General features: G+C 37.7%; 6 protein-coding genes and 1 long non-coding RNA gene across 8 annotated transcripts; 6 read left to right on the top strand and 1 right to left on the bottom strand.

Moving 5' to 3' along the window:
• The first annotated feature begins 15,736 nt into the window (after positions 1-15,736).
• LOC139194787 (uncharacterized) lies at positions 15,737-16,192 on the top strand. The gene has a single exon (XM_070819702.1). The coding sequence runs from the start codon at positions 15,737-15,739 to the stop codon at positions 16,190-16,192; it is 456 nt and encodes a 151-aa protein (XP_070675803.1).
• An 11,588-nt stretch (positions 16,193-27,780) lies between these two features.
• Positions 27,781-32,259, top strand: LOC103429434 (calcium/calmodulin-regulated receptor-like kinase 1). Its single transcript, XM_008367586.4, has 8 exons — positions 27,781-28,028; positions 28,916-29,280; positions 30,008-30,161; positions 30,438-30,564; positions 30,694-30,779; positions 30,896-30,967; positions 31,177-31,380; positions 31,647-32,259. Exons 2-8 carry the CDS (start codon positions 28,967-28,969, stop codon positions 31,977-31,979), a joined length of 1,290 nt encoding a protein of 429 aa, XP_008365808.3. The 5' UTR covers positions 27,781-28,028; positions 28,916-28,966; the 3' UTR covers positions 31,980-32,259.
• Positions 32,260-32,874: 615 nt separating this feature from the next.
• Positions 32,875-35,333, top strand: LOC103429424 (large ribosomal subunit protein uL24c). Its single transcript, XM_008367578.4, has 4 exons — positions 32,875-33,075; positions 34,175-34,213; positions 34,637-34,867; positions 34,967-35,333. Exons 1-4 carry the CDS (start codon positions 32,971-32,973, stop codon positions 35,168-35,170), a joined length of 579 nt encoding a protein of 192 aa, XP_008365800.1. The 5' UTR covers positions 32,875-32,970; the 3' UTR covers positions 35,171-35,333.
• A 788-nt stretch (positions 35,334-36,121) lies between these two features.
• LOC103429415 (NADPH-dependent aldehyde reductase-like protein, chloroplastic) lies at positions 36,122-37,428 on the top strand. Its single transcript, XM_008367569.4, has one exon. It carries the CDS (start codon positions 36,453-36,455, stop codon positions 37,254-37,256), a length of 804 nt encoding a protein of 267 aa, XP_008365791.1. The 5' UTR covers positions 36,122-36,452; the 3' UTR covers positions 37,257-37,428.
• A 1,247-nt stretch (positions 37,429-38,675) lies between these two features.
• On the top strand, positions 38,676-44,312 carry LOC103429408 (putative anthocyanidin reductase). 2 transcript variants are annotated; one of them, XM_070819270.1, is made up of 6 exons: positions 38,676-38,907; positions 41,321-41,488; positions 41,589-41,806; positions 41,959-42,118; positions 42,471-42,681; positions 44,001-44,312. In XM_070819270.1, the coding sequence occupies exons 1-6, from the start codon at positions 38,727-38,729 to the stop codon at positions 44,155-44,157; spliced, it is 1,095 nt and encodes a 364-aa protein (XP_070675371.1). In that variant the 5' UTR covers positions 38,676-38,726; the 3' UTR covers positions 44,158-44,312. The 2 variants fall into 2 exon arrangements, with proteins under 2 accessions (XP_070675371.1, XP_070675372.1); XM_070819271.1 differs by having other exon boundaries at positions 38,760-38,907; positions 39,050-41,488.
• A 6,615-nt stretch (positions 44,313-50,927) lies between these two features.
• LOC103419013 (uncharacterized) lies at positions 50,928-53,711 on the bottom strand. Its single transcript, XM_008357133.4, has 2 exons — positions 52,411-53,711; positions 50,928-51,679 (listed from the first exon to the last, which is right to left on the bottom strand). The coding sequence occupies exons 1-2, from the start codon at positions 53,111-53,113 to the stop codon at positions 51,048-51,050; spliced, it is 1,335 nt and encodes a 444-aa protein (XP_008355355.1). The 5' UTR covers positions 53,114-53,711; the 3' UTR covers positions 50,928-51,047.
• Positions 53,712-56,241: 2,530 nt separating this feature from the next.
• LOC139194505 (uncharacterized) lies at positions 56,242-58,783 on the top strand. The gene is made up of 5 exons (XR_011579437.1): positions 56,242-56,428; positions 56,512-56,671; positions 56,777-56,845; positions 57,543-57,601; positions 58,598-58,783. It is a non-coding gene; the product is annotated as an uncharacterized lncRNA (long non-coding RNA).
• Positions 58,784-71,681: the final 12,898 nt, after the last annotated feature.

Below are 71,681 nucleotides of genomic sequence, written 5' to 3'. Positions count from 1 at the left end.
ATAGTTTTGACTTAATGCAACTTCTGACTTTTCTCCTTAGTCTATGGGTTTTTCTCTAATCTTGGGTTTTACCATAACAATGTTTTATGAGTTTTACCTTTTATGCATTCTTCCGTTGATATGAGACTCGCATTCGCTCATTGTGTCGATGACTTCATCAACTGTACTTACTTCATTGTTAAAGACCTGATACGCCATTTGTTTGAGTATTTACACACTCAAATGAGAGTGTTGCAGTCATATTAGATTAGGAATGTGATTGTGTAAATCATAACACATCTAGGATATTCTTATGGGATTCTACCATATCTCTTAGACTAGATATTATCCTATTAGAGTTGTAATCCTATTAGGGTAATGAATTAACCTTCCCTACTACTATAAATAAAGGCACAATGGGGTGAAATAGTATACACCTTACAATTACACATCTCTCTCTTCTCTCTCTATGTGCCGCACCCTCTCTCTTCGTCGTTTATACAGTTCAGTAAATTAGACTTACAACATAATTTAATAAAAAGTAAAAGTTAATAGGCACACGCACCCTCTCTTTCAAATCAGAATTATGGGATGGGCAAAAGAAAACGGGAACTCTTGTTGGGTTATTGTATGGAATTTAACCGTTAGGCCCATAATAAATTAGAAGACGTACAAGATTCTAACTGGACAAAAAGGCCAACCACGTTACCAACCCATATCCGAAGCCCGCATTTAAAAACATAAGGCAAACAATGAGGCTTTCTATAGTGCAAATCAAAAGTGCATATTTAATATATGCATCTGAACAAGAGCTGTTAAATTATTTTGCCTAATGAGATTTAACAACTTTTGTTTAAATATATAACTTAAATGTGCACTACAGAAAACTGAGACAAACAATAACGTTGACCAGAATTATAACTCTTATGCACAATTTGGTGGTGGCATTGATGCTATTAAGGACTAATTCGTTTTGTTGAGAGTGTAAATTTCATGTCAGGAAATTAAAGTCTTGTGTAATTGTTTAAATGGTGTTGAATCTATCCCTTTAATTATCAATCAATGTTAGATTAGATGCTTACATTTTTAAGTAGTCATTTGCGGGCATGCATCTAGCCATTTACTTGCATTGCATCTATAGACATTTGAAATCCTTGCATCTAATAAATTGAACAGTTCTTTTTACTAATATACCACCTAATATAGTCTAGATTCCTCGGTACTTGAAAATTCTTCGTCCAAACAAAACACACAAAAATTCAGTAGCATTTGTCCTAATATTAGCCCTCTTTTGTTGGAGGAAAACCGGTCTTACGACCTCTTTCAAATAGCCGATATTTCTAATTTAATAGTATTCACTTCCAGCTTACAATAAGAATTCGACTCTCGCTATTCTTTAGAGTTTTTAAGGTTTTTGATTTTCAACTAAGAATACGTGGCCAACAAGAGAAGTTTGGTTTCTGCCATTCTCTCATAAATTCAATTATTTCAATTTTGAAAGTTTAGAGTTTTTTCTCAAATCAAGTTTTTACACAAACTCTTTGGCTTTTTTTTTTTTTTTTTTTGTGTATTTGAAGTGCTTTTTCGTTTTTGTATTTAAAGTGCATTTGCATGGTAGCACTTTTGGATATATCATGATGACTATATGGAATGGGTTTAAGACCATTTATACTAATTTGTGTGCTAAGCTGATTTAGTTTGGAGGTAGATAATCATCTCCCTAATCCAAATAATATGGAATGAGATATTATTTATGGAGAACGTGAAGAGAACAAAATCACATGCAGTCACATGTGCTTCTCACATACCCCATGGACCCCGACCTAGAGGACATTTGCTTGCTTCAACCTCATGCGAGAATTAAGAGGACAACTCATATATCTTTGACTCCAAGTTAAGTATGATGGGAGCATACACTAACTAGTCCTGCAATTCATTGATATTTTTTTTTCACTTATAAGTAAGAGATTTCAGACCTGATTAGCATAAATGACGAGAACATATTTATTTGTGTTGAATTCGATAAGTTTAATTTATTACTAATTAATCTAGACTGGAGTAGATAAATTGCGTTTCCACTTTCAACTTGGACAAAATTCAGAACAATCATTTATTCATTCAATAGATATTGAATTGAGTGGATTTCGAATGCAATCTCATATTAGAAACTAGACAATGTCAATAGGTGTGCTCATCCTGAAGTCACATCTAGCAATAATTCAGCTTAACCAAATCGTCGTCATGGAAATAAAATGATTTTTTCACATTGTATTTTAACTTTATGCATACTTTTTCCCCTTATTTAATTGAACAAATTAAAAGAAATCAATAATATTAATTCTTTGCATTAGTTGAAAAAAAGGGCAGAAATCTCATGTCACGGAAAATTCTCCTTTGAAAACTTTCCAGTTATAGACTGGGTCTAGGGACAACACTACCTCCCTTTTTGAGCTTTGTTTGAGCTCACTTGACCGTTTAGGTAATAATTAACTTCCCATCTTGGATTACTATCATAATTTGAGAGTTAATAAAAGTGATTAAGGTGATCGAATATCTACTCTTTTCTACGAAACCATCATTGCAAAAACATTGTTCGGCCCCTCAGCTCTTAATCATATCGCCCTTTTCTTTCCTTTAACCCAAAAAAGTCATCGTTTTGAGCATCTGCGTCTCTTTTTGAAGCATTCCTTCGATATCAACTAACATTCTTATATTGATCACTTTCAATAATATATCAATTTACTAAATCAGACTTACTGTCTCAGCCAATATATGGGGACAAATTCGTGGCACTTGTGGAGCTAAAAATAATCACAAGGCGACACGTGGATTTTTGGGTAAAAGAGGACAAAAATACCCTTGATGCATACTAAGATTCATACGCGCAAGCGGCAGATAATCATCCTCAACCAAGTCAAAAGTGCTCAAAATAGGTAACAATTTAAAGCCTATTTCATCAAATCCTTTATATAAGGTAATTCCTAAAACCTAATTTATTCTATATATTTTGTATTCCATTATTTAGCTAATTAATTAGCTAAATAATATTTTCCTTTCATATTCCCTAAAAATTGATTAATTAAGGGATTAATTACCTAATCAATCCCTTAATTATCAATTAAAACACCCATTCACACCTAAAAATACTAAAAGGCCGGCTATCCCCATTCAAAACCTAATCCATCACTTTTTCTACCTTTTTTCACCATTTCTTCCATTTTATTAGCCAATGAATTCCATAACTACCAAAACATTTCCTTTTATGTTTAATTAGCCAATTAATTGGCTAACTAAACCAAAATAAAACCTAAAAACCCTACTTAGTGGCCGGCCACATTTCCTCTAAAGTGAACCAACCTAGCCCTATAAATAGGCTCCTATTTTCACCAAATATTCATTCCAACACTTTGGCAAAAATCCCAAAATTCTCTAAACACTCTTTCTCTCTAAATTCTAACTTTGGCATCGGAGGTTCTTCGGCCAAAACCCTCCCATTCATAGTGGGCGCGTGAGGCTCTTGACCTTAACCTAAGGTGTTAATTGTTTTGTAGGTGCAAAATTGTCCAAGATCAAGGAGGAAGAAATTTGCATCCACAACACTATTTTTTTTACGCAATTTCTGACATAAGTTTTTGTAAGGTCTACTCTATAATGTATTTTAACTTCTTAAACCGTTTATCTTTTAAAACATCATTCATAGAACATCCATGCAAAAAAATTAGACACATCTAAAATCATTCATACGTTCATTTGTAATAAAGAAACTAAACGAATACGGTTCTACAAAATCCTAACCCCTTAATTCAACGTCATAGGGTTATAGATTTGAGTGATTTTTGGCAAGCATGATTTTTGAGAAAATGCCTAAATGATAAACGTTTCAAATTATTTAAATATATTACGAAGTGAGCCTATAAAAACTTGTGTCAAAACCTACGTCTCCTTTTAAAGCATTCCTTCGATATCAACAAACAGATCATTTTCATAATATATCAATTTACTAAGTCAGCTCTATTTGTCTCAGACATTATATATCGTATCTCTAGTATATAAATACGTACAAGTTGTCATTGTTTTATTCGTTGTTGGTTGTATTTATTTCGATCACGTTAAGCAGCCCGTTGTGACCTCCACACCAAGACGCAGTCTATGTGATTTGGACGTATAAATAAGCATGGCCTAGTAGTTGGTATGATTTTATTCACGTTTTCAAATTATACGAGGTAACGTCTATCGTATGTTTATGCTTATTGTATACTCATAAGTCTCGAAATGTAGCTCCCTTATATATGCAATTGAATTTCATCCCTACAAGAAAAGTGATCAATAAACATGATAGACTAGCTGTGTGATAATCTGTAAACACTTCTATTATCTACATGATCAGACTGATCGGTGTTTATATATACATGTCTTCGATTTGGGGTACTTTTCTTGTGTTTGATATTATAACTCTAAGAGCATCTCCACCCGTTAATAGAAGGCAAGGGCAATGTAATTACCCTTACTATTCACTCTAAACAATAATTGCATTGTGCAAGTCCACCTGTTTGGAAGGAGGAAGGGTAAGGACAATGACGATTACTATTTTTTATGACAATAACGATTACTATTTTTTATTTTGTAATATTTTCTTCGTCCTATCCTCCATATATCAGTATTGCCATAGATTTTTGTTTAATTTTAAATGTTAATTTGCAAGTGTGTTGAACTTTGTAAGATTTTTTAAGTGGGAACTTTGTAAGTTTTTTTTTTTTTTTTTTGGTAATATTTTTGGTAATTTTAATGATTTTTTTTGGATTTTTTAGAGTTTGATTGATCCTGGTCGTTGTAATTTTCAATTTTTTGAAACCAGAGGCTCTACAAAGCACCACTAGCGTAGCAACAACATTTTCAATATTTTAACCGTTGGATTTCTAACGGTGGAGGGGGGGGGGTGTTTGTCTGCTGTAGACGTCGTCATCTCCATGCGGGCGCAAGCTCCGACTTCAGTTGGCAGGGCAGCCGCAAGAGCTCCTGCCTTTCACCCAATTGCCATCCTTTTTTTCCACCGGTGGAGGATTTTCTTTGGGCAACAAGGCAGTTCAACTCAATTGAAAGGGTAGTTAGGAATTGTTGGAGATGCTTTAAGGATGTGAATCGCTTTAGAAAATTAAGAGATATTGCACGTCCTTATAAAGAGTAAGAAATTTCTTATATTGTCAAAGAACATCAACTTCTTGCATGTTGTTTCATCTATTATAAACGTAACATGAGCACGTAACATAGAAGCATATGGTATTCATTTTGCCTCAATATTCAAATTTGACTTACTCTACAAGTAGATTTTCATTACTAGATATTAGTTAATATTCAAAGATAATACAGTTAGAAGTGTTACTTAGTATTACAGTCTAATGATATTCCTCTTCACTTGTAAGTGAAATGTCTTAGGTTCGATTCTCACCAAAGATGAATTTGAATCACATTATTGCTAGCTTATTGTGAGGTTAAACTCACTCAAATATAGTTAGAAGTACCTCCAAAACCCTAGTTTCTATCATGAGATTATCTGATTAATTATTTTATCCTTCAAATCCTGATGAGATTATCTGATTATTTTATCCTAAAAATCAAGATCACAAAAGGAATTAAAAATCTTATAATACAGACACTACTCATTCAGGGCAACATCAATCCTAATATTATTTTAACTACCCAAAAAATGTTGTATTGAGCAAAGTTGACAATATCAAGAGATGAAAAATGTTAGAGACCATATTTTACCACGTAATGTGGCGGGTTGGTAATTAATTTCCTTATTTAGTGATTTAAAGAAAAAATTTAAAGTAAATTACATTTTACCCTCTCAGATTTGGGGTTGATTTCAATTCTTTACAACATCTTTAAAACATTTCAATTTCATACATTTACTATCATTTTATTTCAATTGCTTACATTCGTTAGAAAATCCGTTAAGTAATGACGTGGCAAATATGTGATCCACATTTGTGCTGACGTAGTAGTCAAATTTGTGCCATGTGGCAAAAAATAATTTTTTTATGCATTTAAATATTATAATAATTTACCCTATTTAAATAAAAATTAAAAAAAAAACTCATCTTCTTCCCCGAGCCCTTCCCCTCACCCCCACCCCCTTTCTCCCTCCCGACCTTCATCTCCCTGCAGAGCCGACTTGGCCATTCTCTGTCTGCCCTGCTTTGCTGATGTGGTTGCCGTTGCTGGCGGAATCAAGGGCAGTTGGGATTTTGGGGTGGTGTATGGCATTGTTCTAGGGAGGGAGGAGGTGAAGATAGTGGAGGAGAGGGAGGTGGGTCGGGGAGGGGGGGGGAGGGTGTGTTTTGGGTTTTTTTTTAATAACTTTTCTTTAATTAATTATTTTTAAATGCATAAAAAATTATTTTTTAGCCATGTGGCACAAATTTAGGAGCCACGTGGCACAAATGTGGCAGCCACGTCAGCTCTTAACGGATCAATGGATGGAAAATGTAATAGATGTACTATATTAAAATAAAATAGTAGGTGAGGTATGAAAGTGAAATTTTTTGAAGATGTTGTATGAGGTTGCAATAAACCTCAAACCTAAGGTGGTAAAGTGTAATTTACCCAAAAAATTTAACCCTTAACTGCCACATCATGTGTTATAGAAAATGTGGTTTAAGTAGATGATCTCTTTAGTAGTGAGAGATCTTAGATTTGAATCTCATGAATAACGAATTTGAAACCAAATTAGGCTGCCCATTGTGTGGCTTAACCGAACTCCCCCTCCTCTTAGTGTAAAAATATTGATGTACTCAAGAAAAAAAAGTAGATGACCTTTTTAGCATCTATCACATCCCAGACTCGACTCCGCTGTAGCACAATATTGTCCGCTTTAGGCTTCGGCCACACCCTCACAGTTTTGTTTGTAGGAACTCACACAAGAACTTCTTAGTGGGTCACCCCCATCCTGAGAATGATCTCGCCCGAACTCGCTTAACTTCGGAGTTTTGATGGAACCCGAAGCCAGTAAGTTCCCCAAAGGTCTCGTGTTATATGGAGGTGGGCATGTACATATAAGGCACATTACCCCCTCTCCATTGGTCGATATGGGATGTTACAATCTACCCCCCTTAGGGGCCCGACATCCTCGTCGGCACACTCGCACCACATGGCAGAGTGGCTCTGATACCATTCTATCACATCCCAGACTCGACTCCGCCGTAGCACAATATTGTCCGCTTTGGGCCCTGGTCGCGCCCTCACTGTTTTATTTTTGGAAACTCACATGAGAACTTCCCAGTAGGTCACCCATCATAGGAATGCTCTCGCCCGAACTCCCTTAACTTCAGAGTTCCGATAGAACTCGAAGCCATTGAGTTCCCAAAAGACGTGCTATGTGGAGATGTGCATGTACATATAAGGCAGATTATCCCCTCTCTGTTGGTCGATGTGAGATGTTACAACATCACCATAAGAGATATATTAATAATCAATGATGTTAAAAAGACCATCATTTTAGACTATATTTTGCAAATAACATAATGTAGCAATTAGCAGTTGAATTCACTCTTTAAATCATTAAAATTAAAACATAACCATCAACCATTATATTATGTAATTTCAGTAATTAGCACATCATGCCATTCAAAGGTCAAACTAAATATAAATATATATACACACACGCACATCGTGGTACAGATAGATGCATGATCATGAGGTGGGTTTTGCAAACCAAATAGGACAGTCTAAGACATTATAATTACTGTATTTTAATTTCATCATGACATGGCTTAATCTCAAACCTGATGATTATCTGAAGTCATTTTCATTGAGGTCATCTGTCTATTATTAGTTTATTCCCTTCAATTTCATATTCTATTAGGTGTGTTTGGTTGACAGGTGCTCACTGCCAAGTTACCAATCTCTATATTTCACGACCCCCAACTGCTATAGGATCAACAACCACTTCATATACTCTAAACACATCAACAGCAACAGCTGAGACCACCACTCATTACTCTACTACATATTTACTCTTCGTTCAGTAGTGGTAAACATGAGGACGAGCCTTAGCACAATAAAAAGTTACCCTTTTGTTCGAGTCGTGGAAGCAATTTTTTTGCAAAGCAAAAGTATGACTGCGTACGATAGATGTTCCACCTTTCACCTTTGCAAAGTGGGGAGCCCTGTTGATTTAAAGTCGCCCTGTATTCAGTATTGGTAAACATGTAATCCAAACTCCTATTACATTGATTATATTGATTAATCAAATTGACGTAGTAAATCCTTGATAAATTTCAAGTTTAATGTTTATTTTTATAATAGAATACGATGAGTTTATTCTTTCTAATTTATCAAATAAATGTACGGTTTTCTAAAATTATTGTGTGTGTGTGTGTGTGTGTGTATTTTAATACAAGTGATAGGTTTGGTAGAAGGGACTTTGGGTGCAGACGTAAAATGTTGAGCTATAAGCTCTCTTGCAACACATCTATGGATTCTATGCTCTGTAAATAACATTCTCATTTAGACGAATCTCACTTAGAAATTGTGAATATTTCTTTATCACTTTATTCAATTAAAAATATTGGTCTAAAAACAAAGGAGACAATATGCGATTACATGTGCTAATTTCATTTTAGCTAAAAAGATATGTTTAATATTAGATATTGATTAAATTTTTATTTTTTTTATTTTTAATGTTTTAGAACAAACTTGAAATGTCAAATCAAAACTCATCATGTGGTTTATAAACCAGCTCTCCGGGCCTAATTGAAAGGGAGTGACTAATTTGAAACAAGTGTGTCTACCTAATGTTTTATGTCAATATCATATTAATGCTACGTGAAAATCACTTTTTATATGAGGTTTGTATTTTTTTTTCTTGTTTTTTTGGTACAAGTGATAATGTACATGGGAAAATTGAATCTAGGATCTTGGGAGCAAGTTAACTCCTTAAATTACAACCTCTTGTCAAATGACATTGGTAGATTAGTTTGAGATAGTATAGTTGCACCCTATTATTTGGGCAAAAATTCCACGGTGCCGGATTTTAAATCGTTCAATTTTAGTTTTTGCGTTTTTTATTAGAAAACATAATTATTAAAATGTCTAGAGAATCCTGGACTCAGAAGTAGCATAAAAAATTTCTCATTTGCGTATATACAAAGTTCTTTGAATACTGTGTTACTCTCTTTCCAAGTGATTAGTATAAAAAGAAAATATGATTGTCAACAAAAACTTAAACAATCTGCCACTTAGTATTACGGTTTACTGGTATTTCTCTTCACCTATAAATGAGAGGTCTTAGGTTCGATTCTCACCAAAGGAGAAGTTGAACCACATTATTGCTAGCCCATTCTGAGGCTTAGCTCACCCTCAACCCCTTAGTGTAGATAATATCGTTTGTTAAAAAAAACTTAAACAATTTAAGAAAAATGTCACTTAGTATTACAGTCTAGTAGTATTCTTGTTCACTTATGTGAGAAAAATGTCACTTAGTATTACAGTTTAGTAGTATTCTTATTCACTTATGTGAGAGGTTTTATGTTCGATTCTCATCTAAGCATTTCGAACCAAATTATTATGGCTAGCGCATTGTGAGGTTTAACCCACTTCTTTGTCTCTTCTTTTTTTAGTACAAACGATAGAGATGTCATTCAGGGATGAGACCAAAATAGTCTCAGCCAAAATACAGAGTTCAGTTACATAAAAGTCCTCAACAAGGAGGTCAATGATAAAGCTAGGAGGATGAGCAAGCCATTCACATTGGCTGCCAACATTCAAACCAATGCTTGCTAGTCTATCATCAACTGTGTTGGCATGACGGCGGGCATGGGAGCATAAGTCTTTAGTGATGGCGGCGAGAATGCTCTTCGTGTCTTCAACTAGTTGACCAATTGTTAATAGGTTAGTAGAGGGATCACTTAGAGCCGTCACAATCTGAAGAGAACCTCCTTCCAGTAGATGATATCGTATCTATTAAAAAAGAAAAAAATATCTCTATGCTGCGCCACAACATGTTCTCGAGAAGCTGTAGCTTTCGCAGCTGAAAGTTGATCTTTGACTTTCCCTTATACCTAGTCATTAGCAAAAAATCTTGCAATTCTTCGTCTATTATTCAAAAATTGACCCATGATTTACATGCCTAATGACAATTAAACCTTGAATTTTGATGCCGTATAAACCAACTTCCTAAAAATTGACATCAAAGGGTTTGAGGAGAATTTGAATTCATACCAAGTCCAAGACCAATATAAATGAAATAAATTCTACAAATTCAACATCACCTAACCATAACCTCAATTGAGGATGGGGGCCTAGTGCAGTGGCACTAGAGCCAAGACAACTCCCACCTCATCCAAGTTCGATTTCCCCCGCCCCCAAGTTTAACTAATGATAAAAAAATAAAAAATAAATAAAAATAAAAAACCATAACCTCAATTAATCCCATCCCTAAATCCCCTTAAATAAGCCCTTGATTAGGAGACCAAATGCAGACCTACAAACCCCCAATATTCCTTAATCAAGGTGACAAGGTCAGGCCCACAAATTTATGTGCTACATTTGGGACCATTCCTGCATTCCATGAGAATAATATGGGTAGGAATTTTAATGCTTTAGTGGGGAAGGTGATCCCAATTTTCATATGAAATCAGTACTCCTTGAACCTTGCACCAACCAAATATTCAAAATTCACCCTATGCGGAGAAAATTACATAGGAGAAAACTTTGAGTAGGGTGGCATCATGCAACAATACAGTTACAAAAGTGAGTAGGATTACTACATATGATCCCACTCGGGCTTACTCTTTATAAGTAGTTGCACATGAGGTGGCCCTACTCAAGACATTCTCCTCTTCTTCAGTCTTATTAGAATAACGCTTACTTTTTTTTTTTTAAAGAACGACATATATTTCATAAAGCCAGTAAGGTTAATTGGTACAAGGTAAAGAAACATCCCCCACAAGAAGATCACTGATAATAAGAGGAGGTTCATCGAACCAAGTACAATCCCCTCTAGAGTGGAGGGCAAAACGAGCCAGATGATGGGCTACCAAGTTTGCTTGACGGCAGATATGGACAACCGAAGCTACAGTAACCAGTGCCAGCAAGAATTTGGTATCTTCGATGATAGGTCCCATGGGAGACGAGTTCATCGAGGACTCCAGCACTGCCAAAACGATATGAAGCACATCATTCTCAATATTAATCTTAATTAAACCCCTTTCAACCACTAGTTCAAGACCAACTCTTATGGCCAGTGCTTCCACTTGGATAGGGGAAAACACTACCATGAACACACGGGTAGCCGCACCCACAAAGTTTCCTTCAACATTTCTGATTATGATCCCTACTCTCCGTATGCAATGTTCCTTATCCCAGGCCCCATCAACTTTAAGTTTCAGTCTGCCAGTTGGAGGACATGACCACCGAGGAGAGACATCATGACTAACTGGTTGGGAAAGAGAGCAGGTTACACGTAGGAAATCATGCCACCAATCAACAGCCCGACCAATTACTGCCATATGATTCGGATTAGGAACTTCACACCAGAGTTTAGCATTCCTAACCGCCCAAATCATCCAAAATAGCATAAGGATACAATCAAAATCCGACTTCACTAAATTTTGCACCATAAATACAGCTTATTCCTTTAAGGAGCATCTATTCCAGTGAGAAAAACGAAATGTTAAGGGTAAGGCTCGCCAAATACCAACTGCGAACGGCCACTCAAGCATAAGATGATAAGTCGATTTCGAGGCTGATTCACAGAGCACACATAACGGATCAATGTGGACTCTCCAAAGATAAAGGTTTTTAGTCGTAGGGACAATATTTGAGATAATTCTCCATGCCGTCCGTGAAGCTAAAAATAATTCCAAAAATTCTAGAGGCGATACGTGGACTTTTGCTCAAGAAATACAAGATTGACCTCAATAAATGGGCAGGCTCCTCAGATAATCCCACGCACAGCTCACACCCCTGAAGGTCTCAGCAGCTGAATACGACTGCCCACAGCTTACTTGCCCTTGGCAAGGCAAAGTCAAAGCATGAAAGATAAGGATTAATTACCCAAATCCTATCTTTAATACATTCCCAATTCAAGATTGACTCCAATCAAGAAAGTAATCCCAATTTAAATCAATTAGGGATAATTACTCCATTATCTCAATATATTATTTCCTATTTAATATCTTGAGAATATTTCTCCATAAACCTTGGCCAATAGGATGCCGCCATGTGTAGGGTAAAACCCTAACACTATGGCCGACCTTTTTCCTTATATATACCCCATATTCCACCAAATTTCAAGAGTTTTGGCTACCCTAAAAAAGCCCTAAACACTTTACTCTCTAATAAAAACTGACTTAAACATCGGAGATCCATTGGCCTAAGCCCCCCACCTCTTGGGCGCGTGAGGCTTAGGTCTTTGATCAAAGGTGTTAATTGTTTTGCAGGTGCATTTTTGTCAAGACAAAAGACAACGGAAATTTACATCAACAAATTGGTGCTTTCATTGAGAGTTAATTCAAATACTCAAAGAAGCCTTTTGCATTTGCTTCTTGAATTTTATGTTACGTTGAATTTCTCACACGTCGTATCAATTAATTTTTCCTAGAAAAGTTTCTTGATTAATCTCTGGAGAAAGGATACAATGATAGGAAATTCAGAAACCACGACTAACGAAACCCAGTACGAACAAAGATTTGGACCAGAGAGTGGAGACGAGGACATAGTTCCACAACAGAGATCCTCGAGGCTCAACGCGGCGGCAGGAGGAGCCCCACTGCTGCTAAGCCACACAGTAACAGGCCCATACCTGAGCCAGACCACGACAGTTGCTAGCCAGGCAGCTCAACGGGCCTAAGCCCAAGCCACCAAACTAACAAGCCACTACGTGGCAACCCAACGGCCAAGAAGGCCTAATCCCGTGTAGGCCCGAGGCGAACAGGCGCCGGCCCAACGCATAACGTACAGCCCAGCCACCCAGCTGGGTTGGCCCGCCTCACGTCCCAGCCCACGGCCCAATCTAACTCGGGGCTACCTCCGGTGATCCAGATTTCGACCACCGGTCCCGCGATCAATTCAGGGTTATTTTCAACTTATGTTTCTGCAGGAATGCTTGGTTTAGGCTCAATTTTTATACTTGCAGTCCATTACACTTCCACCAAACAAGGAGACACCCATTAACCAGACTCTTCCAATCCAAATGGTGAGCACCATCTGCCTTAGCAGGTTACCAATTTGATGAGCCCTCACATAGCAGACCACCTTGGTGAACCAACTCCTCGAGCACAACGAGACACAGCGCACCCCAAACGAGATGTCTCGAAGCAAGACAAATGAGGAAGAACGTGACTCATTTCAGCGATGGTTCAGTAAAGAACCGCTCAGCCTACCACGAACCATGCATTCGGGTAGTGTGCACTATCATTTGGGCCCTCGGGAAAACGTCTTCTCCTGCCTAAATGTGCAGAGAAGCGTTCATTCCCGACTCGGCTCACGAGTCAATGTGCATTCGAGGTTGAGTCCACACTTCGACGAGCACTTAGGGTATTCCAGGAGAAACGTCCACATAAGGCTAGACTCACAAGGAGATCCTCATGCGAGGCACCGAAGTAGGCAACCGCATGACGGACAAAGAAGAGCATGAGAGCAGTCCAGCTCAAGTTCCACTTGTAGCCCCCACCCAACGTGATGACGAGAGGCACAGAATAAACCACGTGTACTGCAATCGCGAATAAACGAACAGGACATACCGAATAGCAACATGGACCAGTAGGTCAACACCAGGGGCAGCTGAATGCTCGTAGTAGAGCAGCTGCTTGGATTCCAGTGCATTGAGACTACCAACAATTCCCTTCGAAGAAACGTGGCCAACCTGAGCAGGTGATAAGCTCATATTTATATATATTTTTCATCAAATTCACTTGTCTTTTTTTAGTTAGTTCCTTATATTTTTGAGCTATTTACTTTGTTTTTGTGTTTTGTGGGATTTGTCAAGCAAAGAAAAGAAAAATAACACAAGTGGGATTTTAAGTAACAAATTCGTCAAAACTACCTGTGCAGATCAGCTGACTTTGGAAGCAAGTTGTGAACATCTCATAATGAATTAGACTCAGAATGAATTAGAGAATGAGCCTTATATTTTTGGAAAGCTACGGATGTCTATTTTCTGGAGCATTTCACGGATTGTTAATATCATTTTTCTAGAAGCAGTTATGGCCATTTTAACACTGGAAGGTTCCCAAAGGGCTGAGCAATTTGTAACTGACAAGAAAGTATTAACAGCAATAAATCCAATAAATCTAGCAGCCAAAATTGATGCAGCCAAGAACAAGTCAGTTGACACCTATTCAAATATCAGAGGAAATGGAAATAAAGATGGGAATTAAGTGGGAGTAATGAGCATAAAGGCTACCTAAAGAATTACAATAGTTTTACCTTTTCCTCTCACTTATTGTCATCATTAAATGGCTGTTAGTAGGGTGAGTTATGGAGAAGAAACTGGGGCAGCAAGCAATAACAAAAAGGTTGCATGTTGCAGAGGCAAAGAGGAAGAGGAAAAAAAATAGAACAAAAAGAAAGGCAAGGCAGCAACGTTAGGGAAGGAAGAAAAGAGAGAAGGAAATCTTGGCATTCTCTTCTCTCGGTTTTATCTTCTCAAACTCATGTCTTTCTTTTGGTTTTATTTGAGAATTATTTGTAACTAAATTTTTAGAAGTTAGGGGCTGTTTTAAAGCCCCGAATATGATTGCAAGTTTGTTATGACATTTCACTTAAATTACTTTTATGAATGGATGAAAATTGGTTCACTACTTGTCTCATTGATGATTCTTTATGTGTTTTCTACGGATGCATACTTACTAAGCATATCTAGGATTCTAATGCTATGAATATGTGTGTGCCTGCCCTTATCGAATGAGGACCTACATATATGTGCTAGAGTAATACTTGTTAATTGCGATTAACATGTGAACTAATTTCTAGGATAAGTAAGACAACGCTAGTACTTATGATGCCTTATGATGACTCAAACTCTTTTCATTCTTAATGATTTCTACTAGTTAAATCTATGAACATGCCATTCTAGATTGCATGCTAGGGACTAAGTTAAGTTGAAAACGTCATTCTCCTAACATACTAAATAAGAAAAAGTAATAGGTTGAGTTCTAACATTGAGCCAACTTGAGCATCTTCATCCGAAAATAAAAGAAATTTGAATGAAACATAACATGGTTGAATGATTATTTGGTGGTGGATAACAATTCCCCTAACTCGTTTTTCTTAATTTGTGAACTACTGAAAATTTGTTTATGTCCTGTTTTTCTTCGATTTAATTTAAATATCAAATCAACTCCAAAAATCCCAAAAATTTGTGTATGTGTGGCTCTGTGTATCTAGTGTCTTCATATAAAATTTCGTAGACTTTAGATAAGTTTAATTTGGTCTAATATTTACTTTTCGATGGTTGGTTAGTAGGGACAGTAGCCCAATTTTTGTGACATTTTAAGTAGTTAGATAAAACAATCTTCTGCGGGAAAAACCCTTATTTTCATATGCTATAATTGACAAATCTTAGTTTTAATAAGGAAAATCAATGGGACATTTGTGTGCTACTTTGTGGTGTACTTTTAATCTTATCAGCAGGTTACCGTTCACAGATGAGATCGAGCAGACGGAGCCGCTGTGAAAGTTCAGCCCGCCACATTTCACCTTATTCAAAGGAGATGAAGATTTGGACATGCACCTGATGCACTACCGAAGTGCCATGACCCTCTACCCTAACAACGACGCACTCATGTGCAAGATCTTTTCCATGACGCTCTATGGCAAGGCGCAAGACTGGTTCCACACCCTGCCGCCACGATCAATCCGGAACTTTAACGAACTTTCCTTGATTTTCACCAAGGAATATTCATCCTACCACTCGATCAAAAAGAAGTCTAACCACCTCTTCAACATGAAGAATGACCCGAATGAGTCACTCTGCATTTACGTCAAGAGGTTCAAGGCGAAGAAGGTAAAGATCATCGAATGCAATAACAGCATTGCATGCTTAGCCTTTCGAAATGGGCTTCCAGCAGATCACCCACTTTTTAGAGAATTGATCATGGGTGAGAACTTGGCCCTGATAGACTCTTATGATTTGGCAAAAAAGCACTCCCTCTGGAATAAGGCCAATCGCTCTCAAAAGCTGCCTGAGCAGCTGCGCAAAGACGCATAGCCAACTCAGAAGAAGGCGAGCGATAAACCGCTCAACGACAAAAATAAGCCAGGAAACATATAGAAGGATCAATCCCAGACAAATGGAGGTACAGAGCTCAAGATGTGCACCAAGTTATCAGTCTCGATCAACCAGATCCTTCGTGACCTCAAGGAAAAACCGTGGTTCAAGTCGCTGTCACCCATAAAAGGAGACCCCTCCAAGATGAACCAAACAAAGTACTGCGCATTCCACAAAGGTCCCGAACACACAACCAATGACTGCACAACATGGAGGAAGTACCTTGAGCAACTCGTGAAGGAAGGCAAATACGACCAGTATGTCGATAAGCCAACTGCCCGGCCTAGGCGAAAAGTAGACATCAATGCCATACCTCTAGCCAAGACAATTCGAATCAACAAAATCTTTGTCGAATCAGAGCATTTGGGGGCCACCAACAATTTCAAGAAGAACAAGATCCAGTAAGCGAGATCGATCTTTCAGGTTCAAGCCATAGATGTAGTACCTGGACTAATCGTCAGCTTCACCAAGCAGGACGCGGATGAAGTAGACTTTCCCCATGACAACGCCTTGGTGATTTCTATTCAACTGGCCCACGCCATCGTTAACAGAATTATGGTAGAGAATGACAGCTCAGTCAATATCATATAACTATCAGTCATCCAGAAGATGGGCCTGGAAAGCACGATAAAATACAAAGCAGAGGTTTTGATCGAATTCAACAGACTTAACTCAACTACCATAGGCACCATCACGTTCGACGTAACCAGCCCACCGATTGTCTCATCACAGACCTTCATGATCTTCAGCGACTCATCTCCCCATAATGGGATATTGGGCCGACCCTGGCTAATGAAGATTGGAGCTATGACCTCAATTGAGTACCAGGAAATATGATTTCGCATCCTGGGATGAGCAGTTGGAGAGATCAAAAGCGATCAGGCCATGTCCAGAAGATGTACTGTACAAGTTTTGAATAAGTCAAAGAAGAAGTTTTTCACCCCAGTAGTAGTAGTTGAAGCACAGAAAAATGATTCTACCTCCGTCAGATAGTAATCACAGCAGGCGGGTCAAGAAGATGGTGTCAAGGTTGATAATGCCCTGGCAGATGAATTAGGATGGAAACTCGGAGATGACGCCAAACACATCTCCCTTGACCCTAAGCAACGATCAGACTACACAAAATGCACATCCAAAAAAGATCTAAGCGATCTTGGATATGAAGTCTCCCACCACTCTAAAGGAGATCCAAGGTTTGACCTGATAAGCAGCTGCACTCGATTGATTCCTCTCGTGACCTACTGACCGATGCAAGTTTTTTTCAAGCCGATCAGGACACACAACGAGACAAATGGAATGACGAAGTGTGAGAACGCATTATAGGACTTGAAGAAGTACCTTACATCACCTCCCCTACTATCTAAACCAGAAGCAGCGGAGGACTTATGCATCTACATGGCGATATCTAAAGCAACAATAAGCTTTACCCTTGTACGAGAAGAGCTGGAGGCCCGACTATCTGTATTCCACAGTTCAAAATCTCTTATCGATGGGGAAACCAAATACCCGAAAATCAAAACTTTGATTTTGGCGTTAGTTGTTGCAACCTGGAAGCCTAAACCGTACCTTCAGACATACACAGTCATCATCATGATGAGATGTTCTGCACAATCTAAACGCATGACGTTAAAGAAGCAAAAACTGGCGAACATTTCGATGAGCGTAGCAACTCAGCCTAGAAATGCCCCAGAGGCAGCCGAGTACACCGTAGCCTTATCAGCCCGATCTACAAGAGATTTCTGGCACTTGCACGTTGACGTATCATCCAACTACTAGGGATCGAGAACAGGCCTAGTTCTCACTACCTGGATAGTTAAATGCTCGAGCAAGCCATCACTCTGAGATTCAAGGCGTCAAACAACAAAGCAGAGTATGAAGCCCTACCAGCAAGTCTCTGATTGGTGAAAGACCTAGCAGTGAAGAAGCTCGCGATCTATTTCGATTCCTAGCTGATCACCAACCAAACCTGAGGGGAGTATGCAGCGAAACATCCAAGGATAACCCGATACCTCGAGAAGGTACGATAGAAGCTAGCAACATTCCAGGCATTCACACTCACTTAGGTTCCACGAGTAGAAAATGTCTATGCAGATGCACTAGCAGGCATAGGCTCTGCCTTAGACCATCAACTCTGGCACTTAATCCAAGTCGAGTATTTGGAAAAACTTAGCATAGATGAGGAACCAACAGTTGAGGTGGCGTAGATCAACACAACTCTGAGTTGGCAAGATCCGATCATCAACTACATAGTCAATGGAATGCTCCATATAGATAGACTGGGGTCCAGAATGCTCCAGATGAAGGCAGCACACTACTACATGCGGAACGGCATGCTCGTTCGCAGTTCATTTTTAGGACCACATCTCCACTGCCTATTGCATCCCGACAACCTAAAGATTCTTAGCTCAATCCATAAATGCGTATGTGAAAACCACTCAGGAGGCCGCTCTTTGGCGCAAAAAGCTCTTAATGTTGGCTATTATTGGCTAACCACGCATCAAGACGCCAATGAGTATATACAAATATGCGACAGCTGCCAGCACTTCAAGCATGTGTCTGCACTACCTGCTAGTGAACTCCACCAGCAGAAGAGCCATTGGCCATTCATGTAGTGGGCGATTGACCTGGTAAGACCAATGTCGCATGCCACTAGGGGCAGAGGCATGATCATCAGAGTTACTAACTATTTCACCAAATAGGTCGAAGCTGAACCCATGACTACAACTACCCAGACGAACATAAAACGCTTCATATGGAAGAACATCATCTGCTGCTTCGGCATCCCGCACTCCATCATCACCGACAATGGACTGCAATTTGTAAGCAAAGTTATTCGAAAAATATGGCTTTAAGCAACACATGTCCACGCCCCAGTATCCGCAGGGTAATGGGTAGGTCGATGCGCCCAACAAGACCATCCTCGACTGCCTTAAGAAGTCCATCTCAGACAACAAGGGCAAGTGGCTAGATGAGCTCCCCAATGTTTTATGGGCATATCACACCACCAAGAGATGAGCAATTGGTGAAACTCGATTCTCCCTAGCATATGGCTTTGAGGCAATAATTCATCCTAATGTCATAGTGTTAAGCATCAGCACTGTATTGCCGAATTTAGAGTAGAACGAGAAGAAGATGGCCATAAACTTAGACCTGACAGAGGAAGAGCGGAAAAAGGTTATCACCCACATTGCGACATATCAACAATAGCTCATCTCCAACTATAACAAGATGGCAAAGATCCAGCAATTCCAGCCAGGAAACTAAGTCCTCAGAAAAGCCTTCATCACCACCCAACATGAAAGCTCCAAAAAGATGGCTCACACCTGGAAAGGTCAGTACAAAATCATCCGAGTGGGCAGATGGCAGCTACACCCTCACCACCATGAGCGACCAAGATATCGAAAAGTAGTGGAATGTCTACAACCAGAGAAAGTACTACGTGTTACCTCACACTGTTCCTTGGACCTTGTTCAAGACAAATAAAGTTCGAAGACTTAAGCAGCTCGACTAACAGGACCTCGCACGTCAATGATTATCAGTTGTTATGCCATTGCTGCCTACCAGCAAAGTTAATAAATTTCTCTATTCTCAATGAAGATCGAATGAATTATTCACAAGCTTGGGCAGAATGCATAAACAAACTGACCACCCCTATGACAAGCAGAAGATGCCCCTACCCTTGCAGACATGGCTTATGCTCTCCCAATCAAGAGAGGGTAAACTAATCTGAAATATCCAAACGTGGATGGGTAGTATGACTACTTAGTTTTCCCTGAATGCAGAAACTACCTGAGTCGGATGACTCCCATTGGCTAAGATAGTTCTTCCCCTGGAATATAATTAGCTGACTGAAAGATTCAATTTTACGGGATCCCAGGTCTCTAACCGGAAAAGACACTAAGTGCCCATGACTTGACATGCAAGTCTTCATGAACGTAGCTTAGTTTTAAAGTGTTGCAATACTAGTTAAGTGACTTGCGAAAGCAAGTTACAACTCGGAAAGATATAGCCTCTGAGGCGCGATTCCACCTGCACCTCACACCTAAAACGCCTCTGAAAGTCAGGGACAACGCCTGAAGTGGTCATGTAGGTCATTTACTTCTGTAAGTAAGATGTCCGACCGACGGCTCGATGACTGGCAGCCTAAGGTAATCCGTAAGATGAGACTTACACCTGCTATGACTACGTGGACTCGTCTGCTTATTTAAAAGCAGTGCTTCTGGCTGACGGTCTACGATATAAGTTTTGCAGGGACTAAGCCGAAATATACAACTATAGGGGCCTCATGAATTTCCTTTGCTTTCTACTAGAAGTAAGTGTCCGGTTCCATAAGTTAAAAATTTCGCAGCACACCCTAGGAGGGCAAAAGCTCAAGAAGCCACCAAAATCGAGGTACAACTATAACAGCTACGTGGATCTCCCTTGCTTTCTACAAGAAGCGAGTGTCTAACCAACAGCTCTATAAGTTAAAAATTTTGTAGCACACCCCTGAAGGGTCAAAGCTCAAAAAGCCACTAAAGCCGAAGTACGACTATAACAGCTACGTGGATATCCTCTGCTTTCTACAAGAAGCAAGTGTCTGGCCGACAGCTCTATAAGTTAAAAACTTCACAACATGCCTCGAGATGGCCAAAGCTTGAAAAGCCATTCAAAGCCGAAATATGACTATAGTAGCTATGCGGACTCTTCTGCTTTCTATGAGAAGCACGAGTCAGACCACCGACACTATAAGCTAAAAGTTTCCCATTACTCCCAGGGAGGGCTAAGGCTCGTGAAGCCATTCAAAGTCGAGATCCGCAACTATAGTAACTACGCGAACTCACCTGCTTCCTACAGAGGAGACGAGTTTGGCCGCCGACTCTATAAGTTAGAAATCTTGCATTTTTTTCCTCTTATAGGTAAAGCTCTTGGAGCCCCGAAGATGAAACTAAAACCTAAGTGATGACGTGAGATCGACTGCTTCATTGGGGCAGTTCACCCAGCCGACCGTCCTAGGATAAAGTTTTGCAAAAAATATGGCAAAAGAGAAAGATGAAGCAAAACAAGGAAAGCTGTTTATTAAATTTCTAGCAAATTGATAAATCAGCTCGAAGGCCAATAAAGTTCAAATAAAGCATAACAAAAAGGAAAATAAGAACATTCCTAAGTCTAAGAAAAAAGACTACTCCTCAGTAGCTTGCGTAACCACTGGTCCCTCGACTGTTATGCCTTCATCAGCCGCATCATTCTTAGCATCCAAAGCTTTCATCAACTCATCCTTAACCACCCCTGCCCATACTACTTGACCCTTAGCTGCTCCACCAAAGGTAGCCTCAAACGAGAAATCAAGCAGATCAACTGGAGAAATGGAGAGAGTCTCCAAGTCCTTCTAGGAAAACTCATAGTCTGACGACATGCCGTGAAAATAGTTTACATAGCCAAGCTTGTAGAAATCGACCTAACAAAAAGCATGCGCCACTGCGTGACCAGCTTTCTTAACACATCCCAGACCGGCTTTGCCATAGCATGATATTGTCCGCTTTGGGCCCTAACCACGCCCTTATTGTTTTGTTTCTAGGAACTTACATGAGAACTTCCCAATGGAGAAAGTCTCCAAGTCCTTCTCGGAAAACTCATAGTCTGACGACATGCCGTGAAAATAGTTTACATAGCCAAGCTTGTAGAAATCGACTTGACAAGAAGCAAGCGCCACTGCGTGACCAGCTTTCTTAACACATCCCAGACCGGCTTCGCCATAGCATGATATTGTCCACTTTGGGCCCTAACCACGCCCTTATGGTTTTGTTTCTAGGAACTTACATAAGAACTTCCCAATGGGTCTCTCATCCTAAGAATGCTCTCGCCCGAACTCGCTTAACTTCGGAGTTCCAATAGAATCTGAAGCCAATAAGTTCCCAAAATGCCTCGTGTTATAGGGAAGGGAGCATGTACATGTAAGGCACATCACCCCCTTTCCGTTGGGCGATGTGGGATGTTACAATCCACCCCTCTTTGGGGCCCGACGTCTTCGTCGACACACTCTCACCACACGACAGAGTGGCTTTGATACCATTCTGTCACATCCCAGATCGGCTCCACCGTAACACAATTTGTCCGCTTTGAGCCCCAGCCACGCCCTCACGGTTTTATTTCTGGGAGCTCACATGAGAACTTCCCAGTGGGTCACCCATCCTGGAAATACTCTCGTTTGAATTCGTTTAACTTCGAAGTTCTAATGGAATCCGAAGCCAATGAATTCCTAAAATGCCTTGTGTTATAGGGAGAAGAGTATGTACATATAAGGCACATCACCCCCTCTCCGTTGGTTGATATAAGATGTTACATTTCTCATTCTTCAGCTGCACATTCTCTTGAACAAGCCCAATATAAGCACCATTGCAGCTTATCCAGTTCCTTTCTCAGGTTCTCGCTAGCATACAGTGCACCTTACATATCTATTTCCTTAGACTCAAGCTTACTAGCAACCTCCTTGAGACGAGACACTTCAGCATGCATAAAGACAAGCTCTTCGTCCTTGGCAAAATAAGTAGATCGTAGCTTCGAATTGACACATTCAAGGTCATTGACCACAAGAGAAACACGTTAGACTTTCTTCTTTATGCTTCTAACATCGTCTGAGTCACATTAAGCTTAGCCTTCAAATGGGTGACCTCCTGATGAGCGATCTCCAACTGTATAGAAGTGGGGGTAGAGACATAAGACCCATTCTTAGCACACTTGAAAGCATCATAATCAACGCACACAGACTTAGTTGCAAGGATCAAAGTCTTATGCATTGTAGCAATCAGGGAGGACCTCCTCGAGTAGGCAAGACGCTTTGCAAACAAGTTTGAGCGGATAACAACTTTCCCGACATTGTCAATGAACTTGGCGCATACATCAACATCCTCAAGCAGGTTAGTCTTCAACAGTGGACAAACCTTAAGAAACTCTTCAGCCTCAAACTCGGTGGATCTTTCACAACTGCCTATTCGAGCAGACTTCCCCTTCTCAGCAGAAAAATCAGTCGCAACGGAAGAAGAAACAGACCCAGGTGCCACCTTAGTAGTAAAATCCACCTTCCCGCTCTTCATAGCAACAAGTCTCTTAGAAGTTGAACCGGACTTAGCTTCCGACGGTCGCTTCGACACAAACCCGAACACTGGGGGCACTACCGAACCTTTTCGCCAGGCAAGCCATTTAACAATGGATGTGGTCATCTTCAGAGCAGTAGGTTTTACAGGTTCAGGCTCAACGGAATTTTTCGTCCCCTTTGGAGAAGTCAGATCAATGACAAGCCTCTCAGCAGCAAACGAGCCCCCATAAACAGCAGAAGAAATCTTTGGCTTCTTCTCAACCCAAGGCTCACAAGCAAGTGAGGAAAATCTTTTATTTCCACCCTCATTAGCAGTAGGCTCTACAACAGTGATCGGACGAGCAAACGCCTCATCCTTTATCAGTTTTATCTTTTCCCTCGGAAGCAGCTCGTCTTTCTCCTAACAAAGATGATTAAGCAGCCAGTGCCACTCATGGTACTCAGTAGGAATGCCCAAGGCGATGTGCACTTTCTTCATATTAGCCGAAGTTCTTGAAGTTGAGCCAAATTCTGAATCTACACAAAGTAAGAATGACAATTAGTAAGCTGAAGTCATGGAGCAGCTCAACAAAAAATTCAAGTAGGCCAGGAATGAAGCAGTTTACTTACCAATGACAAAGACGGTTGGGACACGCAGCTTAGGAGAAAAGTCAGACTCCTACTCTCCACTAACCTCCAAGGTGTCTCTCACACACTCATGATCACCTTTGCAGGAAGCATCAAGCAGTCTATGACGAGATCTCAGCTACCCTACACCTTATTTATGGCCAATTTCGAATAAGTACCAGAACTCATTTATGGTCAAGCCAAGATCAAAGAACCTGTTTAAGTTCGAAAACCCTACCATTGCACGAACTACATTCGGGGAGCACTGAGCATGTGTGCATTTCATAGAGCATATCACCTCCTGGAAAAGATGTGGCATGAGAAAAGTAAATCCCAACATGAAGTAATACAGATGGAATTTAATAGCCTTCTTCCTAGGAATGGTGCCTTCACCGTATAGTTCATGGCCGCTATCATCTTTCACCCGCTTGATGCGAACCCTTAATGGAATCGCATGCTTGTACAAGCCTCAAGAAAATCCTGAAACAGCTGATCGGAATTGATCTTGACATGCGCAGCCTTGAAATAGCCCACCTTGCCGGAGGAACCACCTTGACGATACAAAGGTGGAAGATATTCGTCACTTTTGCGATCGGAGGAAGACATCTCAAAGTCCCTACAAAATGTACGAAGGAAAATATTTAGAAAGTAGCTCAAAAAATAAAATAAAAATTAAAAAAGACCGCGAGCCTAGCACCTCTGCACCAAGCCACATAGCCCTCACACTCTCTCTCAACACTAGCCCAAGTTGTAGGAGCCCAACAACAAGCCAAGCCCCATGGTCCAAACCAGGCTCTCCCTCTCTCTCATGCCCAGTGCTCCACGGCACGGCCTAAAAAGCCACAGGACCATAAAAGGCCCAAGGCCACACAACTCAACACGCCAGCAAGAGACCCAACCCATACCGGTCTCTCTTTCCTTCATCTCTCACCTGCACGGACCTGTGCCTAGCAGCTTTGAAGGTCCGGCCTCCCCGCGCCCCAGCGCGCCTATCTTTTTGGCTTGAACTGAGCTAAGCCATTGGCCCACGCCAGCCGACTCCCTTGCTGCACCACCGTGGTAACCCTGTCATGCGTCTCACACATCCTCGGCCCCCACCGAGCCAATTTTTCAAGTCCCAAGATTCCCAAAAAATTCAAGAAAAGGAAAATTCAAATTTTCTTACGTTTGGTGTGGCACGGAGAAGAAGAACAACAATGAGAGACGACTCTTTACAAGAGCAAGAGAATAAGAAAGCTAAGGAAGGGGGAAGAAAAATTTCTTCTGGCTTCTCTTCTTTGTTGGAATGATGATTGCTCTCTAAATTTATTTAATCCCCTGCTTAAGGCAAAATTAAATAGTTATTGGGGGCAATTGGTTTCTTTTTCGTAGAAGAAGTCTATCTCGAAATCAAGAAAGGAGATCAAGTTCAAATTGAGAAACAACTCTACAAGCCCATGCGACTTAGGATTTCTACAGCTACTGCCCTTTTTCCTATGTGCAGCTCAGCAGGTGTGAGGGTATTTGTGGAGCCAAAAATAATCCCAAAAATTCTAGAGGCGACAAGTGGACTTTTGCTCAAGAAAGACAAGATTGCCCTCAATAAATAGGCAGGTTCCTCAAGTACTCCCACGTGCAGCTCACATCCCTAAAGGTCCCAGCAGCTGAATATGACTGCCTACAGCTCACATGCCCTTGGCAGGGAAAAGTCAAATCATGAAAGATAAGGATTAATTACCCAAATCATTCCCAATTGAAGATTGACTCCAATCGAGTAATCCATATTTAAATCAATTAAGGATAATTACTCCATTATCTCTAGATATTATTTCCTATTTAATATCTTGAGAATATTTCTCCATAATCCTTGGCCAATAGGATGCCGCCATGTGTAGGGTAAAACCCTAACACTATGGTCGGCCCTCTCCCCTATATATACAACATATTCTACCAAATTTCAGGAGCTTTGGCTACACTAAAAAAGCCCTAAACACTTTACTCTCTCTCAGAGAAATTGACTTAGGCATTGGAGATCTATTAGCCTAACCCCCCCCCCCCCACCTCGTGGGTGCATGAGGCTTAGGTCCTTGATCAAAGGTTATGGTTGTTTTGCAGGTGTATTTTCGTTAAGACTGAAGACAGCGGAAATTTACGTCGACACCGTCATCTTAACTTTGGGAGGAACAATGGCCTACTATAATGTATCCCACAAAGTAGAAAATTGGTTGCAAGAGGATGAAGAAGATGAAGATAGAGAGGGAGGAAGGATCCACTACTGAGCCACATAATAGGCACTTTTAACGGTAAATTTGCCCTTTTTATCATAGTGCATCAATACAACTTTAACACCTTATTAATGGTTTGGACTGACACCCTAGGTAACATATTCAAATAAAAAACAAGTCGTCGATAACTTACGTTAACAACCTACGAAGTATACCTCTAAAACGAAATCTATTTGATTTACTGCTTAAATTGACAACTCGACAACATAATATTCAAAGTTGTATTTTACCTAAAACTAGAATAAAATCTTTTTGATCATGGTCTTTCCAGCCGCCCCAAAGGGCGGCTCTTCTCCCGTCCTTTATGGCGCCTTCTTCGCCTTTGGTGGTGGCTACTCTACCCTTTGTGGCGCCAACTCTCCTTCCCCAAGTTGAACTTTCTTCTCTCCCACTCCTCTGCCTCCTCCATCAAAATCTTCTGCCCTGTCAACCCAAGCTTTGTTGTCCGTTGCTTTTCCCTTACATCCCCCACTCCCTTGGGCTTGCACTCCCATACTCATCCCAGATATGACATGGCATTCCTGCCTTGCCCCAAATCACATGCTCAATGACTCTCCAGTATGCCAAAGTTTTTCTTTGCTACAGATCTCTCTAGTATTCACCACGTACCTCCTCTCTTCCCCATCTCTCTCAACCACACTTTAGTGGGTTGTAGAATTATGCCTCAACAGATTTTGGATCCCAGGATCATATTGTATTTTATTTTTCGACATATTATGTGCGTGAATATATCCTCATTTTGGCATGATTGCTCTTTTCCTTGTCTTCAGACTTGTTTTTACGATGGCAATGTTTCTTTTCCTTGTCTTACTTGTTTTTACGATGGCAACAGTTTTTGCAATCGCGTCGACTATGTAGGGTTTGATATATTTTATTTTTTGTCAAACGATAAATTTTGTTAGATTAGATGTTAAATTAGCAACCGAAGTTCGACACATTTCTACCACTATAGTAATAGTGGCCACTTGTAGGGTTTGATGTATTTTGAGCTACTACTTTTTTTTATTTTGCCAAACAATAGATTTGTTAGATTAGGCCGTCATGCAAAAACTCAACACATTTCCACCACTACAGTAAAGTGTCACTTGTAGGGTTTGATGTATTTTGAGCTTCTACTTTTTATTTTATTTTGCCAAACAATAGATTTGTTAGATTAGGGAGCCGACGATATTTGAACCCACATTATGGTGCAACGACAACGCTCTTCTCCACCACTGTAGTAAACTGCCACTTGCAAACTTTTTGTTTTGGACTTAATAAAATGCATTCTCATTAAAAGGGTGATATGGGCTGATGTATCTTTCTTTTTGCTATTTGTATTTGGGGCATTTTTAATTCTTTAATAAAATGCATTCTCATTAAAAGAAGGAAACTGTTATTAACATTCCAAAAATCTCATTCTATACTCCTCATAAATGTATATTTCTTTTTAATTATAGAAAATTTAAAGTACCAAATAATATTTTTGTAATACTAATAACAATCCCCTAAAAGAAAATGTTATATTTTACCTATTTTGTTTTGTAGAAAACCCGAAATCCCAAGAAGTACATTTATAGGGAGTCGGGAGACGCGTTTCTTTTACCTTATTTCCAGCGGCGACTCACGGAATTTAAAAAGCAAGCAAAACATACCATTTACTACTCACTCTTTCCTTCTGTCTGTATTTGCTTCCATTACTTTCACACGCCAACTTGTTTTTCTCCAACTATTTTTTCATCATCGCACATATCACCCTTTGAATCTCTCTCAAATCTCAAACCATTTGGTTTCACTTTTACTTGTTTTCCATACTCCTGCAGAACATGTAACTGTTTCTCTGCATATACAGGTAATACCCAAAGCTGTACGTCGAACACTATGGTTTGATTTCTTCTTTTTGTTTTTGTTTTGATTTTTTAATGCTTAATTTCTGTTGTTTTTGGTTTCCTGGTCATGATCTGTTGGTGGGTTTCTCTTGAATCTCTGTTTGGTTGCTGAGAAAATTAGTTTGAGTTGAATAAAAGGAAAGAAAAGTGGAAAAACTCTAACTTGGTCCCATATACTTGCATTTGGCTTTGCGGGTTTTTTTTTTCTTCTAAAAATTATGTACTTTCTTTTGCTTATTTTCTGAGCAACCAAACAGAGCATTATTGCGTTTGTGACTGACCCAATTTCTTAGATTGTCGACTATCTGGAAATTTTCATTGGTAGCATCTATTGGTATCATATAGGATCTCAGTTTAATTTGATTTGGTTAAATGCTAGGCAGATCAAGTAATTGTTTTTCACTATAGTTTGCTAAACATAGACAGTTAGACTGCTGAATTTTGCTTTTTCCCACTTTAATTAAGCTTTTATTTTGATTGAAAACTGTTGGGTTTTTATTCCATCGTGCCCCAGAAAATAAATTCAGATAAAAGATTAATACCAACTGTTATTTTTCTCTTATTACTGTTACAAGGGTTTTAAATTCATAAATAGTAGAATTAGTCAATGCTTATTCAATGTTAGTTTCCTGTCCAAAATTGGAAATGGAACCTAGAATAGTATACCAGAATGTTCTCTTTTGAACAATTTGGAGTTTGTATTTGATTATTTTGATTGCCATGAATTTCAAACAAATTGTTTGGAATCAACCTCACAACTTTGAAGTTCATGACGTTGATATCTTAGTAGGCTATAAACAAGTGGCGCCTTCTTTTGTTTTTGCTAAGTTATCAGATTGGCATTTTTCAGGTCTTTTAATGGGATGGATAATTGACCAGACAGTAAAGTATAGTTGAGAAGATGAAGGCCGAGCCAGTTGTGCTTATTGTTGGATTATCTATAGGGGTAGTGATTGGAGTGCTTTTGGCAATTTCTGGATTCTTCTGCATTAGGTACCATAGGAGGCGCTTGCAGATAGGGAATAGCAGTTCTCGGAGGGCAGCAACTATTCCTATTCGTGCTAATGGTGCTGACTCTTGTACTATATTGTCAGACTCGACACTTGGTCCGGATTCGCCTGTAAGATCTGGACAGAATGGTAAATCCTTCTGGCATGAAGGATTTAAGAAGAGTAATGTAGTCTCAATGTCTGGAATTCCCGAGTATTCTTACAAGTAATGTTTCCAGAAAACCTATTCCTCTCATGTACCTTACTTCTTGATTTAGAATCTTACATGATTGTCTTTCTATCATATCCTATATCATTATCCGTGATGAGAATGTTTGGTATGATTGATTCAGAACTCTGCATGTACGAATCCTAAATTACCTAGCATTGGCACTTTTGAAAACAGGCACCATTTCTATCCTGTTTATGGGAAATATGGTACATTCTATCTTTAGAATGTTAGTGATAATATGAATTGACTAACCGGTAATCGCTAAATAATGAGCCTGCATGCTTATTCTAAACATTTGAACGCCAGATAATCAATCTATGTGAATAGGGTGGATAGCTTGAATTCTTATCAGCGGAATGGTAATTTGATATGCATGTAAAACACAGATACAACACAATCACAAAGGCTTTATATGCCTAGATATTTACTGTGGTTTGCTTCAACTGTTATGTGAGATACCAAATGCTGTACATCTATAATTGCAAAATTGATAAGCTAGGTCCACACCATATTGTATTCTCGTAAGATGATACACACTGGTAAATAATCCGCCTGATTCATCATGAAATTTTTGGTGTGTCTTTCTTCCAAAGTCTTAACTGCTTAGTACTCCTTAATATATTATTCTTTTTAAAAGAGATGCAACTTATTTTGCACACTTAAGGCCTCGATCTTCTTTCCCATTTGGTTTATTAATTTTTTGTTAATGGGGTTCATACAGGGATCTGCAGAAAGCAACATATAACTTTACAACATTGATAGGGCAAGGTGCATTTGGTCCTGTGTACAAAGCTCAGATGTCAACAGGTGAGACTGTCGCTGTTAAAGTGCTTGCAACTGATTCTACGCAAGGGGAGAAAGAATTCCAGACAGAGGTAGTGATTGTTTAATGGTTAATAATTTACTAGTTATATGCCCCGATTATGAGTTATTGATTAATGGTATAAATTTATCGGAAATGTGTTTAAAAGTTTGGGAGCTTGGTGAAATATAAGAAAGTTAATCCACTTACAGATATTTTCAGGAGATTTGTTTTTGGAGAATTTGGAAAATCATAAACATGCTTAATGTCATGTAATAGTTTTCCTTTTTAAGTTAATCCACTTCGTCTGTTGTAGTCCCTCACATTCGTTCTTTTCTTTCCCCTTCAGGTTAAGCTATTGGGAAGGTTGCATCACCGAAACCTCGTGAACTTAATTGGATATTGTGCAGAGAAAGGCCAACATATGCTTATATATGTCTACATGAGTAAAGGCAGTTTGGCCTCTCATTTATATAGTAAGATGGCTGTCAACTTCAAATTGTTCATTTTAATATAATATATTAGATTTATCACACAGTATGAACTCCAGTTGATATGCATATATAAGATCGTTACCTGAGAATAGCATGGTTTTCTTTACGTAGGTGAAAAGCATGAGCCATTGAGCTGGGATTTGAGAGTTCTAATAGCTCTAGACGTAGCAAGGGGCTTGGAGTATCTTCATGATGGAGTAAGTAAATCGTATTGTGTGACACAGAAAATTTCATCTCTGCCTGGGTATGCCTGCACATGGTTTTATTCATGCCAAAGGTGTTTACTCATCTATTTTGCACTTTTTTACTTCAGGCAGTTCCTCCTGTAATACACCGTGATATTAAATCATCCAATATTCTGTTGGACCAATCCATGAGAGCTAGGGTATGTCTTCCAACTTTTCTATAATTGTTTCCAACTGCAGATTCTGAAATAATATCGTGTGGTGTGAAGAGGAAATATTTGATTTACTTCCTTTCCAAATATTGAAAATTTTCTTGCTTTTTGGATTTTCGCTTAATATATGTAGTTAAAACAATAAAAGGTTAGGCTTCCAATTGAGATATTATAGAGGGTTATGTTGGATCAAGCAGGTTGCTGATTTTGGACTTTCAAGAGAAGAAATGGTGGATAAACATGCAGCTAATATTAGGGGAACTTTTGGTTATCTTGATCCTGAATATATATCTACAAGGAATTTCACCAAGAAAAGTGACGTTTACAGCTATGGAGTTTTGCTCTTTGAGCTCATAGCTGCAAGAAATCCTCAACAGGGTTTAATGGAATATGTTGAACTTGTAAGAAATCTCTCTCTCTCTCTCTCTCACACACACACTGCATATGCGCACTTATCATGCACACTCACACACAGAGGTTATCCAAAATAAACAGGAAACTGGAACACAAGGAATTCCGATATTGAAGTAATCTGACCCTGTGACAACATGGAACCTAAGAACATAGTAGACTACCATATACTATTTTTGCAGATGTACTTGTCCACTTGAATCCCAATAGTGCTGTTTACTTTGCACATCAAATGATATTTCTGTATGAAAAATAGGCTGCGATGAATACAGAGGGGAAACTTGGGTGGGAAGAAATTGTGGATTCGCGTCTTAATGGGAGTTTCCATGTGCAAGAGCTCAACGAAATGGCAGCTCTGGCATATAAATGTGTCAGTCGTGCACCCAAAAAAAGACCTTCCATGAGAGACATCGTACAAGTGCTATCGCGGATGCTCAAAATGAGGCACAACAGGAATCATGTGAAATCCTTGTCATCTGTAACGGATGAAGGCACAACTGACGTGAACCAACCAGAAACCAGAATCCAAATGACCGAACACCACAGAGAGGAGTCTGTGGACAGCCTAGCCGATACCTATGAAGTATAGACGCTGGCTTCCCCATTTTTTCTTTTTTTTTTTTCTTTCTTATTTCTTGGTTTTTCGGGTTTGCTTTTTTGATACATGTGCAGTCCTTGGGCTTAGAACTAGTGGATTTCGAGTAGTTAATATTTCTGGTCGAATGACACTGGTTTTCGGTTCAACATTCGACCCTGTTACATATCCATTTCTCTCTTCCTCCCTGTTTTACTCAGATGACAGATTTCTAGATTTATGCATCATACTTTACAATGGAAATGAAGGAAAAGTTGATACGCTTTTGAACTTATTTCCCATTATTTTCAGTGTTTGCATAATTTATAATTTTTGTTTCTTATTGGAAGCAAACCTTCCACCAACAAAAAAGAAAAAAGAAAAAAAAGTTGGGAACAACCGATGATTGTGCTATAATGGCAAAATAATACTGCACTTCCGTTCTCTTTATGCACTTCTTTTTTTATTTTAGTTTCTTTTTCTTACAAATCTTCAGACAAAGAAAAAAGAATGCGGAAATCATTCCCGTTCTAATATACATGGTTAAGTTTTGGGTGTCCAAAGACGACTCTATGTCCACAAAATCACTCTAGTTTGGTACGTTGGACTTTTTCAAAATAAATAATCAGTCACATTACTTTTAAAATAAATTATTATTGACACTCTAAGATCTAAGTGTACACTTCTCATATTAGAGTATTTTTCTTTCTAAATATCGAAATTTTGAAGTATTTAAGTACATTTTTAGAATGCTAATAACAATTATTCAAATCCAATATTAACGGCCGAAGAGATTTACGAATCCGGTCACAGTCGTTATTCCGACCAGCCCACCAAAATTTGGGCTGGGCTTTACCCTCCATGCATATGTCAGCTTACCACAAAACCCACCAAAAGACCAGCTACGCCGTCGTTTGATCCCAATCCAATCCTATTGTAAATTTACACTCTCTCTGTCTCTCTGTATTATCCATTTCGCAGTCACATTCATAGCCAAGCAACGAAAATGGCAGCCATGGCTGCACTTCAGAGCTCCATGACCTCTCTTTCTCTCTCCTCTAACTCCTTCCTCGGCCAACGCCTCTTCCCCCCAACTCTTTACCCTGTCCCGGTACGTTTTACTTTCTCCCCCAATTCTTATATCAAATATAAAATATTTACATATACCTCTATATATGCATGTATTTTGCTGCATTTAAGTTCTTTGCCTGTAACAGTGAAGTGGGTTTTGCTTAAACTGAACACTCTTTGTTACAGTGATTTCTGCAAATTGATGTGATTTTATTTTTCTTTGTGGAATTGAATTCCTCTATTAATATGCAAAAATGGGGGTTCTACAAATAGGTGAAGTGAAAAGGAGATTGATAAATTTTAATGTATTTGAAGTATTTGAAGAAACTGCACCTCCTTTGGTTATGGTTCTGACATTGTTTGAAGTGAATAAAAAACAGATGAAGGAATTGGTTGAACAGTTTTAGTGGTAAACGAAGGTTTCCGGTAGAATATTTCGAATTTGTGATGGATATAAGAAATTAAGAACACAATTTTGTGTATAAGATTTAGAAATAGGGCCTTTAAGTACTTTGTTTCTTAATAACTTCTGATACAATTTCTGTATTTTATCCCCACTACCTAATAATGACAATGTGCTAATGCCCTAATCAATGATTTGGGGTTTTCCGGGTTTATAAGTAGCCCTATATTAGTGGATAATAATGTTTATACTTGATTTCATTGACATAAGACTGAGTTGTATGAAATGAACGTTTAGCTGGAGTGAGCTTTCGGTTTACATAGTCATAAGCGGGGCTTTCTGAACTCTACATACTGATCGTGACACACATATCGGTTCATTCTGTTAGAATAATTTCATTTCTTTTCAGAGTTTTTGTGTTAACGCCTCCAATAGATGGGATCTCGTAAAGTTTTTCACTAAACGTGTCATGTTGAATTTTGATACTATATTTTAATTTTACTAACAAGTTTCTTAAAAAGAATCTGATATGTTTTCCAAGCCTGTAATTCTGCATGGATTTTCTTTTATGTTTTGTTCTTTCTTGTCATCTCAAAGAAACAAAATTTGATACCGTCAAGGTGATGGTAATTGTTTTTATGCCATTCACATTGTAGTTTGAGTTTGAATTACTCTGATCACTGGGTGGACAAAAGAGAAACATTCGTAACAATTTATCTGCTTGTTTTGTGCGCAGGCCAAGTTAACAGTAAAGCCTTGCCTCATCGTCGTGAAGGTTAGTATCACGAGTCCTATCTATTTTCTCTGCCTATACTATCAGAATCTGATGCATGTATAGTTGAATTGCTAACTTACTAGCTTCTAGAAAGTGATGCTTCTGCTTGTTTGTAGCTGGATAATATGAAGGCAATCTTCAAGCATGTAATTTGATTTGTAATATCTGCTGACACGCACCACTAAGTGGGATATTCTGACAGTAATCACAAAGAAGGCGTTTCATTGCAACTATTTCACGATTGGGGTGGAGAGTCTTTTATCTTGATATGCTGGCTAAACCAAGAAAACGTTATTTCAATTTCTGGTTTGCATAATTTAGTATCTTTTTCTTTTTAAAAAGCTGTTTTTGGTAAATGGGATATGATGTAGCATATTAGGGCTGTTCATCTCCTGAAGTATTGCTTTTTTCGTCGTCTGGCAGCTCAAAAGATGGGAGCGGAAGGAATGCAAGCCAAACAGCCTTCCAGTTTTGCACAAAATGCATGTTAAGGTTGGGGATACAGTGAAAGTCATATCGGGACATGAAAAGGGTAAAACTGGAGAGGTAACAAAGATCTTTAAGCACAATAGCACCGTGATAGTGAAGGAAATAAACTTGAAGACGAAGCATATGAAGAGCAGGGAAGAGGGAGAACCAGGACAGATTCTTAAGGTTCCTTTTCTTTCGTGAACCTTGGAGCCGTCAACTTTTGTTTCCTTGCTTGCTAGTTTCATTTAATTACAAATAAACATTTTAAGTTTCATATTCCAGGTAGAAGGAGCTATACACAGCTCGAACGTGATGCTTTTCTCGAAAGAAAAGAATGTAGCAAGTCGGGTGGGTCATAAAATTCTGGAAAATGGACAACGAGTTCGCTACCTCATCAAAACTGGTGAAATAATAGATAGCACCGAGAACTGGAAAAAATTGAAGGAAGAAAAAAAGAAAACTGAAGAAGCCGTCACTGCTGCGTAAGGATCCAAATCTTGCCTGAACGCGCTGTAGATTAGAAACTCCGGATGTATTAATATCATTTTGTAAGTTTGTATTTGGTTTCTCTTGAATGATGCACAGCAGCTGAGTGATATAAATTTGTTTATCTGTGTTGGTTGAATGCGAAATTAGAATGTTGATCGTCCTCCAAAACGTGCAAGTTATCTTTTGAATGCATTGAGACTGAGCACGCCGGACTTGGTCATTTGGAACACAGATTTGTCATGAGGGATTGTTCTTCATGCACTCTATACGTTTGGTGCCTAGGATTATGTAGGATTGGAGATAACTCGGTAGATTCAATATTGTAGAAAGAAGTGGAGCTAATTTCCAAATTTGGCAAAGTTGAAGGTAGCAGATGGATTGAGATTGGGAGAGTTAAGTTTCATTCGTCTAAAGAGCTCGTCTGGTTAGTGTTTTTAAATGATTGAAAGCATTTTTAGAAAAAATGTTTTTTGGGTTTTACTCTCGTAATATTTTCAATACGGCTTATATGTTGATTAAATGGTCTCAACTTTTATTAATTCTTTACACATATGATTTTGACATTATAATATTACCAATTAGCATTGGCGGACCCATTAAGAGGCGGGATGGGTCAGCTGACCCTCCCAACTTTGGCAAATCTCTATACAAGACATGAGTGCTGTCCCTTTTAAGCTTAGAATTGTCCTTGATGTATGCCCTTTAACTGCTCGATGAAATGCCTCGATGAACATTGGGCAGGGCAAGGCATTATGGGCAGCGCGCAACTGATCATTAACTATTTTTGTGTAGAAATTTGTGAACTAAATCTCATTTTATAATTATTTGAAACACTTCACCTGATGTACCATCTCAAGAGTTATTATAAAAATATATTACGTGGGCCTTGTACACTGGGTACGACCTATTCTTAAAGAATAATGCTAGAGAAACCAAATGATGTGGTTGTTGTTAATTAACGTACTTATTTTTTATTAGTGACATATCATTCGGTTTACAAATTTAATTTGAAATTTAATCTACTTAATATTATCCATTCTTAAATAATTAGCACAAAACGTCACGCCACATATGATCCGCCTCTGTCACTGTCACGTAGATAAACAAATCAACATTTGATATGTGTAACTTTAGTGTTTGGTGTTTAGAGCGTACAGAAAAATTAGTTTTGGTGACGCTTATGTAAGTGCTGACGCATCATCCCTTTGAAAAATCCAACGATTTGCATACCAAATAATAATATATTATCTCCATAATCACCATCCCAGATCCCTAAGTCATGGCTGAACACTGCTCTTCCTCTTCCCTTTCCCCTTCCCTGCCCCTCAACGGCCGCGTAGCCATCGTAACCGGCGGTTCGCGCGGCATCGGCCGTGCCATTGCAGCTCACCTCCACTCCCTCGGCGCAAAGGTCGTTGTCAATTACGCTTCATCAAACTCAGCGCAAGCAGATCAATTAGTCTCGGAGCTCAACCAGACAACCCCAAAATCGCAAGCGATTGCGGTCCGAGCAGACGTCTCGGACCCGGATCAGGTGAAGCAGCTCTTCGACAAAGCCGAGCAAGAATTCGGGACCCAACTCGACATCGTCGTGAACAGCGCGGGGGTTTTGGATCCCAAATATCCCAGCGTGGCCAATACGGCGGTGAAGGACTGGGACAACACATTCAATGTCAACACCAAAGGGGCGTTTTTGGTTTCTAGGGAAGCAGCGAAGAGAGTCAAGCGCGGCGGCGGCGGGAGAATTATTATGATAACGTCGTCGGTCGTCGGGGGGCTTATGCCTGGGTACGCAGCCTATGCGGCCTCCAAGGCGGCGGTGGAGACGATGGTAAAGATTTTGGCCAAGGAGCTCAAGGGCACTGGAATAACTGCGAATTGCGTTGCGCCGGGGCCGGTGGCGACGGAGTTGTTCTTTGCCGGGAAGAGTGAGGAGATGGTTAAGAGGCTTGAGGATGCTTGCCCTCTGGGTCGATTGGGCGAGCCCAAGGATGTGTCTGGGATTGTGGGGTTTTTAGCGGCGGATGCAGGCGAGTGGGTCAATGGTCAGGTCATTCGGATCAACGGTGGATTTTTCATTTGATCAACTCTAGCATTTTGTGTTTATTTGCTGTCTAGATAAGAAATAGAAAAATTGTCCGCGCACTGCTGCCGGTTTTGGTAACAAAAAAGATGGCAAGAAACTCAACGAAATATTTTTAGCACCATATTAAATTTGTAGAACTGGATTCAGCTTGAACACATAAATTGATTCAGCTTGGGATTTCGAATCACCTAAAAAAAACAAAAAATGAGAAAGTTATGAAAAATGTGATCGTCTCAAAGTACTATATATGTGTGAAATTGTGTTATATATTTATCATTAAAATATGCCACCAATTAACTTGTGATTTTTTGTTGTAAGGTCAGACCAACTTATTATACTAAACTCAAAACAGACTGAATCTGGCATCGAGTTTGAATTTCAAACCTCGCTTGAACTTGGCTTGTAGAATAAGCAAGTCAAACGTAGCTCAAGTTTGAGAAATATTAAAACAAGCTAAATTGACGACAGTGATACTCGGTTTGCCTCCACTCGTTTACAACTCTAGTCATTTTTTAGTAAGCCAAGAGGTGTAGTTTCCACAAGAATATACTTTCTTCAAACTTTTTTTTCCCTTAATATATGCATTATTATTACAGATTTATTTATCTAGTTCTTAATTTAGTGATATGTCAAGTCTCAAGTTCGAATACTGCAAATCAAACACTTCTACGTCATACATGATGGATAAATTAATATGGAAATAGAAATGCTAATAAGACTTTCTCAAAAGTGAAACTCTTTATAAACTTTACGTCACTTCACAGTTTAATATCAATTCTCATGTTAACACTACAGAACATTGTGTAGAAAGCATAAGATAGCATAGAGTCTATTTAAAGAGTCTCACTTAAAAAAAAAAAAAAAAAAAAAGTCCTCTTAATAATAGTAAATACTTTTCTTTTCTTTTTTTGGCCTTTTTGGGTAAATATGTTAACCCAATTGTATGAATGTGGAGAGTGTGTACAAATCAAATCACGTGGATGATTTAACATTTGGCAACCATGCATGCATTGACAACACACACTCTCATCTCAAAAATGGGCAAGGATTGTCTGCCCTTTTTGTTCCCGTACCCTTCCGTGTTCTCTTGTTTTGTGTGGTTACGGTTAATCCACGTCAACATTTTATATTATTTTTTTATAAAGATAATAAGACAAAAATAAATAGTAACATAAAATGTTGACGTGATTTAACCGTGACCATACAAACAAAAAGACATGAAAAAGCACGAGATCGGGCAGACAATCATTGTCCCTCAAAAATAGTACATTTGTAATTGATGTGACTTCCATACATGGTAGACCAGAAATGGAAATATTTGCTTTCCAAAATTTAAAAAAAAAAACGATTTATTACTATCGCCTCACATGCTTTGTCGGTCGCCTATTGGTTTCTTATTATACTATTTTTCGGATATGAATATTATATATGCTACATGATTACAACAGCCAACACTATTGATTATATATGCATATCTCTCTGTGTGTTTATATATATTTCTGTGTGTGTGTGTCAGCGTGCGGGCAAAAGAAAGGGAGAGCTATGGCAACTTACTGTGTTACCGGAGCCACTGGTTTTATAGGGTCTTGGTTGGTGAAGAGCCTCCTGGAGAAAGGCCACATGGTTCATGCCACAGTCCGTGATCCTGGTCTGTTCATCTCTTTAACCAAGCTCTTAATGTTTTCTGGTTTTATTTTTCAAGTTTTTATTTTCATCCAAGCAGAACAACATAACTTTCTTTGTTTAGATTTTTGCTTGTGTGACTTTTTTGTGGTTGATCTTTGAACTAGAAAGGGAGAAAGAGAGATGGCAGAAGAACCCTGAGTAAGGAGAGAGAATTTCTGGTTTCACCACCACCAGAAAGCTTCGTCAACTAATATAAGATCATGTTGAGAGAGTCTTACACATAAATCTTACATTAATGGTCACCTCATGGTGACAATTAACCTGTTGGATTCAAGTCCTTCACATGAGTAACATTAACTTTCTAAAATGTGCGTAATTTTTAAGTCAAAGCATCGATACTTGCATAGTAGCTGAAAGAAGGATCATATTTGAGTTGACATCAGCTTATGGGATAAGTCTTCAATAGTCCGGATTACTTAATATTTGGGGTTTTATATTTATTAAATTGATAAGTATGCAAAAATAGTATTTTTCTAATTTGATCATGACTATTCATTTTCCATACTGTTGAGTAATTTGAGCTATTGAAAAAAAAAATTGGGATTCTGATGTTGGTAAAGTTTTTTTTAGTCAAAGTTTGTTTTAGCTAGAAAAATCATCAATAGGCCTGCCTTAGAGTCATGTGACTACCAAGGTTAAGTAATAATTACATGCATTTTAAATTCGATCCCAATGTCAATATATATAAATATACATATGCGTGTATGAATGGAATTTCTGCACCATACTATAACTATAATTAACCCTTCTAAATATGAGTCTGAGAATAAACCAAGTATGGCATTTGATTGATAGACTAGGAATGTAAGTTTCTGCTGGCCCGGTCCAATTAATAGGTCTAGTTTCTAGTTGAGATGCCGTTGGGAGTATGAACCCCACAACTGGGATAGAAAATACCTTGTATGTGCTTATAAGTATTTGAGTTATTCCTTATATAGTCAATTAGTTTTATTTGGAAAACCTCAACTTCTTCTTGGTGTCAGAGAGGTTGTCTCATGTGTGAAGTCCAAGGTCCACATGTACTTCACGTCACCTCGTTTGTGTTGTCCACGTGTTAGGCTTTAAAATTCTCCACACATGAGAGGGGGTGTTGAGAAAGAATCTCACATTGATAGGAGGAGGGACCTTACATGTGCTTATAAGTATTGGAATACTCCTCATATTACATGTGCTCCATGGAACCTTATATCGCATATGCTTATAAGTAACTGGTGTTCGGGCTAGAATGTCCCTCACATAACTCCCCTTGTCTTGCCAGTCGGGCAAGGTTCACTGCCTGATTTTATGCATTATGATTTTAGAGTTAGTTTGAAAGGTGCCTTTGCAGGACCTTTGTGGGCCCTTAGGCTTTCAAGCAAAGCTAAAAGAAATCTGGTCGTGCCATCGATATCTTTATTGAACAGATTGAGTTTTTAGTCTTCAAATAAGTCGATTACTTGCGCCGCAAGTTACTTAGACTCCTTAGTTAAAAAATGATTGTTTACAAATGGGTTAAGTCCGTAAAAAGTTCTTTTCTCTACCTTGTAAACAAGGACTTTTGATTGTACATCATATGTCAAGTTATAGAAAGGTTTATTTTCATTCAGGTTGCTAACTTTCTTGAGATCCAACTTTGATTAGCAACAAGGTAAGTAAAAACATTTGGTTCAACATGATTAAGCATGTAAAAACTTTGAAATAAGCATTGGAGATCAACATAAAGATTAAGGAAAATACATAAAAGCCAGATCTACTTCACAGAAATGTAAATAAAGGAGGTTTGGGCGAGGTTTCAACCTTGGCAGACAAGGTTTGTCTCCTCGCTGAGCATTTCTTCTTGTGTTTTACAAAACAAGCAATTTCTCTAATGGAATAGCACTAAAAGTTTCACAAAAGGGAATATATACTACATGAGTACATGCAGCAGAGCTTCTAAAAAGTGACAAAGGAAATGATAGAAAATAACAAGGTTGTCTAGGGTTCTTGCTGTTGAGTTCAGAGTGTTGAGAGTCCTTTTTGCTTGCCTTTCTTGTTGCTTTTATAGACTTTTGGCCCGAGTGTCCAAGCTTTCTCTTTCTAGTGCACTTCTCTCCAAACGATTGCCTTTGGTAAAGAGTGAGTCACCTCTTTCCTTTTCGTTATCTACCCATTTCTGGCTATCATATGCTCCTTGTCACTTCTAATTGTAAAGCTGCTGCCTATTAGCTGCCGGATAATAATAATTAAATAATCCATAGGCTACCGCCTTTACCAAAGCCACCACTAGCCCAAGTTGAAAATTGCTTTGCACATCTGGGCTTTCTTTGAATCAAGACCAATCTAATTATCAGCCGAAACAACCGGACTACTCATATTGTTTCAATAAGGGTGATGAGTTTCCACTTAAAATTGCACAGCCAAGTGTTTGCACCTATTATCATTGTGGACAAGCATTGACCGGTTGAGATTGCTCCGAGCGGATTTGGGAGAAGAAGGAAGCTTCGACGAGGCTGTGAAGGGCTGCGACGGTGTATTTCACGTTGCAGCATCCATGGAATTCAGTGTTACTGTCAAAGAAAACATTGGTAATGCATCATGTTACATTTTCACTGGACAAAAATTGCACATATGCACTCTTAGTACATAAAACCCTTACGAGTTCCTATCTGAAATTTTGATCTCTAGAGAGTTATGTTCGATCAAATATCATTGAGCCTGCGATCAAAGGAACCTTAGACCTCCTCAAATCCTGTGTGAATTCCGGAACGGTGAAAAGGGTTGTACTCACCTCTTCCATTAGTACTATCACCGCCAAAGACGGAAACGGAAATGCAAGAGTTGTTGTTGATGAGTCTTGCCAAACTCCAGTTGATCAAGTTCTAACTGCAAAAGCAAATGGATGGGTAAATGTTTCCTCTTCTCTCTATCATGCTTTATTCTTACTATTAGAAAATAGTTAGTAGTCCGAGTCTATCCAGTTGAAATAGTCAGTATGGTTTGACGTAACAAACGAGGCTTCATTGTGCATGAAAAACGTTCTTTCTTTAATTGACAGGTTTATGTACTTTTGAAGATTCTCACGGAGGAAGCAGCATTCAAATTTGCAAGTGAGAAAGGGATTAATCTTGTATCAGTCATAACAAGTACTGTTGGGGGGCCTTTTCTCACTTCCAAAGTTCCATCAAGCATTCAAGTTCTTCTTTCTCCAGTAACAGGTGGTTCTGCTGTATCTATCTTCTTCTTCCCTTCTTAAAATGCCCATGGTACGAGAAAAATTTATCATTGAATATACAAATAAACTATGCAGCTTTTCCAATATAATATAGTTTAAATTTATTTTTATACGTAAATAAAATAAGGGGTGTGATTACAATACCATATGGCCTTAACCCTTAAGTGCACCGGGTTTTTTAATGGGGTAAATGAAAGTACAAAATCCATTTCTTTAAATCTTACGCGTTCATTTTATGTTGCATTGAATGCAACGTGCTATTATAGAATTTCCACAGATAAAAGGTGTGGATATCGTAAAGACAATTGAAGCTATGAATATGATCTTCTATGCAGGTGACTCTGAACTCTATGGCATATTATCTGCTGTAAATGCAAGGATGGGATCAATTGCGTTAGTTCACATTGAAGATACATGCAATGCGCACATGTTTTTAATGGAGCATGCCAAAGCTGAAGGTCGTTACGTATGCGTTGCCCAAAGTTGTCCAATATCCAAGTTGCTTAACTATCTAGCTCAGGCATATCCTTGCTCAAATTCAAACAGGTATACTTTTTCTGTTATAAACGTTTCAAGTCACATATATGTTCGGAGGTACTTCTCTTCTTAATGTTGGATGAAATCCTGAATTCAACTACCGCCACCCAAATTAATTGAAAAACTAAGTGGTTTATCATATTAGACGATGGGTGGGCTTCAAGTTGAAGTATTTAGACAAACAATATGTTCCTCAAGTTAAGTTCTCAACTTAGATCCTCATCACATCGTTGTATATACATTGTGAGGTTAAGCCCACTCTCTTCTCCTTATTATAGATAATATTGTTTGTTAAAAAAAAAAAATATATATATATATATATATATATATATATATATATATATATCTTCAATAACCATTTTCTCAAAAGACCAAATGAATGACTAATAGCATGAAAGTAAAGTTAATTAGACCAATTCCAACTCTGGTCCAAGGCCTATAATTTTAGGCCTTTGCCTTTTGATTGGGCTTCCAGTGGTGGCCGAAAGAGTGGCCAGACCAAAACGAGTGGGACTCACCTCTACGCGTGGGATTTCGCAACGAATACCAAACGTCGGCATAACGATGTGCGAGACATGTGATGCACCTAATTCTGAAGATAGGAGAAAAATTATCTCCCCTCTTAATCTCTGTCTTTTTCACTCCCCTCCTATTTGAATGATTATGAGTTGGCCACCACTAACAGCTTTGCAGATCAAATCAAATAATCGTTGATTGATCCAATGATCACATTTCAAACATTTATATTTATATTATTTACTTTTACTTATAATTCAATGGCAAAGATAAAATGAGACCAAATCTAATGGTCAAAAAAATATCCAACGGTTTAAATAATTTGAGAAAAAAATTTGACTTAAATATCACCCTAAAACTATATATAGTCATCCATTTGTTCATGCATTCACACAATCAATGTGGAACTCTGGTTTCAATGTGTCTATTGTGTGATTTTTCATATTTTCTTGAAATTTATATAGTTTTACGTTTAAATGTTCACAAAATTAATCTAAACAAATATCTTTTTTTTTAAGTTAACGGAAACAAAAATAGTAGGCTAAAACGATATTTAACAACTTTTTAGCCCAAAATGTAGACCTTACCATTGGAGCAATAACATAGTTTCTGGCCAAATAACTGAAGCCAAAAGTCTAAATTTGTTTTGGGAGCTGGTCTCAGTGGATTTAGCACCTTATTTCTACTCAATATATATTTTCAAGGTTCGAGGTTGTAACTCAAATGATTTACTACTAATTACATGCGTCTCCTAAATTTATCGATATTTCCCCTTCAATATTTAACCTTACTATTATGCACATATTTTGCAGGTACAGAGTTATTGCGGAAGAAAATGATGTAGTACCTTCCGAGATCTCTTCAAAGAAGCTAACTGATTTGGGATTCACTTACAAGCATGGCATTGAAGATATCGTTCACCAGACAGTTTCTTGTTGTTTAGGTTATGGCTTTCTACCTCCCATTTAGAGTCTAGAGTTTTTCTACGTTGCGGTTAACAACATTTTTTCTTAAATGAGGACATGTTGTCGATGTTGTTCATATCGTTGATACGATGAACTTACAGTTGTCAATGTATGGTCATGTCATGATTATTGGTACATCGTGATATTTTTATCTTCAAATGCACTTACTTGTTTGAAGTTTAATTAAACTAAATCCTTTATCATCGATCAAAGATGTGGGCCTGTTGGAAAACATACATTTTCATTCCTCTGTATTTTCATGCCACTCCAATGGGGCAAATAAGGTGGTCATTGTACAACCACAACAATATATTGAAAAAAATAACCTACCGTATGATCCGGCAAGAACTATGGATCGATAAGTCAGAGAGGACCGTTTAGTGCTCCACAAGCTTGGAAATTTTACTGCATTTGAGTTGTTGTAGGTAGCTAGGTATCAAAATGCATCTACAAAGTCGTTTCCTCCCAAGTACTTTTGCTAGTAGTGTTTCTATGAAGCATTTTTAAAGTTAGTTTCAAGAATTGGTGAAACGTTAATGGTCTATTTGATATGCAATTTGAATCTAATTTTTTTTAACTCAAAAACAATTTTTGAGTCTTAGGTCAATAATTCTTGTTTAGTAAGACTATTTTTAAAAAATCAACTCAAAACCAACTTGAAATATTAGCTTAAGTCGGTTTTTAAACCTATTTCTCTCTCCTCTTCTCTACCATCTCACTTCCCTTGTGTTATATGTCATGATCTTTCTCTCTACTCTCCTCTTTTTATCTCTCATTTCTCTTCCAATATATTATAATTTTTCTCTCATCTTCCTTTCTCTTCTCTGTTTCTTCCGATCTTGTCCCTCAACTTTCTTTGTCTCTCTCCCTTTCTTTTTATCTTCTCTATTCTCTCTCCCTTTCTTTTTATCTTCTCTATTCTCTCTCCCTTTCTTATTTCTTCAATCGTTAAGATTTAAAAGTAATTTTGAATTTCATATTAAACAAGTTTTTAAGTCATTAAAATTATTCTGAAGAAATAATTTTTAAAATGCTTCATATTTTTTTCTTTCTATAATATCAAACGTGCCCTAAATTCGAAAAGCAATTATCTATCTGTCAAATTGAAGTTAAAAGAACAGCCAGCTTTTTGGGCGTCCTTTAGTCCGCATCACTATTAAATGTAACATCCAAGTCAAATGTTTTGGCCAAAGAGCCCAAGTGAGAAGACAAGTTGGTTTCCACCTGCATAAAGTGGAGATTCATCTGTGAAACAAATATGTATTCAAACAAGTATTCATTCGCTAATTGGAGGAAAATGACAGAGAGAAAGAATCTTTAATGAAACAGGTAAAAATTTGACCTTTATTCGCCTTTGTTTAAGTTTTAACTAAAGGCTTGGAAAAGTACTCGAGGGTTAGAGTCCAGATGCTATGGAGACAGGTTAGTAGTTCACAATTAATCACATTGATATGGTTCATTTATTTGCATCTTATTACTTGCAAAACATAACAGGTGTAGAAGTCTTTATCACAAAATATCGTACTGTAATTAAGAGTGGAACCGCCCAATATAAGTGACATATATTTTTTCATAATTTTGATGCGCAATTCTTGTAATTTTCAACACGTTCTCCACAAATCATTCCTCTAACTCCATTTTGAAGAGAAGAAAATTTTGGACTTTTTAAAAGAGAAATGTGTTTGGAAGTCTGGTCCATATCTTGTCCATTGATGGCCTTCCTTGCCCCCACTAACGCTCTCTTTGGTTTCTGGCCTTCGGGTGGTGACCTGAGTTGCGCTCTTGGTCCTCTTTATCTACCTTTAGGTCCACTGTCTCCTTGGGGGTCTTTACTTGCTGGTAGGTTCCCCAATTTTATTAGGTCCCTTAGGCCATCTCCAACCGAAAGGTCTAGAGGGCCAGAGGGTCGAAAATAGCTCGAAAATCGTCTCCAACCGAGAGCTAGGCCAGAGGGTTGTGGAATCTAAGAGGGCCCCACGGAATCGAAAAGCGCTGGAGGGTTGGCTGCATGCAGCTAGCCAGCCTGGGGCTGGTTAGAAAATCATCTATCATGTCGGTTATAACAGACAAGAATTCTTAAAAAGAAATTTGAATCCAACGGCTAGCTGGCGCCAGTTACCATTGGATTCATATTTTTTTTTAGGTTTTTTGGGCATTTTTTAAAAAAAAAAATTCTATTTGTTTTCCTATAAATACCTAAACCATTCATTCACCATTCCTACACCATTTCAATTCTCATATTTTCTTTCCTCTTTCAAAAATATATCCTTCATTTTTTTCAATAATTTTCAAATGGCCTCGTCTGCAATGAAAGGTAGGGTTTGGACCCGAAAAGAAGATGAAGCTCTTTGCAAGACTTATAAAAGGGTGTCAGAAGATAGTGTGAGGGGGAATTGTCAAACAAATGACGGTGTTTGGACTCGTGTGTCCAAAAAATATTTAGAGTTCTATGAATGCACCACTCCAGTGAATATTCGAAACCACGAGAGTTGCTCTTCAAGATGGAAGAAACATCTTCAGCCAAGTTTGAACAAATGACATCAAGCATTATTAGCAACCGCAAGTAGACATGAAAGCAGCGCTAATTACTACGACGAAGTAAGTGTTTTCACAATTTATTTTAAATATTTAATTATATTACATTTAATTTCATAAATTAATTTACTTTAATTTTTTTCTAGGTACGCCAAGCGAAGGAATTGTATATGGAAAGCAACTCAAAACCCTTTCAGTTTCACAGTTGTTGGGAAATTTGTAAAGGGTGGGTGTTATTTGAAGATCCACCACAGAGAGCTCCTACGCCGGTGTTCGGAACTGCATCCTCAGCTGCAGATATGGATGAAGATGGATCTCCAACCATTCAACAAACAAGGGTAGAAAATCCGTCTTTGGGTGAAGGTTCCATACCTAGGGCTATGGGACGAAACAAGGCGCGAAGGTTGAAGGAAAAAGGCAAGGCAAATGATGATTACGCCGCTCAACATGAAGTGGCGGCCTCATTGCAATTATTGGCGGAGCAAAATGCCCTTGAGGCGGAAGAAAGGAAGTGTAGGCATGAAGAACAGGCCAAACAAATACAAGAAGAGATGGATGATAAGAATATGGAAAGGAACACTTCAAATTATACTCCACTGAGTAAGGCCTATTTTGATAGGAAAAAAAAAGAAATTATGAGCCGACGACAGTTGTTTACCTCTAACTATACTCCTACGATGGCGGATGATGAAGATGATGTTGATTATGGATAGTAAATCTAAGTTATTGTAGTTTTTAAATTTAATTTGTCGTTTTTAAATTTTAGTTGTAGTTTTTAAATATAAGTTGTAGTTTTTAAATTTAAGTTGTTGTTATTTTTAAATTTAAATAATAAATTATGTTTAGCTCTATGGCCCTCGTTTGAAGACGGTTTTTTGTGATAGGGCTAAAATGAGCCCTCTGGCCCTTTGTCCCTTGGTTGGAGACGGAGGCAAATATGACCCTGTACTGTTCATTAAAATATTAATATCTTGGAGGACAGAGGGCTAAAACGAGCCCTCTGGCCAGCCGGCCATCTCCAACCAAATGGTCCAGATGGCTGAAAATAGCCCGAAAACTGTCTCCAACCGAGGGCCAGGCTAAAAGGCTCGTGGGCCCCACAGAATCTGAAAGGGTCAAAGGGTTGGCTGCATGCAGCCAGCCAGCCAGCCTAAGGTTGACCAAAAATTCCAGCAATCCTGTCGGATATAACCAATATGAATATATTTATTATAAATTTATTCCTGTCGGTTATATCCAACATGAATGCTTAAACAAAAATTTGAATTCAACAGCTAGCTGACGCCAGTTACCGTTGGGTTCAATTTTTTTTTTTTTTTGGCCTTTTTTTTTTTTTTTTAAATTCTTAAAAATTCTAATTTTTTTCCTATAAATACCTAAACCATTCATTCACCATTCCTCACAAAATTTTCACCATTTCAATTCTCATATTTTATTTCCTCTTTCAAAAATCTATCCTTCAATTTTTTCAATAATTTTTAAATGGCTTCGTCTGCAATGAAAGGTAGGCTTGGACCAGAAAAGAAGATGAAGCTCTTTGCAAGACTTATAGATGGGTGTCGGAAGATAGTGTGATTGGGAATTGTTAAACAAATGACGGTGTTTGGACTCATGTGTCCAAAAAATACTTAGAGTTCTATGAAGGCACCACTCCACTGAATATCCGGAACCACGAAAGTTGTTCTTCAAGATGGAAGAAACACCTTCAGCCAAGTTTGAACAAATGGCATCAAGCATTGTTAGCAGCCGCAAATAGACATGAAAACGGCGCTAATTACTACGATGAAGTAAGTGTTTTCACAATTTATTTTAAATATTTAATTATATTACATTTAATTTCATAAATTAATTTCCTTTAATTTTTGTAATTATATTTTCTAGATATGCCAAGCGGAGGAATTGTATATGGAGAGCAGCTCAAAACCCCTTCAGTTTCACAGTTGTTGGGAAATTTGTAAAAGGTGGGTGTTTTTAAATTTAAGTTGTTGTTTTTAAATTTAAATTGTTGTCGTTTTTAAATTTAAATAATAAATTATATTTGGCCCTTTGACTCTCTGTTAGAGACGGTTTTTTGTGACAGGGCTAAAACGAGCTCTATGGTCATTTGGCCCTCGGTTAGAGATGGAGGCAAATATGACCATATACTGTTCATTAAAATATTAATATCTTGAAGGATCAGAGGGCTAAAACAAGTCATTTGATTAGCCCTCGGTTGAAGATGGTTTTATTTTATGTATCTGTTGCTTTTCATCAATGACATATTTCGTTCAAAAAAGAAAAAAAAAATAAGAATGTTATTGTACCTAACTATTATTGCCTCGGATATTAACATTTGATAAGTGAGATTTATTTTTCTTAGTGCAATAATTCGATTCTTAAATTGTCTCTCGTCAACACTTGTTTACACTAATTAACATCATTTCTTCTGAAAAGAGCTCATAAATTGCCATCTACTCCTAGTCCTAGCGGTGCCTGCATATGATACAACATTTCAGAACCGAAACCTCTCTGCCGCTTCCAATTAAATAACATTCAGAAGCTTGACATGATCTCTCTGCATTGCTACAGCCATTGCCATTGGCTGCCCAGCCTGCCCCGATGAAGACTGAACTGAAGAGTTACTGTCAAAGGAGTAATTGTCCTCTGCATGCAGTAAAATATTTCAAGTATTTGAGTTCATATGCAAATGCAACCCCAAAACCAAAAGCTACCTCCTTTCAAAACATTTAATAAGATACTCATTCAATTTCTTCACATCATAATTTCAGACAAGTGTCCTAGAGGGGTAGGAAGGATTCATTTATGAGGTGCATGTGCCACATTGCCTTCAAAAGCTGTACAGATGTTTCAGTAAGGGCATGGTGTTCCCAATAGAAAGGTAGATGCACACTCCAAAAGCTCACAACCAATTACTATTTTTGGGAAGGAGGGAGAGGAGCAAAGTTTTGTATGGCGTAACACCATCGTGATTTTATCAGTTAATTCTAAAGTAAAATGTGTTATAGCATACGTACGTTGTAACTGTGATGGATTAGTAACACTATGCGACTGAATATTGAAGAGGGAGGAGTAAACGTTTATGTGGCCATTAATGCCGGTATTCGGTTTTACCAGTTTCAACCTAAAGCGTAAATGCTTCATTAATAAATGTTGTAATTTTGATAAATTCGTAGCACAAAGCGGCTAAAGTCTAAAGAGGGAGGATTCGACTTTTAGTGTGAATCATGACCATAACAATTTCACGCGGTGACCCTAAAGCATAGACATGTCTAAACACATCGTTAATACTGGATGATAATAATATTAGTACATTGGAATGCTATAATTTCAATGAATTAGCACATGTGTGGCCGTTTACACAGGCAAGCAATTCAACCTAAAGCATAAACACTTCATTAGCACTTGCTGTAAATTATTAACAACAGTGTAGCTGAAGAGAGAGGAGTTAAATTTTGGTGTGAATCATGATCATAAAGTTGCCAAGTGGTGCTACCAGTTCACCTAAAACATGAAAACGTTTGCACGTTAATATTACATGACAGTATTACGGTCACAAACAATAATATGTATGGAGAGGGTGAGAGAGAGAGAGAAACGAGTCCCTGAACTTATCTTGAATGTTAGCTGCTTAATGCACCAAGAGTAAGCACCAACCAAAGAGTGATACGGATAGAAAAGACACAAAACAAATTTGGGCTGGACAGTGAATTTATGTCATGCAATGCAATCCTTTATTTTTGTCCTCTGGTTTTGGACTAACCTTGACATAAACTTCCCAACAAGGACCACTTGATTTGATGCCCTTCTCATATGGTCCATCCCATTTAACAGTTTGATGGAATCTAAGTTTTCATTAACTTTTAATCTGTTAATTAATTTTTCATTAATTACTGTACCAATAGTGCTAGTTCTATTATTTCAGAGTTATTTTTGTTATATTCTGCATTCCCAAGAACTATTTGTTCACACTTTGGGTTTAGAGATTATCACTCATTTGGATGTTATTAACTTTGGTGCAGGCAAGAGCAAGCACACAATTCAATAATTCAATGACTATGATAAACCTTTTTTTTTAAGACTACAAATTACGCACATATGGGCTGGACATAATCAAGTTGATTAGAGTAATGTACTCCTGCTTCTGCATTTAAATTCAGTTTTCCTACTCAATAGTTCAGAATTCAGATTGGATAAGAATATTGCTTGAATAAAAAAAACAACAGATTAACTAATGAATGATTTTCACCCAAAAGCACATTTTTTTATATGCTTCAACTTTCCAAACACCAACTGAAGACAACAGATTTACTGAGCTATTTTTTCCTCCTCCTCCAAAAGCAAAAAAGATGAAAAGAATCTTCAGGGTTTGCAGATGACCAGAAAGCAGGGAAGGAGAGCTCTAGGATTTAGCAGATAAAGCTCTTCAATGTTAGAATAAAGCCCCATTTTTCCAGCCAATGAATCGAACCCCGTTTGCCCAGTAATTTCCTGAATATTTTCCAATGGCTTATGCACTCTCCCAGCAATCACTCTGCACACTATCAAAGCCTTCCTTAGAGTTGCATCTTCCTCCAATATTTGAATTGCTTCAAAAGCTCTTCCACTTGTAGATGTTGTAAAAACACCAACACCTTCCTTGAGCTCCTTTTTCGCAGAGAACCCGTTACGTATGATCCTACAAACGCTGCATTTCTCCAATACGCAAAGGCTCGAGGAGCCATTTAGGCCGAGACAGCAGGCCACGGTGGTGCCATAAAACCTCAAGAGCTCATTCCCATCAGCAATGCACCTAGGGTGCTTCTTGGGCAGCTTGCTGGCTTTTGTCTTCACCATCTCTCGATACTCTTCAAATCGCGCTAGGGTTCTTTGCATGTTGTGGACTTTGAGCACTCTCTCAATGCGGCCGCAGTGGTTCTCGGATTTTAACCAACTTGTCCGGCATATTATCTCCACGATTTTTCGAGATGAGTCACCTTCCACGAGCTCAGTAACTGCCAAAGATATAGGGATAGTGTGAGTGGGAAATCTACTCTAAAATCTCAAGTGAAAAGCACTTAAGCAGGCAATTGATGAGTCATTGACCAAAAAAAAAGCAATTGATGAATCAAAAGATTAGTTCATAAAGATCATTAACCATTTTGGAAATGAAAACAATCCCCATGGTATACCAACCAAAAGATAGTTTATCGAGTTTCAGGCGATTAAGTGAGACTCGAATCAAAAGATGCACTTGAATCCAAAATCCAGTTTCTGCTAGATTCATTAAATTATGTAGTAAGGATATATTAATTAAACAAGTTCAATCTTTTCTGCTGGATTAATTAAACAAAGGTTTGCTCAAAAAAATAAAAAAATAAACAAAGGATAAATCTTTGCAAAGGTCCTCTTTCCTCAGTCCGAAAAAAAAGTGCCTATATTTTTGTGGTCAGAAAAAATATACTTTGGTCCTAAGAGAAGGAAAAATAATTTTTTTTGGTCAGAAGAAAGATGCATTGGCAAATATTAGAATCTGTAAACGAAAGTGTTAATGTTTCTGTGGTCAGAAGAATTTAGACATAGGTCCTAAGAGGATAAGGAAAGTTGAAACAGACGCAGTAGAAAACACTCAAGAACAACAAAAAGAAAGGGTTGGAATAAATTACAAAAAATATTAATTTTCAAAAAAACTTTGCCCGAAAAATGAAAATTTTCATTCAGTTTCAGCAAAAGGGTAATTTCTTACCAGCATGTTTAGAGAGATGGTGAGCTTCAGCAGCATCCCATTTGGTAAAACGCTCTCCACATTTGTGGCAAGTAATTGCAGAAGAGCCGTTAGAATTTTCTGTGTCAAAAGAAATCCTATTGCTTTGTCTAATTCCGCCAGCACCTCCAGAAAAAGCAGAACCCTTAAAGCCAGCAGACCCTTCTTTACTCTCTGCAGAAGCCAGAAAATGGCTTTTTCTAGGAGGAGTTGAGGAAGGCCTTAAAGATGGATTGAAGTAGTGCATTGTAGGGTGCCCACCAGGACCAGGTGTGCCTGGCTTTAGGGTATCAACAAAAGTTGAACCACCACCGACACTGCCACCACCGCTGCCATTGTTGGCATTTCCACCCCCAACTCCGTCCTGGAAGCCACCAAGGTTGGTGGTGATTTTCAGCTCACACCTTGAGTTGCTCAAAATTACTTCATGTGTTATTGGGTTGAGAAACTCACTGCTTCCAATGGATCTTGGGCTGCAATTACTTGGTGGCCTTTCCATATGCCTCTTGCTTCCGTGAATCACATCCTTGAGATTTGCTATGGATCTTGAGCACCCTGATCTTCCTCCTCCTGCTTTTCTAGTCGAGATTGTGCTCAGTTGCTTCCTGCCCCTTGGATCATGAACATCTGATGGCTCTGATTTGCAGTGAAGAGATTTCTTCAGAGAAAACCACACTGTTGGCATTTTTTGATTAATTTGATAATACCCCTTTTTCTCCTTCCTCCAACAGCACTTTTCAAACCTTTCCACTTTTTTCTTCAAGTTTTCTCCATTGTTTTGAAAAGCAGGTCATCACTCTCCATTGCCATTAAAAGCTGGAAAATGTAAGGTGGGATGCCAATCACCTTCTCTTGGACTGCAACTTCTATTTAGGCACACAACTCCCTTTCACTCAAACTTTAACTCTTTCCCACTTCCAAACCAACCATTAGTCCAAGAATTTTCAAGAAGCTAACCCAAAACTTTTATGAAACACCCACAGATATTATTTAAAATTGAATAAATAAACACTCAAAATATTGTAGGTAGAGAAATTATATTTCCATACCCTAAAGTACTTCTCTCACATCTTTTTAATTTTTTAATATTTTCTATATACCATTAACACTTGATATAAAAATATTAAAAAATTAAAAGAATGTAAGAAAAATAATTTGAAAAGCGTGAATATAATTTTCCTTGTAGGTAATGTTTTTTTTTATAGACTCTCTCTTTCAAATGAAGCATTTTGGAAGTTTCTCCAAAATAGGCAAGTGGTCTCAAAATCGAGAAAAACTTATATATGATACCTGGTTACCATCATGTAAGGTTAATTATGTATTGCTATGTCTTATATGCAATTTTTTTTTTTTTCACATATGCAATTTTTTTTTTTTTTCACATATCAATGCTTTATATTGCCACCTAGTATTACGGTTCATGGGCAAAGCTACATAAGGGCAAAAAGGGGCGACTGCCTCTCCCCAAGCCGAAAATCAAGCCCAGGACCGATGGTTCTGCCCCTCTGGTCCCATCTGGTTTTTTGAATTTCTTGCGCGCAAACTTTTTTTTTTTTTTTTCCTTTGTTGTCAAAATACCCAGGCTTTGCATTTTGCAGCTACTGAAAAGTAACGAAGAAGAGAGAGAGGAAGAAGATAAACTTTCTCTTTCACCCACCCCACGTACCATTTTAAAGTTACCCATTTTGGTTTTTCAATTATTTACCCAATCAGTTTGGGCCATATAGCTAGCTATTTAATACGCTGATTATATTGAGATTTGTTTTGTTTTTTAATTATTGTTTGATTAATTTGACCACTTTTTCAATATTTTTTTAGCTACTTTGTTTACACTAATATTTATCTTCAAATTTACTATAAATTCATACAAACTTTAAAAAATATTTTGTAAAATATTAAGAACTTGTAATCATTTGAATTTTTATCTCCTACTATCAAATACAACAAAGTAATAAAAAAATTTGTCAATATTTTTATATATTGTATGTTTTATAGTCAATGTTCTTAGTTATTATATGTATATAATAAATAGACACTTATTTATACAATATATAATAAAAAATTTCAAATTCATCTAGTCCTCCTAGGTCAAGTCATGTCCAATTCCTACTTTGAATATTTCGCTTAGTGCAAATTCTCCTACAAATATTCCGAGTAGTTCACATAATCTTCATGCAAACCCTAGACTTAGGCCTCGAATGGATGTCCACATTTTTTTGGGACCTTAAGCCGTTTAAATTTCGCCCCTTCTCTTGACAATTCCTAGCTTTGCAACTGTTACGATCTATTGGTATTCCTCTTCACTTATAAGTGAGAGGTCTTAGATTTGATTCTCACCAAAGACGACTTTAAACCACATCATTGCTAGTCAATTATGAGGTTACCCCATTCCCCTTAGTATAGATAATATCGATTGTTTTAAAAAATAAAAAAAAACAACGTTTTATATTCAATTAAGACGTGCATGAAACAGTTATTCACAAAAATATAACATAAAAGTTCAAAACATTAATTCAGGAAAACCTTAGTAACAGTAATAAATGGGGCATCGTTACTGAGGAGGGCTCACGTGAAAGAAAGAGACACTAAACCCTGAAATCTGATTTGACATCAATTACATGGATTCTGATTTCTGAATCTGGTTTCATATCTTTGTTTTTTTATTAAATTTAACCTTACTCTCTGTCTCTCTCAATTACTTGGTCTGAATCTGAAACCATTTTTATTGTTTTTGTTTTTTTTTTAACAAACTATATCATTTACATTGAGGGAAAGGAGGTGAGTTTAGCCTCACAATAGGCTAACAATAATGTGGTTCGTCTTTGGCGAGAATTGAACTTAAAACCTTTCACTTACAAGTGAAGAAGAATATTACTAGACCGTAATACTAAGTGGTATTGTTTTTTATTTTTTAATACACGATATTATCTACATTAACGAGAAGAGGATAAAATAAGCCTCATAATAAGTTAGCAATAATATGGTTCAAATTCGTATTTGACAATAATCAAACCTAAAACTTCTCATATAAATAAAAAAGAATACTACTAAACCTTAGTACTAAGTGACTAAATCATTTTCATTGTTGTACCACCACACAAAATTAGAAGGAAATTTTTTTGAACGATTGAGTCCAAAGCTCAAAGTCCAATTTCTGTCCCTGCATTTTTTGCCAATTCGCGCAGTAAAATTGAATACCTATGTGAATACTGACTAGTCAACGATTCAGTACATTTTCGTAGGGGTGGGTTCGGTTCAAATCGGTTCGGTTTTTTGCCAAAACCGAAACCAAACCGAAATTTCGGTTCAGTTCATTTTTTTTTCGATTTTTTTTGTTCTGTTTTTTTTTTTGGTTTGGTTTTTTCGTTCGGTTCGGTTTGGTTTTCGATTTTTTTCAGTTTTCGGTTTTTTTAACCCACCCCTACATTTTCGTACTTTCCTATGGATCCTTGCATTTTCGTAAAATTGGTGAGTTTTGAATATATTTGCAAATACTAAAAAGGATGAGAATTGGTAAAGTTAGATCATTGCTAAAAAGAAATGGTATTTTTATACAAGGTTCTAAAAGACGTTAGACATTAGTTTGACGGTGAGTTGGGGCCTAGGTGTCACAGCCCGTCCTGGAATTTTAATTCCGAGGACGTGAAAAGACGAAAATGCCCTTAAACGGGATTAAGGTGCGTAATTTTGGTATTGGTTTTACGGAAAATTCCTAAGTTATTGTTAATTAAACTTAAACTTGGACTAATAATTTTGTGTTTGGACTTTAGGTAGGGTCCTACACCCTAAATCCCTCCCCATTTCCCGTTTGTTGTCTCTCTCTCATCTCCTCAGTCACTCTCTCTCTCTTCCTCAGCTCTTCCTCAGAAACTCTCACTCTCTCTCTTCTTCTCGAACGCACGGGCAACCACCAAAACCACCTAAAACCTATACCAACGTCCAAGTTAAGACTACCATTGCAACCCTGAGGACTCCACGATCACGTAGACACCATTTTCAGGTAAGTTTTGCTTCGGAAAACCCTAGTTTTTAAGGTCCCGTGTTTATATACTGTTCATGATCTTTTAAATGGTTACGATTTAGGCTAAAACAAGATCACAGAGAGCTTAGTGAGGTCCCAAGGAAGCTCGGAGTGCTTCGTTGGAAGTTTTTGGACGTAAGAACACGGAGATCGACAAGTTCAAAGTTTGGCCGGAGCTTTCGAGGCGTTTTACGGCGAATCCCCGGCGAGTTAGGAGTCGAGGTAGGTATCAATCTCTTCGTCTCGTCAAGTACTACAACTTTCCTTTTTGTTTCACTCAATTTCGTTGAGTATTGAAGAAGTTATACTCATTTGAAAAATATCCAGTTTCCGGCGACCTCCGAGGCTTTCGAGGCAGTTTCCGGCCAAACCACGGCGAACTAGGTGTTGTTCAAGGTACCATTATCTTTGTCTCTTCAAGGGCTACAACTTTCGTTTTTGAATCACTTGATTTCGTTGAGAAATGACAAAGTTATGGCAATTTGAAAAACTGCCCAGAAAACGGCCGCCGGAAAAACCAGTCCGGCGACCCAAGGAAGAAGAAGGTGCTACAGTAAAAATAAAAAATAAAAATAAAATTATTTTAAAAATATGTCGACGTCCGTGACGTCGAGTAGATCACTGTGGTATATTCATATACCTAAATTGAACACCGTATGAGAAAGTTATTGAAGATTGTTGGTTAGGTGTTCAAATAACGTTTTATAGTTTTCACATTTAGGTGAAAATGTGAATTGATGATCCGACCGTTGGATTGTCACCAAACTTTGATACGTTGTAATACGTAATATTTGAGGATTATTGGAACTTACGGATTGGGAATCCGAGTACGGATCTTCCGGAATTGGAATTGTAAGTCCATAATATAAAATGTTAACCGTCACTTAGTTTTGGAAATTGACGGAGATCCGACCGTTGGATGGTAATGAAATTTTAGGATGTTATCCTAGAGATATATTGTGGACCTCTGGAAGTTATGGATTTAAAATCTGAGTGGCAGATCTTCCGGATCGAACTACGTAGTGACGTATTTTATATAAGTTATATATTCTATCGATATGAATTCTGAGGTTGGATTTGATTACTATTCTAGGCGGCGATCGTCGTGACGCCTTGATGTGTGGTGCTAGGGAGTTGTTGGACGAACTCCAGGTGAGTGGGCAGTTTTGTTTTCCGTATATATATATATATATACTTAACGTTTTCCCATAAATTGAAAATGCATGAAATTATGTTTAAAATGAAATGCATATGAGTTATGTGGAAAAACGGGAAGTGAAATACCATGCATAGAATTGATATGAAAAGTATATAGAAATGTGAGTTGAAATGCCATGCATGAATTAATATATGATGCATATGTATGAATTGGTGCGGTGGACGCACAGGTAAGAATTGATTTATGATGCATATGTATGAATTGGTGCGGTGGACGCACATGTAAGAATTGATTTATGATGCATATGTATGAAATGGTGCGGTGGACGCACAGATGAGTATTTAATTACTGTTATGATGATGATGATATATATTGAGCTCAAATCCTGCACCATGGTTTAGTGCTTATAGTATTCACCGCATCGCACGCTCGCCTTGGATCCAAGTAGATGCTAGTCGTACAGTCCACGCGGAGTGGGTACGACAGACCAGTCGCGAGAGTGTTAGTGAGATTCCGACTGGTGGGTGACCTTAGATTATGTGCACAGATGATTTATGAGAAGCACTAGAGCGTAACTTGTGTGCAGAAGGCCGGACGGGTCACAGAGGTGACTCCGGTAGAGTGATAATGATAGATTTTGAGCTCTAGGTTCAACCGTATAGGGCTATTAGAGGGCCTACGGTTGATTACTTTCTTGCACCTGATATGATTATGTTGATGCATTCATACCTTATTACTGTTGAGATGATGTGGCATGGCATAATTAATATGAGAAATGTTGAGATGACATGGCATGGCATGATTGATAAAGAGATAATGTTGAGATAGTAAAAATGAAGTTTTGAGAATATATATGTATATTTATATTTTACATTTCTGGGAAAGTATACAGGTTTTACGAAGAGGGGTTACAACGTTTTGAGAAATGTTTGGATTTGGAAAAGAATTGTTTTACTGACCCACTCAATTTTGGTTTTGCGCCCCTCCAGGTTCAGGAATCACAAAGGTGTGGTGACTACGAGGAATTCAACGGTGTTCTGACAGATTGGACAAAATTAGGACTCACCTTCGGGTGTATCAATTTAAATTGTATCTTAAAGCTTCCGTACTGTGCAAATGGTTACGTCACTCTCACGTGACGGCCAGCATGCCCTCCTTCGGGACGGGGTGTGTCACTAGGACTTAGGCGGACTAGGCGCATTTAAGTAAATATATTATATTTAATTTAAATAAGCGTCCGCTTATACTTAAAATATATATAATTTCATCATAAACTATAAAATAGAATGACATATATATTATGAAGTATTAGAACATAATGAAAACATGAGGAACAAGCATATAATGTGCATTCATTTAAGTATGCAACAAGTCTCTTACAATTTATTAAAAAAATAAAAAAACAAAACAAAACAAAATGCAAAATGAAAGTTATCTATTTTTTGTCTAAGTGAGTCGCGACTTAGGCGGGTGCCTAGGCAGGCGCCTCAGCAAGTCTAAGCACCCTTTTTTTATTTAAAAGCCTAGGCATTAATCGGGGTTTGGCTAGCCGCCTAGCGCCTAGAAGGGCCTAGGTGGCTCTAGACGGGTAGAACAATGATTTTATATCACAAACTAATGTATGGGATGCATTAATGTTTGAACAACTAAGTTGTGATTGTCACATAATATATGATTATCTACTAGTGTTTTGGTGATTATATCGTGTTCATGTCTAAAACGATGTGGTTTTGAGTTTTTAATAGTTTCAGCGTTAATGTCTAGCCGTTGACGTAGTTCACTAAATTATATATAATGATTACTTGCAAATGAAAATGAAGAAAATGTTACTTTCGTTTGCGTGTAAGCATGAATATTCGAAGAACAAAATTAAAAAGCAGTTGAATAACTATTTTATTTTACATGAAAACTGAAAATTTGAAATTATTATCAACGGGCTCGTAACAATGCTCATAAATAAATTTATATATATATATATATATATGTATATATATATGTATGTATGTATGTATGTATGTATGTATACTAAAGAGAAGCAGCATTCTCATTTTCTATATTTACACAGAAGAAACCAATATTTTCCTGCGGGAATCAAATAAACAAACAGCACAAAGAGAAGAGACAAAAGAAGGCTACTGAATTGGTGCGTTGTAGTGCTGAAGAAATAATCGGCCAAATGCATCCAAACCTTTTTCCTTTTTCTTTTTTTCTGAATAAATTGGAACCTAAACTTGATACTTCGATTAGTGAAACTCAAAAAAAGAAAACAAACAAACAAACAAACAAAGTGTTTTTCTTGGCGAAAGTACCTCAAAAACAACTTGGGGTTTCGCAAAGACAATGATTCTTATTAGCTTTGACCACAAATCTAAAAGGAGGTAAAATGAAAGGCTTACATGGAACGGATATGCTGGTATTGACGTTTTGTGTCAACAAATTAATAATATATGTAAATTTCTTTGTCTGCATTTTATTTACACAGAACTTCACGTGACAATATATTCTTGCTATGTAAATTGTTCTCGGAAGAAAATGAGACCATGAGCAAAATCTTACAAGTTGTTTTGGATGCTAATCTTTAGCCCAATTTTTTCCTTTGTTGCAGCAAGAAAGGTCATTTAAATTTATCCTTTTCAATAAAATAAACCCTTTTTCTTAGAATTTGGCATAGAATCTCCTTCAACAAATTAAGTGCAAAGGGTCGCTGACCTAAACGATCAATTATGATTTACATTTTACTTAAGAATGTTATTATTGACACTCCTCATGCGCTTGTTTTTATACAACTTTTCTCTCACATTTTTATGAATTTAAATTATAACGTAATTCTTTTGAAATACTTAGAACAAGTCCAGTTACCCAAATATTCTCGAGTAGTTTTATTCACACCTTATATTTTAGCTCTCACACACTTTTACTAATTTTTATCCATTAACCTTTTTTAATACAATCAATCTGCCAGGAATGTGTAGATAATATCACTCTATCTGTAATTCTCTATTCTCTACAATTCACACTTGTGCTGGGGAAGGGCTTCAACCAATTTAGTAGCCCAGTCCTTTAGAAACCTATTTATAGCAACTTGGAGAACCAAACAACTTGAACTTCGACATATCCTCGACATTTTATTGGGCCAAATTTCTGCACCACATTGTGAGGTACACACAAATAAGTGGATTTCGATCCTCTCCTGAGCTAATGGAGAGGATCCTCCTGACCAAGTGTTATGGACCGTTGGATTTTTATCCAACGGCTATAAACAGGTGGGTCTTTTTAAAGTTAATATAATTATAACCGTTGGATGAAAATCCAACGGCCCATAACACTTGGTCAAGAGGATCATCTCCATTAGTTCAGGAGAGGATCCAAATCCCAAATAAGTGGGCTATTACCCCTTCACCAATTTTAATATTATTTTTAAAATATTCAAAAGTAAACAATGTTCTTAACTAAAATGCTAGGAAAATGCAATTATTGTATTTCATGTTTTAGGATTTTACTATAGAATAAGGATTGGATTCTTGCCTATTAAAATTATGATTAGTTCTTTATGAATAGTGTGTATTGTAACTCAGTTGATACAAGTCTAGCCAGATGTAATATCTTCGAGTTATGTAACATTCTTAACAATTTTGTATTTTTTTTCTAGTAATATTCGTAGTCCATTTATTTGTCTGTTTTGTGTACATCAATTCAATCGGTTCTTCTTTTTCTTTCTTCAAACATTATCTTTCTTTTTATTTTTTGGGATCATTTTCTCTGTTTTTTTTAATCGGCAACTTTACAATTGCATCAACTTGAAGGACTGAATACAATACTTAATCTATATTATCAGTGTTTAAGATAATGATATAGGTGTAAATATCAATATGCAAACTTATAGAAATATCTATGAATATATCAATGTCAATTGCTTTGCACGGGAATTATGGGAATTTGCAATAAGGGGAGTATATCAACTAATTTAGATTTACTCGAAATGAGAGAAAATTTTCTCAAAATAAATTTAAAAGTTCAAAATTTGCAATGAGTTCCGACAAAATTTCTGTAGTGGATCGGTAAATATCATCAATATTCATTGATTTTCCTATTCTCACCGATATAGGGTGAAGTTTGCATTTCACTCACCGTTTCTATACCGATCCTTGATTTTTTGGATATTTCATTGAAAATATCAATAATTTCGTGAATATTTTAAACATTGATATTACCAGATGCTTTGTAGGTCAGTTCTAAAATTGCCCTTAGATGGATTCGAATAATAGTGCAACCTATGCTGAAAATAGGATAGATTAAGAGTGAAAAAGAAACCCAGAAAAATCACAACCGAAGATGGAAAAGAATAATGAGCAGATAGAAAAAGAATAAAACAACAGCCCAATAATTAAGAAAATTAAAATAATTAAAAATAAATCTTATTCAATGAAAAATATACAATATAATATTGCCAACTCATGGGCATGACGTTCATTCTCAAAGTCAACTAATCAAGTTTAATGCATTAATTCCAGGCAACTTTAAGTTTAATACGTTCATGATGTTCATTTGATATCATTGATATTTCGACAAAATTTATGTGGTAGATCGGTAAATATCATCGACATTCATTGATTTTCTAATATCTCGCTAATATATAGTGAAGTTTGCATTTTACCCCAATTTTCATACCGTTCCTTGATTTTTCAGATATTTTGACGAAATTATCGACAATTTCGTAAATATTTTAAACATGATATTACCAGATGCTTTGTAGGTTAGATCTAAAATTGCACTAAGATGAATTTGAATACTTATATTTATTAAAACATAATCTTGCAAATATAAAAGAAGACACAAATTCTAATAACTAATGCAACCTACCCCGAAAATAGGATAGATGAAGAGTGAAAAAGAAACCCAGAAAAATGAACAAACGAGAATGGAAAAGAAATATGAGCAGATCGAACAAGAATAAAACAACAACCCAATAACTAAGAAAACCAAAACTAATTAAAATAAATCTTATTCAAAGAAAAATATACAACATAATATTGCCAACTCATGGGCATGATGTTCATTCTCAAAGTCACCTAATCAAGTTTAATGCGTTAATTCCAAGCAATTTTAAGCTTAATACGTTGATGATTCTGTTGATACTAAAAACTACTTAGCCTACGTGGAGCGTAAGCACGGGCTCGGCCCAGGAGTGAATGAATGTTGATGTATGTGGCATTGGGCGCACTAATGACTTCTGAATCTTGCAATTGCGGTCGAGGAAGGAACACGAACGTCTTGGCCTTTGGGCTCTAGAGCCTGAAGACAAGGCTGCTAGTTCTACGAAGTTCAATATCAAATTCGACTTTCAGTGTGCCGAATATTAAGTAACCTGGTAACACCTCACTTCACCGAGAAGGCTGATGAGATAACTTCTTCCAACAAGGACTTGAAAATCCTTGCTGATCAAGACTTGAATATATAACCAGTCAGTCTCAAAGTAGTGTTGTTTATTCAAACTGAAGGTGCTCCAAGGTCGGCTGATTTTACGGCTCCAGTGTTTATCCAAACTAAAGGTGTTGCATGTTGCCAACACAGTGCTGTTTATCTAAACTTCAATATCAAATTTGACTTTCAGTGTGCCGAATATTAAGTAACCTAATAACACCTCACTTCACCGAGAAGGCTGATGAGATAACTTCTTCCAACAAGGACTTGAAAATCCTTGCTGATCAAGACTTGAATATATAACCAGTCAGTCTCAAAGTAGTGCTGTTTATTCAAACTGAAGGTGCTCCTAGGTCGGCTGATTTTACGGCTCCAGTGTTTATCCAAACTAAAGGTGTTGCATGTTGCCAACATAGTGCTGTTTATCTAAACTGAAGGTGTGAAGGCAATAAAAAGGGAAAATAAAATTTTCAAGATGTTTGAGAGGTTTTGCGTAGAGAGAGAGCTTGCTTTGTGCGTTGATTTTAGAGATGCTTTGAAAGATGCATGTTCCTCTCTATTTATAGTAGCAATTCCACATGGTCGAATTAGAATTCCATTTAGACTCCAATTCCTTGATCAAATCCAAACAGGCTTCGGCCATTCTTGGTCTATGTAAGATTCTGAATCAACCTTTATTACTGCACAAATTCAACCCTTGATTCTCGACATCTTTCCTCATTCGAAGTATAACTGATCTTTTGAGGATTACTTATAATACTAGGACTCGACCATGATAAGATTAAAAGCACATCACAAAGTAGCACACAAATGTCCTATTGATTTTCCTTATTAACACTAAGATTTGTCAATTGTAGCATATAAAAATAAGGGTCTTTCCCGCAGAAAATTGTTTTATCTAACTACCTAAAATGTCACAAAAACTGGGTTGCTGTCCCTACTGACCAGCCACCGAAAAATAATTATTAGACCAACTTATACTTATCTAAAGTCTACGAAATTTTATATGAAGATACTAGACACAAAGAGCTACACTCACACAAATATTTGGGATTTTTGGAGTTGATTTGCTATTTAAATTAAATCGAACAAAAACAGGACAAAAACAAATATTAAGTAGTTCACAAATTAAGAAAAACGAGTTAGGGGTATTGCTATGCACCACCAAATAATCATGCAAACATGTTATGTTTCATTCAAATTTCTTTTTTTTCCGGATGAAGATGCTCAAGTTGGCTCAATGTTAGAACTCAACCTATTACTCTTTCTTACGTAGTATGTTAAGAGAATGGCGTTTTCAACTTAACTTAGTCCCTAGCATGCAATCTAGAATGGCGTGTTCATAGATTTAACAAGTAGAAATCATTAAGAACGAAAAGAGTTTGAGTCATCACAAGGCATCGTAAGTACTGACGTTGTCTTACTTATCCTAGAAATTGGTTCACATGTTAATCGCAATTAACAAGTACTACTCTAGAACATATGTAGGTCCTCATTCGACAAGGGCAAGCACACACATATTCATAGCATTAGAATCCTAGATATGCTTACTAAGTATGCATCCGTAGAAAACACATAAAGAATCATCAATGAGACAAGTAGTGAACCAATTTTCATCCATTCATAAAAGTAATTTAAACGAAATGTCATAACAAACTTGCAATCATATTCGGGGCTTTAAAACAGCCCCTAACTTCTAAAAATTTAGTTACAAATAATTCTCAAATAAAACCAAAAGAAAGACATGAGTTTGAGAAGATAAAACTGAAAGAAGAGAATGCCAAGATTTCCTCCTTCCTTTCCTTCCTTCCTTAACGCAGCAGCCTTGCCTTTTTTTTCCTTCCTTTCCTTCTTTTTTTTTTCTATCTTTTTTTCCTCAAAAAAACCTACTCTTTTGCTGCTGCAACCTCAGCCTTTATGCCTATGCTTGCTGCCTCATTTCTGCTCCATAACTCACCCCACTAACAGCCAATTAGTGATGACAATAAGTGAGAGGAAATGGTAAAACAATTGTAACTTTTTGGGTAGCCTTTATGCCAATTACTCCCACTTAATCCTCATCTTTATTTTCATTTCCTCTGATATTTGAATAGGTATCAGCTGGCTTGTTCTTGGCTGCATCAGTTTTGGCTGCTAGATTTATTGGGTTTATTGCTTTCATTGCAGTTACAAACTGCCCAGTCTCTTGTGAACCTTTCAGTGTTAAAAAGGCCATAACTTCTTCTAAAAAAATGATATTAACAATCCGTGAAATGCTCCAGAAAATAGACATCTGTAGCTTTCCAAGCATATAAGGCTAATTCTTTAATTCATTTTGAGCTGTTCACAACTTGCTTCCAAAGTCAGCTGACCTGCACAGGCAGTTTTGACGAACTTGTTACTTAATATCCAACTTGTGCTATTTTTCTTTTCTTTGCTTGACAAATCCTAGAAAACACAAAAACAAAGTAAATAGCTCAAAAATATAAGGAACTAACTAAGAAAAGACAAGTGAATTTGATGTAAAGTATATATAAATATGAGCTTATCAAATACCCCCACACTTAGCTTTTGCTAGTCCTCGAGCAAAACGAAGAAAATATGAAAAAGTAGCAACATGAAATACAATAGCTTCCCCCCATGTGACCCTCATAGAATTTCATTCAAGAAAACAAATCATCAAGAACCTTAGCTAGCACCAAACAAGCTAATCCAAGCTCATCTTCCTTATTCAAATGTTAGCAGTAACCTTTTAATCATCCATGAAGTGTAGTGTGTGTAATAGCCATGCTAATGCAATTTCAAGTTTTTTTTTTAAAACACCACATGCTAACTAGTGATCTTCTCACGAGACATACACTCAATCACACATATGTTTAGTTTAACGTGTTTCGCTCAAAGAATCAGATGTGAAAGATCTACCATAAACTTGCATAAAGATCTCATCTCCACAATCATAATTGCAAAACTTAAATCAAGAGGACTTTTATTGGTTGTAATGAGGCTTAGGAAGAGGGTTATAGAAATGAAAGGATAGGTAAACACAAGTTCCAAGCTACATTGCAAGCAATTCTCTTGTTGAGATTTACAAGAACTAAAGCTCTCCAACCACTCTACTAATACCTCCAACCACACCCCTAAACTGAAACTTTAAAAAAACTTTTTATTTGCTTTGTATACTTTTTTTTCTTTTTTTTTTTTGAACTAATTTTGCACATAACTAAATACAAACATGAAATACCCCCACACTTATTATTTTTCCAAACTCCTTCAAAGTACTTCACAAACATTTCTCATAAGACAATCTCACATTGCTCACTAGCTAGCTTGGAAAGGGTAAGGAAAAATGTTTAAGGTATAAGGGTAGACATATCTGATGATAAGAAATAAAAGGCTCAACATATACGGCTCAAATTGGCAATCTAATGATATCATTTTTTTTTAGGAAACATGCTTATTTGGGCCATGGTGATAAACCTAATGCCTCTATCCTTTTCAAGTTCATGCAATCAAATGACAAACATTTCGAAAGATCCTTACGCAAGTTCTAGAGATGTAAGTCACATAAGTTTATCACACATGAAAAAATATGAGTGTATGAAAAATGCACACACTTTCAATAGTAAGTTTATCACACATGAAAAAATATGAGTGTATGAAAAATGCACACTTTCAATAGGCTCAAAAACTCACATAGGTTGTATACGGTCACTATATTCACATGCGAAGTTTTAAGTCATACTTTAGTTTCACATCAACAAGGCTATGTGCATTTGATTTTTCACAGATGATTAAACATGTACAAGGCTAACAAGAGAATAAGGAATTTCACACAACACATGCTTACTAAATTCTTGATCCCTGTAGTTCAAATTCAATCCAATTATATCATTGGGTCGGGAAACTAACAAAAATCTAATTCAAAGCAATAAATAAAACAAGACAATATTTTTTTGAATTTCAAATTTTCTGAATGTTTTTGTGTTTTTGTTTAGAGTAAATAAAACTAACTAAGAAAACAAAAAGAAACAACATGAAAACAAATCAAACCAATTCAAAATTTCAATTTGGACTGAAAACAAAATGAAGCATTTGGACTGAAAACTTCCCCAATTTGCAGTAAAATCAAGCAGTGACCCCCAAACTCCAATTCTGCAATCAACTCCAATGGTGGGCACGATCAAATTTTCCTACAAAGAAAAGAAATTATTTAGTTTAGCATGCAAGAAAATTCAGAAAACAAAAACAAACGGAAAATTGAAAAATGAAATAAAAAGACAATGAATAGAAATATTGGGTTGCCTCCCAATAAGCGTTTGCTTTTACGTCTGCAGGCAGACGATACCAAGAGTAATCATCCAAGGGGAGATGGTTCTTGGAGGGGTATAACCTCCACATCATGCTCTACAAAAGACTCATAATATGGCTTGAGTCTATGCCCATTCACTTTGAACATGTTTCCGGCCTTTGCACTTTGGATTTCCATTGCACCATGAGGAAAAATATTACTTATAACAAATGGACCAACCCATCGATAACGAAGTTTACCTGGAAATAACCAAAGGCGAGAATTAAATAGAAGAACTTTTTGTCCAATGGAAAAGCTCTTCCTTGATATCATCTTGTCATGAAATGCCTTTTATTTCTCCTTCTATATTCGACTAGACTCGTATGCATCATTTTGGATTTCGTCTAACTCATTCAATTGAAGCTTTCTATGCTGTCCGGCAACACTCATGTCCATGTTGTAGGCTTTGATCGCCCAATAAGCTTTGTGTTCTAACTCTACTGAAAGACGGCATGGTTTCCCATAAACTAACCGAAATGGGGACATTCCAATAAGAGTCTTATAAGCAGTCCTATAAGCCCACAATGCATCGTTTAAGCGCATGCTCCAATCCTTCCTACTAGGACTCACAGTTTTCTCCAAAATTTGCTTCACCTCACGGTTTGATACTTCTGCTTGACCACTAGTTTGCAGATGATAAGGTGTAGACACCTTATGTGTGACATTGTACTTCCTAAGCAACGCTTCAAATGTTCGATTGCAAAAGTGACTCCCTCCATCGCTGATGATTGCTCTAGGTGTTCCAAATCTTGCAAAGATGTTATTCTTAATAAAATCTGAAACAACTTTTGAATCATTAGTTTTGGTGGCTTTCGCTTCCACCCATTTAGAAACATAATCCACAGCCAATAAAATGTAAAGAAAACCATTTGAAGATGGAAAAGGTCCTATGAAATCGATGCCCCACACATCAAAGATCTCAACAACCAAAATAGGGGTTTGTGGCAATTGATTTCTTGGGCCCAAGTTACAAGTTCGTTGACAACGATCACATGTTGCACAAAACTCGTATGCATCCTTAAACAAACTAGGCCAATAAAAACCACTCTCTAACACCTTCAGGGTTGTCCTCTTTGCTCCAAAATGGCCACCACATGCATAAGAATGACAAAAAGTTAGAATAGATTTAAACTTAAATTCGGGAACACGCCTTCTAATCAATTGATCAATGTAATATTTCCACAAATAAGAATCATCCCACTCGTAGTATTTGGCGGTTTTGACAAGCTTATCTTTCTGAGCACGTGTAAAATCATCCGGAATCTTTTTGGTGACCTTGTAATTGATAATATCTACATACCAAGGGTCAATAACCTTTAATGAAAACAATTGCTCATTCGGAAAACTCTCACGTAAAGGGATAAAATCTTCCTCTGTGTTTGAATGCACAAATCTGCTAAGATGATCTGCTACAACATTCTCACTCCCTTTTTTATCCTTGATCTCCAAGTCAAACTCTTGAAGCAGAAGTATCCATCCAATGAGTCGCGGTTTTGCATCTTTTTTTTAGTAGATACTTCAAAGCTGCATGGTCAAAAAACACAATAACTTTAGTCCCAATCAGATAAGATCTAAATTTTTCTAAAGCAAATACAACAGCTAGAAGCTCATTCTCTGTTGTTGAATAATTCAATAATTCAACTGTGCATCATTGAGTGTTCGAGATGCATAATAGATGACATGTGGCACTTTGTTGACATGCTGCCTTAGAACTGCACCAACAACATAGTCTGAAGCATCGCACATCAACTCAAAAGGTAAACTCCAATCTGGTGGCATGATCACAGGAGCCGTGGATAACAACTCCTTAAGCTTGTTGAATGCTACCACACACTCTTCATTCATATCAAATGTTACATCCTTTTGAAGTAAACGGCACAAGGGTCTAGAAATCATTGAGAAGTCCCTCATAAACCTACGGTACAAACCTGCATGTCCAAGAAAAGAACGAACCTCCCTGACAGTAGTAGGGAGGGGTAAAGAACTAACAAGTTCTACTTTAGATTTATCAACTTCAATTCCCTTTTCAGATATGATATGCCCTAGAACTAATCCATGTGAAACCATGAAATGACATTTTTCCCAATTTAAGACTAGATTAGTTTCTTGGCAACGTTTGAAAACTAGAGACAAATTATGTAGACTAGGGGTGGGCAAACGGGTCCTGGACCCGCGGGTCGGGGCGGGTACCCGCGATTTGGGGCGGGTAAGGGGCGGGTCCTAAATTTCAAAACACAAAACGGGGCGGGGCGGGGCGGGTACAAGAAATTAGCGGGGCGGGGCGGTTCTAGAAATAGGAGGGAACGGGCCCCCGGCCCGGCCCGTTTCTAGCAAGAATAATTGGTTTTATCCTCATTTCAGTCTTCTCAGTTCTCATATACTCAGTCACTCACTTTTCTTTTTTCCCAACTAGATCTCTCATCCCGACTCACTCTCACTGTCCCAGCTTCGTCTGCCGCCGCCATCATCAGCTCCGTCCGCCGCTGCCATCATCAGCTCCGTCCGCCGCCGCCATATTAGACCTCGATCCAGGGAAGCTGAAATCGTCTCTTCGTTTTTTTTTCATTCAATTTATAGCGAATTTCTTTGTTTTATGTGGCTTTAATTTTTGAATGCATGCAAGGAATTGGGATGGGGAATGCAATCATGGTCGATGATCTGGAGCTCCTTGTTTTCTAATGTAATCTTAAACCGCTGCTGCTGTGTCTCTCTCTCACTCACTCTCTCGAAATCAGTCTCTCTCTGTCGAACTCGAATGGACGAACGACGAAGTCTAACAACTCAAAACGACGAATCAATCATCTCCTCCACCTGACTCAGACTCATATTTGCAGTGCAGTCGAGCTCTGTTAACAGTCCTCTTCAGTTAAGGTAATATGTTTTAGGGATTTAGGATTTAAAATTAAATTAAGGTTTTCTAGATTTAGAGATTTTGTTGGGTTTTGAAATCTTGACCTCTGTTATGTTCCAATTTCAAATCTTTTGTTCAAATGATTTGGGTGGAAGGGGTCGAAATCTGGGATTAAGCATTAGCTGGTATCAGTTTGTGAACCATTGTTAAAATGAGATCATATTAATATGTGCTGATGTGCATTTGTGCTTCAACAATCTGTGCTTCAATATTTCTGTAAGTGTAAATGTAATATGTGCTGTTGTGCACTGCAGTGCAGCGGCAGGCTGCAGCTCCATTTTATAAAATGATGTATTAAAAAAAAAAAAAAAGTTGGACCCGTGGACCCGCCCCGAATCGGCCCGTTTCAAACGGGCCGGGTTAGGTCCGGTTCCAAAACTCAAAATCTCTTTACCCGGCCCGTCCCGCCCCGTTACTATTTAAAACGGGTAAGGTCCGGTTCCTCCAAAATTGGGCCCGGCCCGGCCCGTGCCCAGCCCTAATGTAGACATGTATCAAAAGAATCACCATAAACTGAAAAATCATCCATGAACACTTCAATTATTTTCTCAATCATATCAGAAAAGATACTTACCATACACCTTTGAAATGTGGCAGAAGCGTTGCAAAGTCCAAACGGCATCCTCCGGTATGCAAATGTGTCAAATGGACATGTGAAAGTCGTCTTTTCTTGATCCTTCAGAGCAACTGCAATTTGATTATATCCAGAATATCCATCAAGAAAGCAATAATGAGAATGACCAGCTAACGTTTCTAACATTTTATCTATGAATGGGACTGGAAAGTGATCCTTACGTGTGGTGTTATTTATCTTCCAATAATCTGTACAGACTCTCCAACTATTTTGCACACGTGTAGGCACTAGCTCACTAGCTTCATTCTTAACAACTGTGACTCCGGATCGCTTCGGAACTACTTGAACATGGCTCACCCACTTGCTGTCCGAGATAGGATATATGATGCCAACATCAAGAAGTTTGATAACCTCTTTCTTAACGACCTCCATCATGAGTGGGTTCAAACGGCGTTGAGCTTCCCTTGTTGGTTTTGCACCTTCCTCTAGCAGAATCCTATGCATAGATGTAGCTAGATTTATACATTTGATATCTGCAATACTCCAAGCTATGGCAGTTTTGTGATACTTCAGTACCCGAATCAATTTCTCCCTCTTTTCTGCTGTGAGTTGTGATGATATGATAACCGGTAATGTTTCATCATCTCCTAAAAATTCATACTTCAAATGTTTAGGAATTGGTTTAAGCTCCAATTTGGGTGCCTGAATCACAGAAGGAAGAGTTTTTTCCGTTAGAAGTAGGAAGAGAAATAAAATAGGAAGAACACTTACCACGAATTGGTGAAAGAGACTCAAGAGCGGCCACTGTTTGGATTAATTCTTCTTCAATGTGCTTGGAAT

Source organism: Malus domestica, chromosome 03 (genome assembly GCF_042453785.1).
Source record: "Malus domestica chromosome 03, GDT2T_hap1".
NCBI lineage: Eukaryota > Viridiplantae > Streptophyta > Magnoliopsida > Rosales > Rosaceae > Malus > Malus domestica.
Note: the sequence above shows the minus strand (reverse complement) of the source record. Positions and strands in the feature narration are given on the sequence as shown.

Bases quoted from the DNA above. Each gene is read 5' to 3' on its own strand.
- LOC103429415 (XM_008367569.4), top strand. From the start codon at position 36,453: ATGGCTGAACACTGCTCTTCCTCTTCCCTTTCCCCTTCCCTGCCCCTC.
- LOC103429408 (XM_070819270.1), top strand. From the start codon at position 38,727: ATGCATATCTCTCTGTGTGTTTATATATATTTCTGTGTGTGTGTGTCA. The intron at 41,807-41,958 runs GTAAATGTTTCC...TTTAATTGACAG, and splicing joins CTGCAAAAGCAAATGGATGG to GTTTATGTACTTTTGAAGAT. The intron at 42,682-44,000 runs GTATACTTTTTC...CATATTTTGCAG, and splicing joins CCTTGCTCAAATTCAAACAG to GTACAGAGTTATTGCGGAAG.
- LOC103429424 (XM_008367578.4), top strand. From the start codon at position 32,971: ATGGCAGCCATGGCTGCACTTCAGAGCTCCATGACCTCTCTTTCTCTC. The intron at 33,076-34,174 runs GTACGTTTTACT...TTTTGTGCGCAG, and splicing joins CAACTCTTTACCCTGTCCCG to GCCAAGTTAACAGTAAAGCC. The intron at 34,214-34,636 runs GTTAGTATCACG...GTCGTCTGGCAG, and splicing joins CTTGCCTCATCGTCGTGAAG to CTCAAAAGATGGGAGCGGAA.
- LOC103419013 (XM_008357133.4), bottom strand. From the start codon at position 53,113: ATGCCAACAGTGTGGTTTTCTCTGAAGAAATCTCTTCACTGCAAATCA. The intron at 51,680-52,410 runs GTAAGAAATTAC...TATCTTTGGCAG, and splicing joins CCATCTCTCTAAACATGCTG to TTACTGAGCTCGTGGAAGGT.
- LOC103429434 (XM_008367586.4), top strand. From the start codon at position 28,967: ATGAAGGCCGAGCCAGTTGTGCTTATTGTTGGATTATCTATAGGGGTA. The intron at 29,281-30,007 runs GTAATGTTTCCA...GGGTTCATACAG, and splicing joins ATTCCCGAGTATTCTTACAA to GGATCTGCAGAAAGCAACAT. The intron at 31,381-31,646 runs GTAAGAAATCTC...TATGAAAAATAG, and splicing joins TAATGGAATATGTTGAACTT to GCTGCGATGAATACAGAGGG.
- LOC139194787 (XM_070819702.1), top strand. From the start codon at position 15,737: ATGACCCTCTACCCTAACAACGACGCACTCATGTGCAAGATCTTTTCC.